Raw genomic sequence first — 72,089 nt, 5'->3', positions numbered from 1 at the left:
CTGTTATTCCTCACGACAGTAGCTCCAACACAGAGGTGAGGAAACTGAGGAGCCTGTGTGGTGGGACTCCCCAGGAGGTGAACTGTGAGAGGAGGAGGTTCTGTCTGATGGATCTGCTGCTGGGGGGGGGGGGGACTGGATGAGTATAATTCACATTCTCAGAGGGGCCATTTCCTCCTCTTTGATCAGATTTCCTGGTTTGATCCAGTTCAAAGGGGTTTCAGTGCCGTGTGGCGCCTGGTCAGGTGGAGTCAGCTCTTCTTCTTCTACTGTTTCCTGCTGCGCACTTTGTCTGCCCTCCTCCTCCTCCTCCTCTCTGTCACATCTCCTCTCCTCAGAGCTAACTCCCTCAAAGTCTCACTTCCATTTTCTCATTTTCCTTTGAGCAGCTGATGGAGCCGACAGTGTGGCCTCCTCCTCCTCCTCCTCCTCCTCCTCCTCCTCCTCTCTCCTGCACTTCACCTCCTCGTCTCGCTCCATCAGTCATTCTCTTCCTCCTCTCTCGTGTGATAGCGATGACCTTCTAACAGTGACTCATCTCCACTCTGACACCTCCTCCGTGTTTCTGCTGCTCCTCTGTTGCCCCCCCCCCCCCCCCACCCATGTCACTGTCACTCCTCATCCGGCCTCTGAGGGCTAACCTGACACTGTGACCTCCTCGTCCCGCTCCATTTCATTTCATTCTGATTGTTTCACTTATTCCCTCCTCCTCCTCCTCCTCCTCCTCCTCCTCCTCCTCGGTGATGATTTGTTTAACCCCCGAGAGACACGCGAGGACATCAAATCACTTTTCATTTGCTTTCTTCTCAATGAATGAGAACCCCGATCAGGTCCAACCAGGGCCTTGAGTGTGTGAATGACAAACTGTAAAAGTGCGATATGGAACGCAGCCCATTCACCAACATGTTGGACATCAGTTTAAATGTCCTGTTTGTGTCTTTCATTGAAGTCTTTCTCCTTATATGTCACGAGAACAACACACAGCAGAAAACAACACAACATCTGACACTTCATCAAAACCTGATTATTTCGGATCCACTAATCAATGAATCGACTGTTTCAGCTCTATTTGTGTTCTCTGTTTGTTTTTAAGCTACTGAAAAATCTAAAAGAACGACTCTGAAACATGAGGGAGAGTTTGAGTCGAACGTCTCACCTGACAGCATCCACACCCGCCGACCCTTTCATGAGCTTTCTGGCTCCTTTAATACAGTGCAGGGTCTCTGAGCTTCGGCCGACCTGATTGGCTGTCCGCTCGCGTGACACCACCTTCTTTCACCTCTTAGCTGCAGGCTAACAGGACAGCCTCCCCTCCTCACCTGTCCTCACCCTGTCTCCTGACCTCCCTGCAGCAGGCTAATTAGAGGTCACCCTGTTCCTCTTCCATCGCTCCACTTCATCTCTGCTCCTGCACCCCCCCCCCCCCCCCCCCCCCCCCCCCCCCGCAGGATGGCCTGACGTGAACTCCTCGCTGCAGGCTAAAGTGGATGCCGTCACCCCGTGTCCTCTTGCTTTGTCACAGACTGAGGAGTCACAGGGGTGTGATGCCTTTAAGGACAAACACTATAAAGCTTTTACGGCACAATGCAGGACTTTTATTTTCTGTCCGAACCTGGAAAAGATTTGTAGGAGCCAAAGGTAGGGCTGCAACTAAAGACTATTTTCATCATCAATTATTCTTTATTTGTTCAATTAATCACTTAGTAAAAAATGTAATACAATGACAGAAGTCATCTCAATTATTCAGAGTACAAGCTGACGTCTTTAAATGTCTCAACCCATGATGCCAGTTTTTTTCTCCATTCATTATTTGGTCCAAAAAATGGCACAAACCACCCGTCGGACCCCCCACCGCTCCGAGGCGACGTCGTGAGGCGATTGTGCAGAACACAAAGATCTTCAATGTCCTCGGCTGTAATTCAAGTTACAGTGAAAGACAAGAGAGAAAAGCATCAAGCCGTCACATCTGAGGAGCTGGAACCAGGAAGTGTTTGACATGTTTCCCTGATAAATGAGCCGATGCACTTCACTTTGGACAGCATGTAACCAGACATCAAACTGGAGATTCTTATTGAATGACGTGGAAGAAGAGACTAAAGCCCTCAGAGAGTCAGAGCACCAAAACCACATCCCTCCACTGGGGATTCTATCAGTCCAGCAGGAAATGATGGGACGATAACTGTCTAATATTGATACCCTGTCCTTTAGTCCTATAACATGCTACTGAATACGTGTGTGTGAGTAACATTCAGTGATCGGAGAGGAAGGATTGAACATAATGGTTGTATTTGGAGTGAAAGACGGAGCTCTGAGAAGTTAAACCACAGCTGCAGGAGCTGACGTTTGGACAACACGAGTCAGAGGTCGAAGGCGCCAAGAAGAAACTCCCGGTGGACGTCGTGCCCTCCTGCGTGTCCACTCTTCATCACCTCTCCTGACAGCGACCTGCTGTGACCTCTCACAGCCTCTTCCTCACCCCTCGTCTCTCTCGACTCCTGAATCGACCGCTGAGGTGAAAATAAACCTCCGGGACCATCGGGACCAAGTGAGGCCGCTTCGTACCTTCACCTCATGATGAACATCTTTCTTTCTCCCTGTTGTCTGTCATCATCATCATCCCATGTCTTCCTCTCCCACCTTCCTTCTCCAGCTCTTCAGTATATTCCCTCATGTAGGGCTGCAGCTCACGATTACCTTCATTCACCTCATGATTATTTTCTTAGTTACGATCAACAGTTTGATATTGTTTTCTGTGTCTCTGGAGGCGCCTTGTCCCTCTCATGGTGGTAAAGGACACATGATGGAACTTGAGTTCATAGTTTCTGCTGCAGCTAAAGGCTTTTTGCTTTCAGGGTTGTAACTAATGATTATTTTCAGTCTTTCCAGAAGCCAACATGATGGTTTTTATCGACCAACAGTACAAAGACTCTCAGTTTGACTCTTAGTTTGAATAGAAATGGTTTCTAAAAGAGCTGAAGCAGAATGTTCGTCAGGTCTGAACGTTTACAGAAAATATAACTAGTGTAAAATCAAAGAATATTTCACAGAGTTTGGTTGGTGGCTGGTCCGGGAGACTTTGACTTTTTAAAATCATTGCTTTTCCTTCATCTCCTCCTCTGCCCCCCCCCCAACCTTCCTTGACCTCTTCGGCAGCGAGCTGACTGGATTGGAGCCTCGCACGGTGCTAACCAGATAAATGCCGATGTCAGCAGTGATGGATGGGGAGCCTCGCCGACTACCCAGCATGCAACGGTCCAGCGCTGGAACGCAGCTCCATTAATTATCATTCACAGTGGAGGCCTAAAGGGGAGAGATCCGTCTCTGTCTTTGGGGGGAGATCTCTGTTTCACAGAGACACTGCAGCCTCTCACCACTAATCTAACTGTGGAATTTCAGAAAGGGACATTTAGTGTTTCTAAAAACGTCTTTCAGGTGGAGACGCTCCATCAGACGGATGAAGGGATGTTTTCAACGTTGCATTTTAGGAGGATTTATTGCACAACTGCTGTATTAGACTGCGTTAGTGTTAGCTGATAAACTTACACAGGAGGAGTGTTGCTGCCTTTAACTTGTGTTACAGGATGATGTCTGGTGTTTCGTATGGATGCGATGGGCCAAATGTTTGGCATGACACACATGACACAACTTTTTGCTCCTCGTCACGTCTCTCGTGCTTTTTTTTCTTTCATTGTCTCACCAATGATGTGGAGATCATAAACGTCACACCAGCAGTGAAAACGCTGTCTAATCTCCACCAGAACAGCTTCACGAACACATCCATCACAGCAAACTCTGAACAAGCTCCGAGGAACAGATGTTGTTTGGTCGACTTTGATACAAACGGCAATAAATGATCATTAGGCCGTTCGTCACGCCGTGTTTCCAAAGACGCTGAATCCCAGCAGGGGAACCCTCTCAACGCCAAACGCCCAGGAGGGGAATCTCCCACCACATTTACGCAGACGATTACCCACACAATCACCTCCAAATCAAACATAACACAGGCGGCGCTCGCCCTCTCCCCTTCCTGAGAGCGAAGCTCCTCGTGACCCCCCACCGCTCCGACGCTGATTAAACTCCCATTCAGTCCTGTTAATTAGTTCACGCCCCCTTTGAATCCAAACTCTGAAGTGCTGTGATTCATCACGGGGTTCTTCTAAGATCCATGGAAGCCAATCAGCACGGCGGGACCCGGTGCTCGAGAGGAAGAAACATCCTGGAGGAGGCGACGTAAATCAGAGCTATAGTCTCTGGCAATGAGCTTTTCATTCCAGACAAACACAACACCAGCTGCTTCACACAAATCAGCAAACAAATCAATGAAATCAGCTGCTGAAGTAAAAAGACGGAACTCTATTTTTACTTTTATGAGAATAGACGCACCGCAGCACTGAGGAGACGTCGATGTGTTTGTTTCCAAACTTCATCTGTCAGAATCAGCAGGCCGACAGGCAGCTGCAATCAATCAGTTCTTCATCTGAAAGTCTTCATCAGGGTCCAGAGTGCTGTCTGCAGAGTGTTATTCAGTTAATGACATAATACAGAAGGGGCATCATCGGAGAAGCTGGAACCGGAAAATATGTGGAACTTCATAAATGACTGAAACGATTCATCGATTCTCAAAATTGTTGTATTTTCCTTTTTTGACGTTTGACTATTCAATACATTCTGAGCCTCATCACTCATTTTGTTTTTCTTATTTCCATTTGTGAGATGTTTTGTTTCGGCACTGCGGCTCCCATCATGCTCTGGGTGATGCAAACAATAAGTGTAATGTTGCCATGCAATTGGTGTGAGCTACCATGACAACGAAGGTCCTAACCTTAAACCTTCATTTTTTACCCAAACCCACCATGTTTCACTGACCTTCCTGTGCCGACAGCTAACCAAACCTTAAGGTAACGGTATATTTCATCGTGCAGTAGTTGTTTCAAGTGGTTTCAATAACCATTCCAAGCTTCATGCTCTGTATTTAGAGACCGGTGGACACATTTCTAACGCAGCACAGTATGTGTCGCCCGTCGTCACATCGCCCGACTCAGACGTTTTGGAAGGCACAAACTGCTGATCTGTATTTTTTATATTTAGTATTTTTTAATTTGGAGGACTTTTTCTATTCTTTTCATTGATAGCGCCCCCTTGAGTCGAATCAGTGCAGCTTTAAAAGGATATGCCCAAAGACCAGAGTCTTTGTTCCTCCAGGTTTCACCAGAATGAGACAGCGTTTCACACCTGAGATCTCTCTCAGGTGGACCTGGACATAAAGGGGGGACCCCGCAGGCCTCGGTTTCTTCTGATCTCCAGATTAGGATGCAGGACGTCGGCCCGTCTGAACTCGTGGTGATAAAAGGTCTTGTTCCAACACTTTGGCTGTCACGGGAGAGCAGAGAAGGCGAGCCACAAACAAGGAAAAGAGTCATTGATCAATAATCTACAGGGAGGCGGGCCGACAACACGTTCAGACCAACACATTAAACTTTCATGTGAGTCTCGGAGGGGAAACATCAGCACCTGCACGGACGTCTGTGTGTCTGAAACTCCCTGAATGTCTTCACTTCTGGCTCTCTGGCAAACACACACACACACACACACACACACACACACACACACACTGCTTTCTACTTCTATTCTTGTGAGGACGAGCGCTGCTTCGCTGACCTGGACGAGCTGATCGATAGAAAATTAAAACCACGTTGGAAGATGTCAGCTTGGGAAACTGTGACGGGCAACTTTCACTATCAATTTGACATTTTATATGCCACATAATTAATCAAACGAATGGAGGATCAATGAGGAAATGAACTCCTAGTTGTGGCTCTAGTTATTAGCAGCATGCTGGACTTAATATACAACGAACCTCAGTAGTCTTTGGACGAGCCAGGAACAGATAAATATGAACTCTGCAGCGGATAAAGAAACTAATGTACACTTCTTATAACATAAACCTCAGATGGACTCAGATACATTGAATTATTCCCTCCGATAGGTGTGACGGCCTTCAGAGAAACTGAACTGATCCTGGAGTCCGCAGTGTTCAGGCCTGTTCTTCTTTCTGACAGTTTGTACTTCCACGACGTATCCCGTCTATTTTGACTTTTCTGTTTGCTTGAAAACTAGTTTACATTCACTCTTAAAGTCAGAGTGAAGCAGAAGTCAGAGCACGGTCACCTCCACCTCCTTCGCCCACACTGTTAGACCAGGAGGAGGTTTCAATTCATAAATTACAACCCCACTAAAGTGTTTTTCAGCTGTAATCCAAACACACACACCTTCTACTGTGATACTGCTCTGCTAGCTACCCACGAGCTAACAGTCAGCTGCAGTTTGATGTGATAAAATGATGTATAATAATCATCCTGGCTGTAATAAACACAAAGCCTCGTCCTACAACCTTAACACTAAAATCTACTCACACTTTTAGTCATCGTGATGGTAACAACAAGGTTAAAAACCTTCACTTTGGTGGCGTTTCCCTCCGTTTGGAAGTGCAGATTCAAACTGATTCTTTACTTTTCTGTCGTCTTTTTGCCGTTCTGCTGGAAACAAGAGCATCGCTTGCTGTTTGTCTCCACCCGACAAAAAGCACCTTTGTCTTATTTTTCTGACAGCGCTGTCCGGAGTGAGAAGTCTTCACGCCCTCTCCGGCTCTCAGAGACTTCAGGACAAATACCGTCAGGTCCTTCTGCCGACGGGCTGCTGCTCCGATAAACGTCCCGTACGACTGAAACGTTTTGACGGCTTCAAACAAAACAAAAAAACCTGTGACACGAAAACAGCTGCTGTCCTGAAGAGAGACAGTCGGTGAGGAGACACCAGGGTCAGAGAGCAGCCTCAGATAAAGCTGACAAACACTTCCACACATGTCTGAGCCAACCAGAGAAGGAGTCTGAACTTCAGCCGGCGAGTTGGACACGTTGAGGAGGAGCGTATTTATTCATGATAACATCCTCCAGGTTAAGAGCCTCATTCTATTACTGTCACTGTTTTATTTCAGCGTAAACTGAATTTATTATAAACTGGTTTTGGACTGTTGGTCGAAGCTATCTGATGACATCACTTTGGGTTTCTGGGAACTCTTATAGACTCATTTATTAATCATTGAGGTCTGATTAACAGATAATGAAAATAACTGTGAGTTGCAGCGTTGTCTGGAAGGTTCTGTTCTGACAGGAGAAGGTTGACGATCCACATTAAAACACTGTGACCCACATTTTACATATCTAATAAGACATGATGATGAACTCCCATGTGGAGGAGGTCAAACAGGTCGAGCTGATTAGTTCTGATTATCTGGTTCTTCAATCACTTTCAGGTCCATTTATTGATCACTTCTACCTGCAGTTCACTCATGTCAGGCGGCTGTCAACAGTTATTATGCCGCAGTCAGTGGAAAGCAAAACAATGGTACAAAGTACTTAGGAGGAGGTTTGAGGTACTTGTACTTTAATTGAGTAGTTCCATTTTCTGCCCCACTATATTTAAGAGGCAGATATTGTTCTTTTTCACAGCTAAAGTTCCTCTGCAGATTCTGTTTTAGGCTACAAACATCAGTTTATGTAACACGACACATTGTTAAAACTACCCAACAATATGCAGATGTTTAAAGAAATAATAACTAGCAATAATAATATAAAATATCGTACACTGACAGGGGCCACTCAGGTGCATATGAGTAAATGTACTTTTGATTAGTTGGTAATACTTTTGTACTTTTACTGAGTTTAAACATGCAGGACTTATAATAGAGTATCTATACACGGATCACCTCCAGAGTCCTTCAGGAATCTCTCACAGTTAACCTGCAACAAAGATGTGTTTTGGCTCGACAGAGACAGGAAGAGCGAGGGGGGGTTGCAGGCGGGGAACATGTGCACTATGTAAAAACTTCCCCACAAACTAAAAAATATCGATCTGTATTCCAATTGAATCAACAGGCTGGAGGGGACAGATGTCAATCACCTCACCTCCTGCGACATCACATCTTCATCCCCGTCACTTCGCTGACTTTGTACTCAAAGACTCGCTGACGAGACGCGGCTGAACCTGCGGCCTCCTGCAGCCTCCTGCAGCCTCCTGCCCCTCCTGCAGCCTCCTGCAGCCTCCTGCCCCTCCTGCAGCCTCCTGCAGCCTCCAGCCTCCTGCAGCCTCCAGCCTCCTGCAGCCTCCTGCCCCTCCTGCAGCCTCCTGCCCCTCCTGCAGCCTCCTGCCCCTCCTGCCCCTCCTGCAGCCTCCTGCAGCCTCCTGCCCCTCCTGCGGCCTCCTGCAGCCTCCTGCAGCCTCCTGCCCCTCCTGCGGCCTCCTGCAGCCTCCTGCAGCCTCCTGCATTTATAATAATAACACAAATCTAAAACATACATGTTTGTATTCTGGCCTCAGGAACGTTCAGCAGCTCAGGTAGCCACATGTGAAATAACTTCTCCACCTTTTCTGCCAGTTGCTAGAAGACACAGAGCTAAAGGAAGTCCCAGCAAAATGATTTCCAAATTAAGAGCCTGAGGAGATAAAAATAATAACTGCAACCAACCAAAACAACACTAAAAAGAGCAGGTAGTGTAGTGGCTGTTTCACCTTTTCTGCCAATTACCAGTTGCAGAAAAGCTCCTGGGACGAGCTGCACTGCTGTTTAAATTCATATTAGCCACATTAGCTAATGTGCATTCATTTTTCATGGAGTGAACCTCAGGGCTGTTTTCAGCTCCCCCAGTCTTCAGCTCCTGAAATGAGACACAATTCCTTAAGTGCAAAATAATGTTCTCTGTGTCTGTGCCGTTAATATTTATAGTTTGGAGGGAGGCGCTCGCCAACACGTGCGCGTCATGTCGGTGACAGATTCATCAGCTGAGTCCTCAAACAGAAACGACAAAAGAGGTCATTTGTCAGATCCGTCCGCTGTTCTAAAAGTGGCTCATGTGACCTCTGTGGTGAAGTTCAGGTAACTTAAACTAAAGACCTTATGAGAGAATGTATATGAGTCATGTGACTCAAAGTGAAGAGCTGGAAACATCAGATCTGTGGAGCGAAGAGGAGGCTGTGACCTTCATCACAACCAAGTGTCATATTTCCATCATGTTCTCCACCCTTTGAGCTTTGACTGGAGCTCTTTTAATGACGTCATCGCGTCGTGTCCTCCTCTTCTTCTGGTGGTTTGACGGCAGCGACTGGAGAATCAGCTCCACCAGCTGTTATAACAGCAGTGGAAGAAACAAGCAGCCATTCGTATTTTCTTTTGCAGATTTTCTGAAAATTAGTATGAAATTTCTGCAAAACTTGGATGGAAACACGGCTACTGAAAAGCAGCAGATTACTCTCAACAATCTCTACTCACGTAGGAGAAAACACAAACAGCCAAAACCCCATGTGGTGTCTCTGCAGGGGCACGGCATCTTAGCTGCGATGCCACTTGCTGGTGTTTCCAGGGCTTAAAGAGTAACTCACACTAAGTAGATCTTAGGAGGACAGGGAACACTCTGTTGTACTTGTGACCACACCCAGCTGTGATGTAGCATGGTGCTGCAGTGCCATGCTACATCACTGCAGCACAGCAGCATTATCAGACTGGGTGAAGTTACTCACCCTGTTCCTGTGACGGAGGCGCAGAGCGTGGAGCCTGCACAAAGAGCCCTGAAGGCTAAAATAAGAACAAGAACACATTATGCCACTGGAGCAGTTTGCAGTTTGTGTTCAGACTTTCTCTCCTTTCCTTCTCGTCTCTCTGTGTTTATACAGTCGACTCATTCAGCCTCTGGATTAGAGCTTTAAAAGTAAAAAGATCTTGTGAGACTACGCACACAAGTTTAAGATCAATTGCTGGATGAATTTATTTTAATGGTATATATAACTGTCGACAGAGAGAATCCATATTTGCTGCCCTCCTCCTGGGGGAGGCGCCGACTTTGCCAGAGGTTACTAACCTTGGCAGTAAAATAAAAAGATGCTCCCTGCGTGCTTTATGAGAGTGCAGATGAAACCTCCCACCTGATGACAGATGCTGTGTTGTCTCAGAGGCAGCAGCTCGCCTCCCGGTCCTCTGATCGTCAGTCACTGCTGCTCTGCTCTCTCTGTCTGACTCCAGTGGAAACAAAGAGACGTGACGTGTGAACTAATCATGACACAAACGCTGGATGTGTAAAAATCCTCAACAGTTTATTTACAGTAGTTTCAAACGGAGCGAGCACAGATCTGGATCATCAGCTGTTTGGTGTTTTAAGTTCTATCTTTTACTTTTTATTTTCCCTTCAGGGAAAGAAATAAAGTTGCTTTTTCATTCAAGGTTTCTTCGAGCTCATGTATCGACATTCAGCATCATAAAGTTTCAAATAGAGTTGCTAAGCTTCAACTACTCAGTCTGATAGTCGGACTGAACTTCATTACATGAGTCAGCGTGACGCTGTGTTCATGTTGGTCAGATCGTCGTCAGCGTCTGAAAGACACTTTTTCTGATGGTGTCACCGGTGGAAAGATGGTGATTGGATGACATGTTGTGCACACTGAGGCCTTTATTATGACCTTTATTGTACCTTAACGTTTGTCACATCGATCACAGAAACATGTTGTTATTGTTCCCATAAATCTGTATCGCTGCGTTATTCTCATCCACCCAACATGTTGTGTTTGGACTGGACTCCCGCCTAACAAGCTGTGATTGGTCCATTGTTTCTCCAACCAGGTAACCGGTCCTGTAAATAGTAGACCTGCACAAGCAGCAACGACCAAACTGATTTGAGGTCAGCTGAGAGCCTCACAGTATTATGTGTGGAGTGTTTCCCCGACTCTGATAAGTTAGCAGAGTTTTGTTTGATTTGGGACCACACGTGGGTCCTCCCTTACTTGTATATGCGCATCATTATTTGACTATTGTAAATGTTGTAAACACATGCAGCAAGAACAAAAGAAAGCCTCAGACATCCACTCGCACCCATCCCTTTACCAAATGTTGTGTTTTTTTGTAACTAGATAAAGTTGTCAGGTGGCCGTGTGTCCCTTCCTGCTTCCCCTACACAGTAACAGAGTACCAGGTCCAGAGTCATGGTGCTGTCATCATGTCCCGTTTGCTGTTACATAAAATGAAAGCAGAGGTTACCAACCTGGTGGTTCACCAGTTCGTTACTGGAGGAGGTTCTGTTGGTTTAAACATGCTGGGAGTCGACGTGTGATGTGTAACGCTGCTTCTCTTCTCTGTCATGAAAGTTTAATGTTCCATCAGCCTTTAACAGATTCATCATATTAAAATGACCCACTGAACTCAAACTACATCCGAACCTCAAACTGACTGGTTTCCTCTTTTCTGAACAAATTAAAGAGCCGACTCCTTCGTCAAACTTCACGCTAACATCCCTTTCATCCCTGCCTCCGCAAATTGATTGGTTCCTCCAGATCCGTGTGTGTGTGTGTGTGTCGTTGGATTCGAGCTCTCTATACAGGAAGTGGAATTCATCATGGTGAGGAGTGCTGACTGGGCATTCGGGCAGGCTGCGGGGGGTGTCCCCTCCTGCACGGGTGGAGCTGATGGAGCCCATTTGTCATGCAAGGAGAGATGCTCGCTGCACCAACACACTCCCTGAGTGTCACACTGAGGGAAGCCGGCGTGCACGCAGCATCACAGCCAGAGGAAACTGCAGCGCCACCGCGGGAAATATAATGCAGGATCAGGCCTTCACCCGCCCCGGAGCCCCCGCACAACATCCTCTAATGATCCGTTTATTATCAGCGTTTCAAGTCACAAGACAAACAGCAGCTCTGAACTCACCGCCATGGAGAGCAGGGTTAACATCAGCGGCCTTGAGTTGAGATGTTGCCAACAGAAGATGTTCTTTTATATTTGTACTGTTTCATATTGCAGATGTGCCCACAGGAACATTAGAGTATGAATATTATTCCTGAAAGGTGTGAAAGAATTCAAATCTGCTGCATGTAATTATTATTACTATTGATAAGAGGGTGTGAGGGTCATTAGTCAACACACCGGCTGCCTCTGAAGTGTCGACACCTTTAAAACTAATTGCAGGTAGTGAAACATTGATCATCCTTTTCTCAACACTGCCTGAGGCGTTACCACAACACACACACACACACACACACACAGGAAAACACACACAAACCAGCACACATGCTCACACAAGACCGGGGGGGACGAATAAAATAGTTAAAGAATGCTTTCACAAAGAGATGTGAAAAAAATATGTACAGGTTTTCTGAGGCTTTTCACTAAATATTTCAACAGCTGCTACGTGAAAAACAGAAAGCAATGAATTAGAAATTAGAGAGCAACACATACTTTTCATAGCAGCTTCCATTTGTGCAGAAAGTAGTTTCAATTAAACTCTCTAAAGAGGTCTGTGGATCATCCAGACTCACTGAGACACTGTCTCTGGAAAAACACCTCGCTGATGAATTATTAAAGCTTCATTTTTTGATGCTTCGAGCAACATAAATCAAATTCCATTCACCTCCAACTCCACTGAACTCAGGTGGAGACAAACAGATGTCTCAAACCTTGGACAAATAAAAGCCAAACGAACTGGGATAAATACCACACGAGTTTTATCGAAACGTCCCTGAACAAACCCTTTAACATGGAAATCCTGTTGACAAGTGACTGATGTTCATCTGGAAAGAGAAAGACAGTGAGCTCTGTTGGCTGCTGTCAAACACTGATGTGGTTGTTTCCTGCGTTGGCCTCTGCTGAGCCGTACGTGTTGTCGAGGTCTTTGTAGTTTGAGGTCTGGCAGATGTTAAACCTGCTTCTCTGTTTCATTCGGCTGCCGCCTCAGGTATTAATCAGCCTCTGATTAGACAGCTGGATCGAAGACCAGGAGGTCTCGGGGGGTCACGAGGTCCGGGGACGGGAAACACTATCTTAGATAATATTTAATCACCGCTCGCTCTCACTGTCACCGCTGTGTTTGTGTCCTTACTGTCGTGGGAAATTACAGGATTGAAATTCAGCCGGGCGGCTTGAATCTCGCACTTCATTTGCTTCAGACCTGGATGGCTGCGCTGCCTCATGTCCTGGGATGTGAAGTAATTATTACAAGGCCAGTCTGGTTTATTCTGTATAATTGCTTCCCAGTGTTTTCCTCCCATAAAGTGGCTGGTTAAACACAGCAGCACTAATGCAGGGCGCTCATTTTCCTCTATGGAGGCAAATGGAAACATAGAAGACTCAGACCAGCAGCACGAAGAAGAGGAGGCTGCTCTTCATGCCAGTAATGTCTAAACAACCACTTACTGTTCTTTAGGAATAGACAACATCAGCGTTACCGGACAAGCTCCAGATTCTGGGAAATTTGTCTGATCCATTTAGTCTGAACATGTTTCAGGTAATTTCAGCCTGAATCTCACGTCAGAAATAAAAGCCTGAGAGGCTGACTGAGGCTCTTTGAATGAGAAGTTGCACTCTGTCTTTACAGAATCAATGGCCGTGAGATGTTGTGAAAAGGGTCGGAAACAAAGAGTGAGCTGGACCTCGTGTTGAGAAAAGGGTTGTTGATTCATTTGAGCCAATATTTTATTTTCAGAATGCCGTTGTGGTCGTGCAGCACCACCTTCTTCTCCACATGTGCGCGCATGCTCATAATCAATAAATGAAGATTACATGAAAAACGATCACATAGGCAGAAAAAAGGTAGATTAGGCTAATCCATCGCTCTTATCCATCCCTAGCTGACAACATTTCTTTTTGTCAAATTGCTGTTTTCAAGGCCAAGAATGAACCTTCGAGCTCCATAAATGTGATTAGAAACCAGGTCAAACAATCCAAACCACATCAGACTGTGTGAAACGCCATCGATGTCATCCCTGCTAAGACATGTGGTGACTCTGCAATGAGGTTGTGAATAAAAGGAGCAGGAAACAAGTAAAAACAGCAGAAGGTTCAAAGGGTTAATCCTGCTGAGATCACAAATCTGGTACTTTACACAATTACTGAGCAGCGGACGAGCGTGCCGATCACCAGCAGCGTCGCTCTGTAGAGGAGAGGAGCTGGAACCTGAGCGATCCCCGTCGGGAGATTAGGCCCCTGCAGTAGCGAAGGTAATGGGATTCATCAGGGCACGACGACAAATAGAATACCGGCTCACAAATAGAGTATTAAAAAAGCAATAAAAGGAAGAGACAGTGCATTTAAAAACAATTTGGCGCCTGGAAAAACAGAGAAAATGCTGAGGGGAAAAAAAAGCTGCTGCAAATGACTTCACAGAGATGTGGAGCAACTTTAAAAAGGAAGGTTTTACTGCAATGTGCTGCGTGGCAGGTTGCAGGGTTACCACGGCAACCAAGTCAATTATTTTAGCGCCCAGAAGACGGAAGAAGCAAAATCTAATTCCAGAGTTTAACTGGTGCTTAAAGAGCGTTTTAGCCTTGTAACATTTACTTTACATATAAACGTGTGACATATTGAATGTGCTGCTGTTCTGTTCCGGTTCAGTTTGAAGTGACTTCATTCAGATTCACACAGTTTAAAAACGTTCCCGCTCTCTCGGCCTGTGAGTGTAAATACTGGACTAAGATCACTGAGCAGCTTCTGGAGTACGTGTTGTTCTAATCTCAGTGGAAGAAGATAACGTAAGCTGCAGTCAGAAGTCCTGAACTTATAAAGTGCGAAGTCTCAGTTTAGTTAATGGAACGCCGGCAGGTTCAGGCAAAGAGACACGACAAGAGATCAGTCTGCAAATTAAAGTCTTCAAATGTCCGACCAACTTTCACTAGACTATCAGTATCTGCACACAACAACTACAGCACACTGAGTGTTGGGGACCCAGCCATCCCACTGCAATGAATAGATGTGGTTATAAATGCAGGTGTGACGGCTGTGATCAACTGAAATATCCGTCACCTCCTGATCATAACCTTTAGATTTAATAAGATGCACCATGAGTAAATGCACAAACTCCCTCAGGCCTCAGTCTTCATGCTGAAGCACATGAACAGACACACAGACACAGAAATACTCACGGATGAAAACTGTAGTGAAACAATAATTTCACCTCTGACTCGAGCACCTCTCTGTCTGCGAACAACGTCCTGAACTCATTATTGGACTTAAACGAAACGCCTCAAATCTTCCACTGTCTAATATTTGCGTTAATCGTCAGCCGCTCTGTTTGACGGAGTCGAGTAATGAGATATCGATACAAACACAGGCATTACTCTCCCATTAATAAACATTATTTCCTTGAAGAGGATAAACAATGGATTAGCTTTGTTTGCTCTGCAGAAGCGTTGATTATCCCGCTGTTGATTAAAGTGAGCGCCCCCTGAAACACTGGGAGAGTGGGGGCAGTCAGAGAGGTATGTGTGGAGGTGAGAGGGTGAAACAAAGCTACATGATGAAGAACCTCCTTCCTTCTGTTTCGGTTTGTCTCGTATTGACAGTTATCTCAGACCAGACCACCTTAAATGTAGTAATGGGCTTTCACTTGATTTGATTTCCCTGAGATGACTCTTAGATGACTTCCATTTGACTGCTTTCTTAATAATATGAATAAGCATCTGGGAGGACAAGAAACTGCCAAACCAGTTGTTTGATATTTCAGTAAATCATATTTGATATTAGCAGGAGTATGTGACGTGGTGCTATGCTAGACTCATATTATATTTCATAATAATATCAAATATTCTGAGGGGAGATTAACGTCTGTTTCACTGGAAACCACATATATAAAGTCAGAGATCATTATTAAGCTCCGTCCTCTGGAGACAAAGACTGTGTGCTCAAACTTTCCTGGCAATCCTGAGATATTTCAGTCGACAGAGAGGAGACACTGCCATCCACAGAGACGCAGCCCCGGCTTTAACCAATCAATACAAAATATATGGTTACGATGTTCACTGCCAATTATTTGGATCTTGAACGGATGGCTAGTCCAAACCAGGAGCCAGACCACACCCAGGTTTTGGGGCAGAGGACCACACTTTGACAGTATAATAATACTTTTTCTGTCTTAGGAACTTTTGATATCAGTTCCCACCAGTTGGGCAGCTCCCTAATCAGGCAGGAGAGCCACAAAGTGATCAGATCCATACAGATGGAGGTCTCAGATCTGCAGCAGGGGGGTTGTCAGGGGGTCAGAGGGCAATGACTGCCTTTGAATATTAAAGATCCTCTTTCATACATATGTGTCAAGTGTTTAATTCATTTTTTTGGTAATGAACAGCGTGTTACTGTAGATCTGTGTGAACTGAAGGTTTGAGAGGGAGGTGGTCGTATCTCACTGCCTACACCAGAACACAGGTGAGCAGCAGGCGGTGACCAGACCTCTGAGGATCAGACCTGCCAAATGCTTCATCACTCCGTTTCCTAACGGACCAACAACGTTTCTGGATTTGTTTTTCTAGTGATTTCTGAGAGGTAAAGTGGCCTGGCAGGGTCTGAATCTGGTGACTTCCCTCCCTCCTCTTCCTCCTCCTCCTCCTCCATCTTTCATCTGAGCCCCAGCAGAACGACGGATCGTGTCATGCCAGTGTCTCATCATTAACTTCCACCAACACTGTGAGAGCAGAATGGATAGTCTCGCTCCCCGTCGTCACACCGGGAATGAGCTTTAATGGACCGTCAAAGGAGGAGACGGGGGTGTGTGTGTGTGTGTGTGAGAGTGTGAGAGTGTGTGTGTGTGTGTGTGTGAGTGTGAGAGTGTGTGTGTGTGTGGTGCTCACCTGTAGAGAGACGGTTAGACACCTGGTTAACGTACACAGGAGTTCAGGTGTAGGCTAGCTGTGGTAATCCGGTTTCTCTAAGACTGGGACAAAGTGGACTCAACTACGCCTCTCGTGAACCTTTCACTTCCTGCCCCCCTCATCACCACACCTAACTTTGGGCTGTTATCTTCAGTTTCTTATGCCAGTAGTTTGTTTCTAGTTTTCTTGTTTCCGAGCAGCACCTGTAGAGAAATGTCCTCCTATGGGACCTTCAGCAAGTCCACCTCCTACTTCACCATAGACCCTCTAGCTTACAAAGACCCTATCCCTATCACAGAACCAGGTTTCTTAAATACATGACATTTGACAAGTCTGATTAAGTGCAGTGAAGGAGGCAGCTGTGTTCACACTGAAGACAATGGAGGCGGTGGCCTAAACTGCTGCGGTCTATTGTTTCTATAGTCTATAGTTATTGATCTTCTGACGAAGACTAAAAGTTTAAATAAGATTAGTAAGAGTCGGACATTTCCCAAATGTTACATCCCTCCTATAAGAGTTGTGTTTGGTCCTCACAAACACGGTAATACTAACATTTGTGTGTGTGAATGTGAGTTCACAGTCACCCATCTTTATTTGAGGGTGTATCCTTCATTATTCTGTCTCATCAGGCAGGTAAGGAGGCACAGCGAGAGAGTGTGTGTGTGTGTGTGTGTGTGTGTGTGTGTGTGTGTGTGTGTGTGTGTGTGTGTGTGCTGATAAGATTGATGAGAGCTCATCAGGGCCTGGCAATCACTAAACTTTCTTTTCATTTCTGGCCCTCCATCTATCATCCTGCCGTTCTCTCTTTGCGTCTCTGTTCTATTTTTAAACATGCAGATCAGGTGAGACGTTCCCGCCTCCACACTGGGAACGTTTCAGGAACTCTGGGAAACTGTCGTCTTAACTAAGAAAGCAAACGTTCAGACTCCTGCTGACAACACTTATAAGCAATCAATCATTTCCAACGCGACACTGGTCTGTATCTACTAACAGGTGTCTGTGTGTCTCACAGCCTGATGGATCTGCTTCCACTATTACAAACATCACTGACTGGCTGACAGTACACCATGTACTGTTACACTGGCTGACAGTACACCATGTACTGTTACACTGGCTGACGTGTACACCATGTACTATTACACTGGCTGACAGTACACCATGTACTATTACACTGGCTGACAGTACACCATGTACTGTTACACTGGCTGACGTGTACACCATGTACTGTTACACTGGCTGACAGTACACCATGTACTGTTACACTGGCTGACGTGTACACCATATACTGTTACACTAGCTGACGTGTACACCATGTACTGTTACACTAGCTGACAGTACACCATGTACTGTTACACTAGCTGACAGTACACCATGTACTGTTACACTGGCTGACGTGTACACCATGTACTGTTACACTAGCTGACAGTACACCATGTACTGTTACACTAGCTGACAGTACACCATGTACTGTTACACTGGCTGACGTGTACACCATGTACTGTTACACTAGCTGACAGTACACCATGTACTGTTACACTAGCTGACAGTACACCATGTACTGTTACACTGGCTGACGTGTACACCATGTACTGTTACACTAGCTGACGTGTACACCATGTACTGTAACACTGGCTGACGTGTACACCATGTACTGTTACACTGGCTGACGTGTACACCATGTACTGTTACACTAGCTTACGTGTACACCATGTACTATTACACTAGCTTACGTGTAAACCACGTACTGTTACACTGGCTGACGTGTACACCACGTACTATTACACTAGCTGACGTGTACACCATGTACTGTAACACTAGCTGACGTGTACACCATGTACTGTAACACTGGCTGACGTGTACACCATGTACTGTTAAACTGGCTGACAGTACACCATGTACTGTTACACTGGCTGACGTGTACACCATGTACTGTAACACTGGCTGACGTGTACACCATGTACTGTAACACTGGCTGACAGTACACCATGTACTGTTACACTAGCTGACGTGTACACCATGTACTGTAACACTGGCTGACAGTACACCATGTACTGTTACACTAGCTGACAGTACACCATGTACTGTTACACTAGCTGACAGTACACCATGTACTGTTACACTACAGTACACCATGTACTGTTACACTGGCTGACAGTACACCATGTACTGTTACACTAGCTGACAGTACACCATGTACTGTTACACTACAGTACACCATGTACTGTTACACTGGCTGACGTGTTACCGTGGCTGACGTGTACACCATGTACTGTTACACTACAGTACACCATGTACTGTTACACTAGCTGACAGTACACCATGTACTGTTACACTACAGTACACCATGTACTGTTACACTGGCTGACGTGTTACACTGGCTGACGTGTTACCGTGGCTGACGTGTACACCATGTACTGTTACACTACAGTACACCATGTACTGTATTTCTTTCTGTCATTGATCGGTCTGAAAAGTTGAAGCATGGTTAGAAACATGTTGTTGGAACATGCTGCTGTTGAGTCTTCCTGAAGTGTGAAATAACAAAAAACAACATCATAAAATGATAATATGTCTTGTCATTCTAACAAATACAGAACTGCTGGTATTTTCTCGACATATTGATCAGAGACTTCTGTCAGAGCCTCGTGGGAGCTGCAGAAGCGGATTTCAGCACCATAGCGGCTCTTCTTTTATTTTCCAAATCAGTCTGGGTTCAGCAGCTGGCAGAGGGAGAGGTGACAAGTGAAAATGTCAGCGTGGGTTGAGATGACGTCCCAAACCAAACCACAGCAAAGCGACAAATAAAACCAGATGCTTGAAATAAAAACATCCCTGAACACAACCTGAGATGGAACAAAGATTATTTTAAATAATATTTTGTGTGAAAATGTGATTACAGAATCATGCGAAGTGTCAAAGATAAAAAAGAAAGGCCTTGTGATTGAGAGAAAAGTGTAAAAAGGAAACAAACTAAAAACAGTCAGATTTACACGCGACTCTCTAACAGGATGAATGGGGATCAAATCTGTGACACGGCAGACACCACAAGCCCACCTGGGTCTTTGTACACGTCCTCTGTATATGCAGTAGGCCTCCACACAGCAGCACAGGACGCTGCTGTTAGTCAAAGCCAGGGGGATTTAAGGTGATCGAACAGGCGTTATCGAACCCGCGACCTTAAAGCCACGGGTTAGCGCCCCCGCTAACGTCAGCTAACATTAAGCGCGGCTCTCGGGGGGCGAGAGCGCTTTGTTAGTTTTCATCCGTGGATAGGATGATGAACTGGCGACGGTTCGAGGGATTGAGAGCGAAGTGGGAAGTGAAGCAGAGGGCGGCGGCGGAGTCAATTTATTTCACCTGGAACATGCAGAAAAGCCAGAGGCCATGTTTTATCAGAGAGAGGAGAGAACGCTTAGGGAGCGGACAGGAAGAGAGGCTCGAGTCTGTGTTCATAAATTAGAAGCTGGAGGAGACAGAGGCGGTGGAAGAGATAGAGTAAGGAAGACTAGGCAGGTAATGAAGTGAGGACTTGGATGGGAGGCGGACGGAGGAGGGAGGAGGGGATGTTTGCTCCGTTGTTTCTCGTTAACCTCCAACAGCCCATAATTCAGGCCTCAGGGGGGAACTCGTATCGACAGGGACAACACTGTTTTACATTAGCTGGCTGGCTGGCGGGCGGGCTGGCTGGCTAGCTCGTCGCCTGCGAGCCGCCTGGAGGACGGGCTGTTGAGCCGGCTGGCCGGGTTGTTGCTATACTTGCTAATTAGCTGGCTTGTTTGCTGGCTCAGTGAGCAGAGAGGGGCCTGATGGAGCTGGCAGCTGGAGGGCCTGAGTGATTAGACCGCTTGCTCTGTGGGCTGAAGGGCCTGGAGTTGATACGCTGAATGACTCGCTGGCTGTCGGCTGGATGGATGCTGACTTACTGACTGTTTGGCTGATGAGCTGGCTAACCGACTACGTCCATAACCACTGGACTTGATAGTAAACCATGATGGTGTCATGTTATCGTAGTCTGCACTGTAGTTTTCACGTGTTTCAGGTGACTTCAGGTTTGTTGCCATGGTTTGCCAGCTTTGATCAACGAAGCTCTCTCTCTCGAGCTCGACAGCTGTGAGGAACAAGACAGATGTGGAGCAGTTCACCAGGATTTCAGGACACGTCCACACGTCTGCACACTGTGGTGAAACAGGTTTGAGAGAAGAATTAGCTCATTGCACGCAGCCAGATGTTGGGCATGCTGGTTAATTGGTTGGTTGATTAATTGAGTGGCCGTGAAAGCCTCTGTTGACCTGTTGGAGTGTGAGGCAGACGAGCTGAGCACACCGGAAACTTCTACATCATCTGTTGGCGCCAAGTGGGCACAGCTGATCCAGAGCTTCCTGCGCCTGTTCAGTGATCCGGACCCGTCTAATCAATAAGATATCTATGCGAGTATGAAGCAGAGGCTGGATCTGCCTGCTGGTTGTCTCCTCTGCTCGAAGCTGTCCACGCTGAGAGCTCATTCGTCCTCACTATTTGTTTTTTTGGACACTTTCAGGTAATAAATGCTTTGAGCCGTTTGTTGGTTCGTGGTCAGTAGTTTTGTTTACGGTTCTTCTGGCTCTGTTGAAGTATTTGTACCTCAGACAGTCAGTTATTTGTGGAACGGCGTCAGTTTAGAAAATCCTTCATTTTATACAGTATTGCAGTTTATTTTGATGTAATTTCTATGTGGCTTCCAGCATAATGTATTATCTATTTATCATAACTTCCAACTTCATTTCACACACTTTCAATTTAATTCATCAGGCGTTTGTGTATTTTTTGCCCAAAAACGATGAATTAAAGTCTTAAATTCAGTGTTAAAATCAAAGCTACTCTTGACAGATTTCAACTCCACTGTATCCAGAAGTTGTTTGAAATCAAACATTAGTGTCATCCGCAAATAAAACATGCTGTAGGGTTTTAAATCTAACCTGCTTTCAAAGATCTAAACCAACTTTTGACCCCGAGAGTTGTTTCTGGAGTGCTGCCCCCCCCCGAGAGGCTGCTGAGCGGGCTGTCTCCGGGCAATGCTTTCGTCCCCGAGTCCTCCGAGACTCCCTCAGGACTCGGAGCAGCGAACAGACTCTGAACAGTGTGAACGTCTGCCAGCCACTGAAATGGAAAACACAGGGGAGCAGTGCTTTAACAGCCTCCACTGACATGATGTCACCTCCTCTCAGCTTGGATTATGGTACTTTCACAGACACCCTCTCAGAGTTACAGTAGTGATGCAGAATAACTGTCATCGGCTTGATGTCCCATCAAAGTGTTAGAAGCTAGTTCCGGTTTCTCTGACCGCTGCAGGGCTTCTACTAGAGTTTACTGTCAGCGTGCAGGTGAGGACAGAGAGAAACTGTAGCTCTGCAAAGAAAAGATGCAAAGGAAGAAAAGGGAAAGAAAAAGGCAGAAAGATGTCAACAGAAACGTTTAGATGTTCAGAGCAGCGTGATCTCAGACAGCACAGAGTGTGAGTCCCCCGACGAGAGCGCAGCAGTGCACTTTGTTGGGTGAGAGAACATAATGACCTGCAAACACAAGGGATTGTGGGTAGAGAGACGTCTCACAGCCAGCAGCAGTTTCTCACACCTGAAAAGCTGAGCTGAACAAAATATAGTCCAGGAAGATGCTTCTGTTCAGACATGAGACCAATAAACAAGCTGCTGCTGAGTCACGTGACCTTTGTTGCTTTATAATTCAGCAGTTTAACAGAAGGACAATAATGCTCATAATGTCTTTCCACTCTGTTTCAGGTGTGATCACACTCTGTCTCACCTTCTTCCTCCTGACTGTGATGCATGTGATGAGCTCCTCTTCCTCCTCTCAGCTGATTTTCAGGAGGAAGACTTTAGTGTTTAAACTCTCTCTTAGTTTCCCTCGGCGATGCACAAAAAACATTTTTACTCCGACAGAGCAGAGCAGTCAGAGTCTCTGGGCATCTGTCAGTGCTGCACGCTCCCTGAGTACTGTACACAGACACACCTCATACTGTTACTGCTGCGTACAAATACTGCTGTTGCTTATCTAACAGCAGGACGACCAGTTTGAGTAATACAGCCGTGAGTCTGGAGGCGTATCAGATGCTGGGACATTACAAATGAATCTTGTACGTATTTGTTTGGCCAACGCATCATATTTTGTTGCAGCGAACATCGAGAAACACACTGAGTCACGTTGCTGCAAACAAAGTCGAGCATGTACTTGTTTAAAATAATCCCCTAAAACTTTCCTTTTGCTTTTTCTGCCCTTTAACAAGTCACAGTGACTCAATCAGAAACGGCCAACCCTCGTCCTGTTTAGACTGGACGAACGTCTGGTACCCATTAAAAAATGACCAACAGGCCTACAACAAACAACAACAGAGCAAGAGGATTCACACATCGACACACACTGAATCCTCCAGCGCTGAGGAGGAGTCTGGATCTCCCATGTAGAGAACATTTTATGATTTTTAAATAATATTAATAAATAATATAATAAATAAATAGCCTAGCAAACAGTAGCCAGACTTTTGTAATGGACTAATGGATTATCAAAAGCAGCCAACAGGTTCACAAAACTATTTATTAATCGTTCAAAATTCTTTTTGTCGGTTAAATATTAACATCCCTAGACAGATATTTATTATATATATTTGTCTTCCATAAACCTGCCGATACTCCTGATGTGAAGTGCATGAACACACGCACATCTGACAGCTCATTGGCTGTGCTGGAGGCGCGTCACTTGTCTTTCAGTGTGTTGAATGTGGAGCAGCAGTGTTGTATTTATGTTTACATACATGTCACGGCTCATTGCTGCTCGTCCACACGGTCACACTGACGCATTCATGATGACATATCTCCTCTCAAGCCAGGTGATGCTGCAGAGGAAACACGGCTCCATAATAATTCCATAAAACACTGGATTAAATGATTTGATAAATGAACACTCTGCATTGACAGACTCCACTTGTTCATATCTCATGTAACATCCATCCTGCCTCTGTCAGGGGTCTCTCCGAGCTCGCAGTCTATTCGACCTCGGACCTTAAAGTCGCACTCGTCTTCCTCCCGAGTGCACATTAGCTCAGCTCTCATCTTGGGGGTCGATTTCAGCAGGTTAACCGTCAGAGCTGCAGGACGACGACGCCTCGGCTCTCGAGTGGCTGCAAACTCCAGAGAGGAGGCGTGAAGCTGAAATGAGGCCGATTTGTAAAGTATTGAATACAGTAAAACCCAAAACCTGTAGTATTTTGTCTTGAGGGCGATCAGCGAAGAATTATGTGTTTCTTTCTCCTCTTCCTCCACACGCACACGCACACACACACACACAGTTCACTCAGCCGACGGCGAGTGTGAATGGGTTTTTTCAAATGGCTTTTATCTCCCAAACGAGCCGAGCGGCAGCTCCGTGTGGCGTTCAGGAGCATTAGAGAAGAGATGCAAAGAGCTGAAATCACAGCGCTATTGACGGCGAAAAGCTGCTCGCCGCTTTGTCGCATTGTTCTCCACTGAATCAATCTCAGCACTATTGATGGGAAGTTTGTATGGAAGGAGGCGAAACTGAGAACACCGGATGAACAAGGAGAAACAAAAAGGACAGAGAGAATCGGTTAGATGACGAGTGGTGTTCTGCTTCAGGGGAGAAAACACACAGCTCTGTTCTTCTGCAGCTGTTTGCTGAAAGTTCAGCCATAAAAACAGCTTGTTGTTGGTGTCGAACAGCCAAGAAGCTTTGTTTTGCTGCTGTTGACAGATATTTGGAGCTTTTGTTCTTCAAGTCCCATATTAATAAAACATTTACAATGTGTGACTGCGGTTACATCTTTCCTGAACAGCAACAAACTCCAGAAAGCATCCGCTCTGATTCCTCCAGCCTGTTAATTATCATTCTACAGTCACAGGAGCTTTTCTGGCCTTTTAGCCTTTTAGCCACGCTAACACTGGAGCTCTGAGGACAGTCAGTCAGCCAGTCAGTCCTCCACTCTGGTCCAGACTGAAACACCTCAACAGCTGCTGGATGGACTGTGATGAGATGTGGTTCAGACCTTCATGGTCCCCTCAGGATGAACTGTAATAACTCTGGTGATCCTCTGACTCTTCATCAGCGCCATCATCAGGTCAACATGTTCATGTGTCCAACACTTTGGTTTATGACCAAATACCTGCAGAACTGATGACGTTCATCAGCCTCAGCTGGACTCTGTGTTTACTGCTAGTTAGCTCCTGTTAGCATGCTAAACTAAGATGGTATATATGGTAAACATTAAACTGCGAAATATCAGCGTGTTAGCATTTCCATTGTGAGAATCAGCTGATGTTAGCTTACAGCCTCACAGAGCCGCTAGCATAGCTGTAGACACTTTTTGAAATCCTCACACTCAGGCTACCTGCTCCCCCTGCTTTCAGTCTTTATGCTAAGCTAAGCTAATCAGCTCCTGATTTCAGCTCTATATTCAGAATGTGGACATGAGAGTGGCATCAATCATCTCATCAAATTCTCGGCAAGAAAGTGAGTGAGTGTTTTTCCCAACATGTCAAAGTAACCCTTTGGAGGACTATTGAGACTGTTCTGTTTTATATATGTATAAACCGAATATAGTTTTGGACAGTCAGATGAAACAAGGTATGTGAAGACGCTGCCAAGGACACTGAAAAGTTAAAAGTCAAAAGTCAATAATGACATCATTTGTTGCAGATGGATATTCCTTTCAGTAAAAGATCTGAATCTCTCTTCCACCACTGGCTTTCAGTCTGTAACAGAACTGGAAACAACTGGAAACCAGAAATCTCCAATGATCTTTAACGCTTTATCCTTTTCTCTGAAATTCAGACTCTTTGGAAACTTTAAGAACAGAAGAAGAGGGCAGCGTCGCTCGCGTTGCAGCTCGGTTCTGGGGTTCCTCGGGGGTCGAGGCGCCTCCACAACAACATCAGGACTGCGGCTAAACCTGTTTTATTCCACACAGACCTCCGTCTCTCACCTTCATCAATTCATGTTCAAATCACGGCAGGGAGAAGAAAAACACAGCTGCTCTCGCCCACCGTCTCTGGACGCCTTCGTACTCCTCCTCCTCCTCCTCCGCAGTTTCTCACTTCTGTCGGGCTTTAATGACATGGAATAACATGAGCTCTCCTCCTCCTCCTCCTCCTCCTCCTCCTCCTCCTCCCTGATCGGCTGTGTTCTGAATTTAGATGGGTTTCCATCTCTGCTGCTTCTTCAGTTCAAGAAGGCTTTCGTTCCTTACTTGCTGTAACTGTCGAGGACTTCCTCTTTGTCTCATCGCCTCGTCAATGTCTCCGTCCTTTGTGACACGAGCAGGTCTTCTGCGTTAAGAGACCCTCATTATTGTCAGGGTTGCTGATCTGCAGAGTGTCAGAATCACTTCATCTGTCCAGACGGACGCTGGAGAGCTTACAGGTGGATTAAGATTTCTACCTGTCTGAAGCACCGAACAGCTCTGTGACCAGCAGTAAGAGTGACATCTGGACGCCACAGCTGGATTAAAGAAAAATGCTGGTTTATTACAACTTGGTCTTATTTTCATAGTTGTGGCCATCATTCTTATCACCTATATCTGTTATTAAAGTCAGTGCTGTTTTCTTTATTTGGATGAAAAACTAAAAGTGAGCTCAGCTAATATGTCAGCAATAATCTGTAATCAAAGTGGGAGCAGGAAGTTGGTCTTTAAACTGTGATGATGTTTAAAGCGGACAGTTTGTTTAACGGGATCATCTGACCGCTCGCGTTCCTTCAGCCTTCTAAATCCCTGAAAGACTTCAGAGGTCAGTGACTTAGATGTTAATTATTGCTGAGAGAAATGATTAATAACCACATTAATAAACTATCTCTGATGATTATGAGTTGATAGCTAAACTGAGCATTTTATTAAACGTAATTCGACCCCTACTGTGTACAAACATGTGTCTAAAGCACTGACTGTCTTCCTGCAGCGCAGAATAAAACGGACACACTTCAGCACCGATGCTGGAAAACACTGCCCGCCTCCCTCCGAGTGTAGAATCAGCCAGGTGGGGCTAAAGCTGGTATTCCACTCCTGCAAAACTCTAAACTTAATGCGTCTCTGTTGGATCTCTGCTGCAGGAGTCGGACTGGTGCAGTCTGTTGTGACACTTCAAATCCAATTTAAACTTCCATCCAGGCATGTTTCTGATGTTTGGTGCCTTCAGGGACATCCATTCAGTTTCAAACTGGTCCTTGATTTGTTATTCCTCAAATCCTCAAGGACTTTCAAGACCTGCATAAACACTACAGTAATGACTGAAGTCCTTCGGTACACACACTCACACAGGTGACACACACAACGCTAAACATCCACGTCAACACTCGGCCTCTGCGTTTGATAGGTTGAGAGGACGCCGTGTGACATCCTGTAACTGCTGAACCAAACAGAACAGAAGAAGAAGAAAGACATCAAACTTTCTCTCTCTCTCCTGGTCAGTGATGGAGTTTGGATTCTGAAGGTTTAAAGACGACATCTTTCTGTTTAATGTCGTGCGCGTCAAGTGAGATGCGACTCAGATGGCCTTTTAATGGTCTGCTGTCAATTAGAGGGAGCAGGAGAGGAACTATTGGCCCCCTGGGGAAGAAGGAGCAGGGAGGGACGGAGAGGGGAGGGGAGGGGAGGTGGACAGAGTAGGGATGGAGAGATGAGGGGAGGACAAGTTGAGGTAAGAAAAGGATGAATGTAGAAATGAGACATAAATAGTGAGTAAGGAACAATTCAGTCACAGCAGACCTGAAACAGATTCATTTTCTACATGTTGGAGCACGTCCTTCTTCCTGCAGCACCATCTTAACCAGAGCAGCACAGCCAAACTACTACACATGATGTCCTAAACAGGCCTTATATACGCTATATATATATTCAACCTCCTTCCACTCTGTCCTCTTAGATGCACTAAAGTTTCAGACGCAGAGCAGAGAAGACCAGGTCACAAAGGTTGCAGACCGTATTAAGTGAACCTCCAGGAAGCCCCCCATTTTAAACTCTAACAGCCATTTAGACAGAAGGAAATCCAGCTATAATGAGGCAGGCTGTTGTTTTCTGTGGATGTCAACAGTCCATCATTTCTGAGGCCGATCCTCCGAAACAACGGAGCTCACAGTAATTACAGACCCGGCCTATAACAACAGGCGGTGTTATTGTGCCAATTATGATCAGGTTCATTAGCATGCGGTCAGTTTCCACATGAGGAGCTGCCTCCTGCCTCGCAGGCTGATTCAGAAGTCTGCAGTTCCATCAGCCGTTACAGAGACGGAGACAAACACAGAAGTCAGGCACAAGGAAAATAATAACATGTTTATTTTCCTTGCACTTCTCCCTCCACGTCATTATTCAAATGTTTTCCAGAGATTCTTTCTACACAAGCAAACCCACTGAGGTGATAAAGGAGGAGACGGATGTTTCCAAGTCAAGACACGAACGTTTGACATGCTGATATCATCGAGAGTGTGACGCTGACTTGGCTGATTTCCATTCATCAAACAATCTACCGTCATGGTCGAAGTGATGACAAAAACAAGATGGCAGACGTGACCTGCAGGTGACCTGAACATATGCAGCATATGCTGTTTTTTAAAAGGTCTATTATTTCCTATTAAATGGAGAGAAAGTTCTGAATTTGTTTTCTTTTAGTTGGTTAAATCAGTTGTGTTGAGTTTATAAGCAGTTGTTGTGATACATCTCATTTTAGCTCAAGGCTCATTTATTTGTCTCCTCAGTGATGACCACAAATAAGAACATATCCTTGATAACAAGTAGTTCAAGGATTATCCAGTTCTCCAGACCTCCAGAGAGAAGAAGGCTGAAACACTTGCGTTTATATTAAGTTCAGCAGATATTAATGACAGGACAGCTCCCTGCTGCTGATTGAGTTGATCCTTATAGAAGTTGTAACAAGCCTGGACAAGACGACTCAGGGAAACATCAGCTTAAAATAAGGACTTGGTTAATGTTAGTGGACCTTCGTTAACCACGTGGTTATGGTTAGGAAACGTTCACGGTCACGGTTAGAAGACAAAACCATCTTTGACTGAAATCTGCAGAGAGTGAGCATGTTAACCCCGTAACAGCCGGGACTTTGGTTGTTTTCTTTATTTTACTGGACGGTGAGATGACAGACAGGACACGAGGGGACAGAAAGAGTTGTTAGTTGTGATCACAGCCAGCAGCTAAAGTAGCATGTTAGCAGAGCAGCAGCGTCAGTCCTCCGGCTGCGTTCAGGTACACTACTGTGTGTAGGTCGCCCACGCTCTGAGCCCAACATACACTCATATAGACCGGAAGTGGTGTGAATCATTATATAATCAAAATCAACCCCCCCGTCGCAGCAGTGAGAGTCAGAGCCGACACATTATCCTCTCTTAGTCTCACAGAACTTCTCACTGTGATAGATTAACTCTCCAGACTGAGGCTGAGAATCAAGAGCCGGCCAGGAAACCCAATTATCCTTACTGTGTGTCCGTGTGTGTGTGTGTAGTATGTGTGACTGTAGTTGTGTGTGTGTGTGTGTGTGTGTGTGTGTGTGTGTGTGTGTAGTATGTGTGACTGTAGTGGTGTGTGTGTGTGTGTGTAGTATGTGTGACTGTAGTGGTGTGTGTGTGTGTGTGTGTGTGTGTGTGTGTGTGTCTGTGTGTGTGTGTGTGTGTGTGTGTGTGTGTGTGTGTGTGTGTGTGTGTGTGTGTCCGTGTGTGTGTGCTTGTCGGATATAATTACCCATGCCGAGGACCGTTGGCTGGATCACTCAGAGCAAAGTTACATGATTATAAATTACACTAGTAATTTCCGTCTATTTTAATAAGTGCTCTTTGTGACAGGCCTATTACGCTCTGCAGCGCCTCACACAATACACAGGTAGAGCTGAGATGTCAGAAATGAAGCCAAACAGACTCAAGTTTCAGTTCAGGTGAACAGGTGAAGGCCGTCCTTCACTGTGGATGAGACGCTCTCTTCATCACAGGCAGCTATTTAAACCACACAATCACCAGCGTTGATACTGGTGGTCTCCACGCTTCATGGTTCTCTTCCGCCGCTTGGTTTGTGCTAGGTTAGCAAGCAGGTAAAGTTCACGCTGTAGCAGCCGTGCAACACAAGCAGGTGATCTGCTTAGCTTAGCATAAAGACTGGAAGCAGGTGGAAACAGCTAGCCTAGCGCTCAGTTCAAACATAGGCCTGCACCGAGCAACACCTCTAAAGCACGCTCCGTTTACACTGGCAGAAATGTAAAGTCAACTGTACACAGGTATGATGGCGGCAGCGGTACCCTCAAGATGCTGATGATCTGAAACGATCAGGACTGAAAGTAGAACTGGTTCGTCTCTGCGTCCTCCTACAGGACAAACACTGAACTGCCCTTCACTGACACAGACAAGCAGACACACTTCATGCAGGCAAGTCACAAAACCAATGATGTACTCTGTGCTTGTTTCCCCTTCTATGCATGCACATGAGCTTGTCTGTAAGAAGCCTGAGGAGCTTGTTTGTGCTGATTTTTGTTGCTCCTTGTTTTGTTGTTTGTGGCTGTGGAAAGATTGAAAACCTTAACATATATTTAATTTAAAAAAGGAAAGGAATATAAACGGGAAGAGATGACACTGAAATGGAGAGAAGGAGATAAGCACAAGAGGTGAGATACGTAGAGAAGAGGCATTGGAGAAAGGCTCGGAGGAACAGGGAAAATACAAACAATAAAAACAGAGAAAGACAGAAGGACGGAGGTGAAGAGACAATGGATGGAGACAGACAGTGACGGGAAAATGAAAACAGCAATAGAGAGAGATGAAAAGAGAAGGTAGAAAAGAGCCAGAGAGGATTTCCATTTACTTCGACAGGGATGCGATTAAGGAGGCTGTGGCGAGGCTTGCTGTAACCATGGCAACAGAGACTGTAGCCGCTGTGCTGCAGTCCATACTAAGAACCAACAATGTGCTTTTCATTAGAGGCTGTGGAGCACAGACCAAACCTAAGGAGCAGCTTCTCATTGGTCGACTCAGGGAGCAGCGCTAGGCGGCTACATGCTAACACTTTTATGCACACTGTGCTGGGTGAGAGCACTTTGTTAGTACTGTGGTTTAGTTCCTGTTTGTACTTTCATCAGAGAGAGACACCAACAGCTACTACGAGTAGTCGGCAACAGGGACCAGGTCCTCCAAATCTACCTCGGATCAGGATGCTAGCAGCAGCACAGGTGTTGCCAAGCTACTAATATGGCCACTGAGTGACGAGTCTGATGATTTCTGGACAGGACTGTGCAGAGTACCCTGAACTGGCCAATCACGCTGCCAACACTGTGATGCTCTTTGCCACCGTGTACTCATGTGAGAGTGGCTTCTCTCTGACAAGCATGAAAACAAGCCACAAAAGACAGACGTAGAGTTCAGAGAGAGTAGAAGAGACACAGCCTCCATGTTCAGACGGATATGAACCCTGCTGCGTTTTATTTAATAACAAGTTCATTTATGTTGCACCTTTCAAGAGCTGACGTCACAAAGTGCTACACAAAAAAAAGCAAATCAGAGACGGAGCAACAGACATTAAACGTCCAACTAGAAACAGAACAGCAGCAGAAACGTCTCAGCGGCTGCAGGTAAGAGGCCGCCCGACAAGGGAACTGTTCCTCAAGCAGTGACACCTGCAAACACCTCAAAACCACAAGGGATTATGGGTAGAAAGAGATGGACACAGTAACTCGTGCTTGAGAGAGGTGAAGCAGAACTAAATGAACTCTGGACCCACTTTCCTGACAGGTATGAACACCACAGAAGAAGAGAAAGACAGCCTGGCATCACGCTGAGCTATAACAGGAAGTGGAATCCAATGTTTTTAACACAGCAGGAGAGCAGCCAGCTTAAAAGGAGTGGAGGTGGATTCACACGCTGTCTCCAGGTCACATCCACTTCATCTGTCTCCAGATATTCTGCAGTAGCACCACAAAGATCAACATGAAGAAAACATCAGAGCAAACTATCTGTCACCTTCATTTATAGATTTCAAGTTAGATTATAATGGTGTGTTAATGCTGCTGTAAGAAGAGACCGTTTGTTCTGACAATACAGAAAAACATTAAAAGCCAGTAAAGACTTACTTCTCGGTTGTCATTTAGCTTGGAAACAGAGCTCATGGATACGATGCTAATGTAGCCGACTCTCAATCTTCTTAATATCTCTCTTCTCTTCCTCTATTTGTTTTATTTCAATGTACTATAAATTGTATTCTCGATCATTTGCTTTTATGTAAAGCGTTATTATTATAATAAGAGAGAGAGTGTTGTTTCATGCATGTGTCTAATTACTGTTGTTGAACTCAAAGGCAAGTTAAACTTTGTTTAAAATGCACTCTGACTTCTGTCATCGTAACAAATTAATCTTCTCAAAGCATTCTGAGGAAAAGCAGAGATCAAATTAAAGCTCTACTGATTCACAAATGCCAACAATCTGTTTCTGTACGTGTAAGATTTCCACCCAGTTAGTAATTAATAATGTTGTTGGTTCCACTTGTGTTAAACACGATAATAAAGGAACTGAACCTTCCTGAAATCTAGCTGCTCTCGTCGAGTTCAGGCGGATGGTACATTTTAGAAATATCAAAATAAAAGTAGTTAAATACTTTCTTTGAAATCAACTACATGAATTGGATTACAACATCAAAGTTCAGGTCGATTATCAAACATCGTGCTGAACTTCTGTTGCTGACTCATATGCCACATATACAGGTAGGACGGTGGAGTCAGATATAGGCATCTGTGTAGGTAATCATATCAGATAATTGAATCATTTGATTCATGTCATAGAGTCTGTAAACCCCTGCAGCCTCGCCCACCCCCCTCCCCAGCTGCAGCATCACTGCGCGTTTCCATTTCCAACCTCAACATCGTGGCCCGATGCTATCAGACAGGGAGACGGACGGTGAGATATCACAAGACTTTTTAATGTCTTTCAAAGAGATAGAACGAGGAGGAGAAAGACAGAAAGACGGGGAGGCTGGCAGAGAAACGCCAGTATGAAACATCGGTTGGTAGGAAATGACCAAGTTTTAATTAGACCCGTCTGACGGAGGGAAATGTTTCCAAAGAATGATCAACAACATTAATCCATCAGTACAGTTACCAGGGAGAAATCTCTCACACACGTACAGCTTCTCCAACTCAGAAAACAACCCTTGAAGTGCTCTTGTGGAGGCCGGCGTGCAGGCGAGGAGGCACAGTGAGAGTGGAAATAGGAGGCAGTTAAACAAAAATTACAGCACAGAGTGTTCTATCGATCCAGACAGTAGCAGCCTGACAGAGCAGGAGAGAGCCGGCGGAAATACCGTCGATTTCTTGGTCCGGTAACTATCACTCCCACGAGGATGCTAGCCCTGTAATAATCACAAATAACATTGTTTGCAAGGGACTCAATTCAATGAAGTGCAGCAGAGAAAGTGACATTACCTGACCTCCCACAGTAAAAACCATACTGTACAGACAGAGAGCAGGGAGCCACGGTGGAAACGATGCTGGGTGGAAAGGTCTGGTGCTTTTCTGACTTTTGATCCGGTGATGGCAGCTTATTCTGTTATACTGCTGCACCCACTGAGAGTCTGGATGGGAAGTGTGTTAACAAATGAGACACTTTTGCTGCAGTTAGAAAGTGGTCTATAAAAATGGTGGAAAACACGGACAAGTTACAAAAACAAGCAGATATAAAATGGTGTGGAGAGTCACTCCGCCTGCTCTCTGATGGCTGGCTGGGTGTCACATGTTCAGGTAATCGGACCTGATTCAGTGCTCCTTTAACTCTAAATAAACAGACATGCTTCACATCATTTTGTCCTCCCAAAGTGGTACTTCCTGTCTGTAGTCCTGAGAGATACTTTTATAAAAAAATAAAAAAATAAAACAGTGATGGAAAAACAATCCACAAAAACAGAAATTATTTCCGTTGTTTTCTTCTGTGGCGTGAAATCGAGGTGGAAGACATTGAGACTCTGTTAACGGGAACAAAAACTAATTTCGGTTCAGTTTCAGAGAACAGCAGAGAAGAACATATATACTCTATATTAGACGGGGGTGAAAAAGTTTTATTGAAAGGGAAGTAGAAGTCCTGCACTTCAATAGAGGGTACAAAATTCATCCTTGGCTTTCTGCTCTGAATTCTTTTCAGCACTTTTCAAAAGGTTACAGGCACATTGTTATGCACTATTCATGCTGGAACGGACTATTGTGTGCCGGGTGGTGTCGGAGAAAAGGTTGGAATAAGTATAAAATGTATGTTTTTGTGGCTGTGACTAAGTGTGTGGTCACTGAAATACGCTTTTGGCAGCGGCTGTTTGATGTTACAGCCTGATGTTCACACCTCAGCCAACAACCTTTAATATTTCAGAAGGAGTTATGACTCGTTCACATGGACAATCCTTCCCGTCTCTGCTTACATTACGCTCAGGTTCAAATGTTCTCTTCCTCTCTGCTCATCTCCTCTCTTTATTCACTCAGTGGCTGCCTTTTGTCAGTTTTTCTTCTCCTTTTCTCTCCTCACGTCCTCTGAACCTCTATGTCCTCTCCCATCACCCCCCCTGCTCCTCCCTCTGGTCCCCAGTAACCAGTAACAGCACTGTGGATGAAACATGCGAGGGTCTGGGTGGGTGTAGGTGTGTGGCTTCAGACGCATAGATGTATTCATACTTACAGCAGCCTCACTGAAACGAATGCGGGGGGTGCATTTGTGATAGAGTGCTAATGTTGGCTTAAAGCTCATTATCACTTAAGTACGTCCATCTATCAGCTACTGAGCATCTTGGCTAAAGGCTGTTCATAGTCTGACTTAAATCATTCATAAATATAAATCAGCAAAAATCATACGTTAACATGTGTCACATGTATCATGTTACCAAGTAAACACGCTAATGTCGGCTGGCGCAAAGTGAACGTATTACCTTTGGACAGAGCCAGGCTAGCTGTGTTCTCCAGTCGTTATGCTAAGCTAAGCGTACCGTCTCCTGGCGGTGGCTTCATATTTATTCATTAGATTGGTACAGTATCAATCTTCTCTTCTCACTCTCAGCATGAAAGCAAATAAACTAAACTTCCCAAACTGTCAAACTGTTGTTTTCAGCTTCCACGTGTCTGCAGGGGCAAATAATCCAACTAAAAATATATTTTTAAAAGGATTTAAGGGCAACATGCAGAGGCGTCACATGAAGCGCATCAAAACATCCGTGCCTACACATCAGGATTCACTATTGTCCTACTTCCAAGCACAAACACACACAAAGCCCCAGAGAAGCAGAAATGTTTTCACATTCCCTCCCCAGAGTGGAACAGCTGGGCTCCATACTGTCTGCTGGTGTGTGCTGCAGAGGTCAAGGGATGTGACGCTGGGGTGTGCTGCACTTTAGGCTGTTAACTGTGTTTCACTTCAATTTAAAAGTGTTGTCCAGTGAAGCCAACATTCGTGTGATAAAAGAGTAAGATATCATTCATCTGCAGTCATCATCATTTCATCAATCGCATCAGCTGTGTCGGGCAGGTGCAGATGTAGACATCATCACTGCATCAATACAACATGTACATGTAGACACAACATGAACATCGTACAGACTTAAAGGAGTCCAGAAGAAACTTCTGTGTGCTCATATTTGGCAAATAAAGACGCAGCATGGGGCGTGATCAGGAGAGGAAAGTTAACCAATAAAATCAAGAGCCACTACGAGTTACGTAGTCGTAAACCAGAAACCGTTAACGGCTAGATTCACGCAACAACCAGTTAAAGAGTTACTCCTGCACAGCTGAACTCCATGGTAACCGCCTGGTGGAGTCCAACGAGGAAACGTTGTGTTGAGATAATAAAAGCCAGTCAGCAGTTAATGTAACTGTGAAAAGATAGGTTTAAATAACTGAGCTCTGCAGCAGAGGGCTTCTTGTGCCGCTGCCATCTGATAACCAGTTATAGAGATGTTAGGGAAAGCACTCCTCTTCCTCCTCTTCTTCTCCCTGTATTCTCTCCATCAACACAGAGAGAAATGGGTCCGTTCCAGAGGGATGAAAACCCCGGAGGAGGAAAACTCATTTCTTTTTTCCTTTGTTACCTCCTTTTTTATTCATCTTTCACTATCATTCACTATCAACTTCATTTTGTTCTTCCTCCTCTTTCCCTCTCTAATCTTCTTCCTCGTCTTTCCTTCCTTCAGTTATTGCATCTTTTCTTTTTCCCCTCACTCCCTCCTACCATATCTTTTCTTTATGGTCTCTCTTTGCTTCTCTTCTTACTTTGTTCATTTCTCTCCTCCCTCCTCCTCCTATCCTCTCTCTATACCCCTCCCTATCCTACCCTTCCTTCTCGCCTCTCTCTCCACCCATCTTTCCTTCAGGGAGAGAGGGAGGAACCTCTGCCTCCTCCTCTCTCCCTCTCCTGGTGAATGCAGATGGCGGCTGTGGCGTCCCAGGAGGCCTCTGTGGTTCCTTCTCTGCAGGAGTAACGGAGCAGGAGGTATGGAGCCGCTGTTTTAATGATTCAAGCGGTCCATATGGTGTCCACCGGCTAACGGCCACCGGTGGAGCTGTACGTTGACAACAACAGACAGACAGAACCCTGAGCCCCGCCCCCCAGGTGTCAGAATGGCCTCTGATTGGATGGAGGCTCTTCAAGTGGTGTGGGGGGGGGGACACTTGTTTACATCAGCAGCAGCCAACTATGCAAAGAATCACATAACAAACGTACAGTGAGGCTGATGAAGCTGTGGTTTCCATAGTTACCACAGGCCGCCTTCAAATGGCACTTGTGAGGTCAGATTTTCACCCTGAGAAGTCTGCTCGAGATTATGTTTGGCATTTAAGAAACGTGGACCATGTGTCCTTCTTCCACTTACATTCTTTCAATTCATCATCCTGTTTACGACTGGAAAAGAAGAAAAGTATGTATATAACACCTAAAGTATGCAAGTAGTGTGCACAGAGTTTAGGCCTGCAGCCAACAAGTATTTTCATTATCAATTAATCAATTAATTGTTTTGTCTCAAAAATATTAGAACACAGTGGAATATTCCCGTTATGATTTGCTACAGTCGAACACGATTTATTCAGTTTCGAATCGTCCGACAGCTCAGGTGTCTCTACCTGTTATATAAGCTGAGATCCAAATAAAACATCGCTCCTCTTTCTCGTCTCCGTGTTCACACCTGAAGGTCGTCCTGTGCTCCTATTGGTCAACGTCACTGAACAGGAATCAAATAAGTATAATAAGTAGTGAGAAGACAGAAATCCTTTTTGTCTGTGTGTCATTATTGTGCCGACATGCTGCGGTTTAAATTCAGCACAGTGTGAACATATAAATCACACATAATAATATGACGTGCAGCTTGTCAGGCTGAGAAGAGTTGAAATGCTCCTTTAAACCGACTGCTGACCTGCCCTCCATCTCAAACCCGCCTCAGACTCTGACAAACAAGCTTCGAACACGTTGGATTTTGTGAACACACCATATGCTGCTTTACAAGCGGCGGCACACACATCAACACCGGGGGCAGCGACGTGGGAGGTTTACATTTGGCAGCTGGCTGCGATGATGAAGAAAGAGCGTAAACGTTTCAATTAGCACTTTCTGAGAGGTGACGACAGGAAACATTCATTTTTCAGCTTTCTGTTGTGTCGAAGTTTAACTCTCGTGTTAAACGTTGGGTTTAGTTTGGGCTCAGCAGGCAGCTGTCAGAGAGGGTTCCACATTATATGTAAAATAATATTTAAGTGACTCAGAGCGGTTGTGACAAGCGCACATGATGCTTTATTTCCTCTTACAGTCTTACAAACTATCATTTGCAGTGTTTCTAAATTGTAGGGCACATTTACCTTCTGCTAAGAGTTTCATCATTCTGAAACAGATTTTTTTATGGCTCCCATCTGCAAAGTGAGACTCATCCATCAGTTTAAGGATGCGCTTTCTAAAATGAGATAGTTAGACAGTTTCAGTTTGTAACTCGTGGTGTCTTAGAATGACAAACAATAAAGCCTCAGCCCTGCGGCTGCTTAAATTCACTGTGATGGATTAGCCTTCTCAAACTGGTTTCAAGTTCCTCCAAGCTGGTTTTCATAGAAATGAATTGAAACCAATGGCTGTCAGACCTGCAACAGGCAAACCACACAGTGCCTTGTGATGTCTGCTCCACCTGAGTGGGGGGCCAAATGTGTCTCCACCTCTTCAGTCTGCAAGGAACTCCTCCAGCTGTGTTGTACGCTGCTGTACTGGTTGGGTGGGTGTAATGACCATGTTTGTTTTTTTACATACGAGCTGAGACGGACTTCACACTCAGACATAGTGAAGTAGACCATAGTATTATTCAGTGTAACTGTACGTGACGGACGCAGTGACGGTGCAGTGAGGATCACAGCAGCAGTGGGCGATGATGAGGGAGGAGAAGGAAAAGGTCTCATTAACACCTCGTGACTCTCGTGTTTTAGTGAAGAGGCCAAACAGAGGCTCGTGGGCAGCGCTGCTCTTTGGTGTTTTAAATAACTGAAAGCCTATTTGAAGTAAAGTGCTCTTTAACTAAACATTTTGAACTTCTGTGAAAATATTAATATTCTTGGCTGTTAACGGTGATGAATCTGAAACACACCAGAGCTCCACTACAAACGGAGGAGAGAACAGAAGAAGACATGCAGCCTCTAAATACACCCGTCGCGCTAAATTCATCAGAATGTGAGCCGCGGGAATAAAAGCTGTACACCACACACTGCTACGTCAGGGTCAACTCCATCAAGCTTCCAGGAACTGTTGACTCCAGGTGTGTGAGGCGCAGCCAGGTGGGCTGCTGAGTGAGTGTGAGTGGCAGACACATAAATGATTGTTGCAGCTCGTAGCACTCAGACAGTTCTACATTTCAAGTGAAATGATTATAATCATAATCCGTCAAGGGGCACAGGTGAAGCTGCAGGTATACGCCCACAAAGAGCCAAAGAGGAAGAAAATGGAGGTCCTCCTGCAGCAGTTACAGGGACTGCATAAGCATGTTTGTGCATTATTATGAGGACATAACATTAAAACAGATGCACTGCTCGCCGTGCTCCATGTTGTTTTTTTATTCTTTTCACAGGAACACAACACAAGCTGCACTATTTTCATATCACACGTTTATCACACTGCACTGTTATTTTTGTTTGAACTTTGAACCACATGTGGTTTCCAGGGATGTCCCAATCAAGATCCCGCTCTGAGTCAGAGTTCAGATGAAATATGTATCTGACACTAAACTACACTGAAATAACACCTTTTTTGTTGCCACAATAATCCAAAACTGACTCAGAATGTAGAAGTAAATTCCTTTAAGCTTCAGACTGTATTGTCAGATTTATCAACGCCGTAACCTTTAGCTTCCAAACATCCTCACATCAACGTAAGTGAACTTGTGATTAAATGTTTCCTGTTGAAATGCACCTTGGGAGTCGTAGTCAACTTTCTATCAAAGAATCAGATATTTTCTAACACAGTTGTTGATCTTCTGTACGAATGATTCAGCCAGGAGAGTTGTAGAAGTGCTCCAGCTGTGAGTCAGCTCACATTGTCTGTGGGGAAAATTAATCTGACCTTTACTTAAAAAAACAGGGGTGCCTGACATAGCCCCCCCCCCCCACACACACTTTGCAACTCTATAAATCCAAAATATTTTGTTTACGACGGGCCTCCTGTCGTCCACTTTCTACTTCCTGTTGTACTGGCAGTCCGGTTTCAATGCACAGTCTGGAAAAATCCAACATGGCCACAAGGGGGCACTAGTCTGTAACTGTCCGTCATTCAGTCTCCATTAGAAGGAATGACTTCCAGTCTCCATTAATCCAAACACTTCTGTCACTGATACCATTAGTTCATCCAGCAGTGTAACTGTGCCTGTGACCCTCCACCCATGAATACAATAACCGGAGCCATAAGACCTGGATCTCTTCAAGATCACCATCACTGTTATGATGCTACTGATTAGAGAACAGTTAAGACAGCCGAGAGTCTACACGACCTCCCACGACCCTGCAGTCGCTTATTTGATTAGTAAATGTAACCTGCTGTTATAAGCGCTAACCAGTTCATCCCCTCGCAGTGTTTACGTCATTTGTTCTTTATGCTGAAAGTACTTAATGAAAGCCATTCAGCCTGACATGTCGGGTCAGACTGAGATCTCAGCGTTAAGAGAGTAATAAAGACGGAGACAGATGACAGAGAGCGCTGACTGATGGAGCCACAGAAAGTGAAGGAAATGTGATAAAATGTCTGGAGGCCGTTAGGAGCTCCCAGGCCTTTATCCCCTGCAGAGAACGGGGCAATTTCACAGGAAATGGAAGAGGTGGGAAGCAGGTGAGGAGAGGGAGTGGAGCAGACACTTAAAATGGAATAAATGACTCTATCCTCAGGGCCAGAAATGAGCAGAATTGATACCTCTGAATCCATTTCACACAGAGAGCAGACTAACGGAGAACGTGGTGATTAGCATCAAAGTCCGGGATCAGAGAAAAAGATGATAATTTGGTGCTAGAGTCAAGAGATAATGTGGTCAGAGTGCTGGCTGTTTCCATGGCTGGGATGGCTGCTGCTGAATAACATGCTGCCTCCACGCATTTAAAAGCAAACCTGCTGTGACCCAATGAGACCCCCCTTCGCCTACTTCAAAACATAAGCATGGCTAATGATATAATATTGACAGAAAATGGCAAATGATGGCTAATAGAAAAATAAATAGAGCTACTCTGCTTCTGCCACTGTTCTTTGGCTCCATCCATCAATTAAAACGTAGACCTAAAACCTGTTGAGTCCATGAAGTAGTCTGGGAAACAGACAACAATGAGTCGGCAGCTCCAGTCTGCACAGTAAGTTTGAGTGATTTTACACTACACTGTGACACACTGCTGGGCGTGGTCACAGATGTCAGTGAAGCTACATGCGACTTCTTTGTTCACATTGTACAGTTTGATTGAGCCATCACAGCACAGTCTCGGTCCAGACGACAGCTTCAGCCACAACATAAAGTCAAATAAAACAGCTGACAGCCGCCATGTGAGGAAATCAGATCCCAGAACAGCTCAAACAGCAGACAGCCAACACTTCTGACCTGCTGGAAATCCATCAGATCGTCAAACAGTCAGCTTGATGATCATTCACACAATCAATTCTCATTCAATTAATTGTCAACCGGCAGCTGGTCTGGAGGAAATTCAGGAGGCCCGATTCTAAAGTTAATGGGGGGGGGGGGGGTTAGGGTTAAAACCTGACTTCATCTGTACAGCGTCCGCCCAGCAAAACAGAGCTTTTTATTCACCTACATTCTTCCATAATTATTTGTAGGCTGATAACATTTTAGTCTCCGACAGTCAGGAAGGAGCATTAACCTGACGACTAAGCAAATCCACTAGACGACACACTGAACCGCTGCTTAGTAAGACTGGAGCTCTGCAGGTAGACGACCCAACAAATCCCCGTTCTTGTACCGAAACAAACATGGACGCCAACCAGCAGCTTGTTCATATGCAGCGACGTTGGATGGAGGCCTGCAGGACTGTAGCCTGCAGAGGGAACTGGAGCTGAGTGAACGTCAGGTGAAGCTGTTTATTTACAGGTACGTCTCCCTCTGATGACACACAAGTGATGTCATCATCGGTCGCCAATGTCAGCTGCAATTTTAAAAAGTCTATCTGAGAGCGACTGGATCTGAAGAGTCTTTACACATCACACGCTGATTTTATCTGCCAACATCGACTGACCCAAACTAGAACAGACCAGGTCCATCTGACCCAGACTGGGACAGACCCGGTCCATCTGACCCAGACTGGAACAGACCAGGTCCAGCTTGATCCCCTCGGTCGTCACGCACAAATCCTATTCATCAACAGTAGTAATGTGCGTTGCCGCCTTTAGCTGAACAATCGGGACAGTTGGAGTCTTGACTTTACTCCTCACCTTCATCAGTTCTTCCAGATCAGTGGTTTGGATAAAATGTATGTTACTGACCTGCTGAACTGAGAACTAGTGATGCAAAATGTTCTCATATCTGAAATCCTGAAGAGGGTTCATGTGCTTGATTAACTGCCTGTATAAAGTCACTAAATTTACAACAAACTTTGTTTCTCGTCATTCTTGTATTTTCCTTTCAGGCAGTTTGATATGTTAAAATAGCACAGAGAGTTGATATTTACTGCCTGGTCTGTATTCCATGCATTTTTAATGCCACGCTCATTTAAATTCAACTCTCCCTCTGGTTTTAAGATGGCATTATGCTAATGTCGTATTGTTTGTCTGAAAACAGATACGTGCTGCAGAGTTTCTGGTCAGAGCTCGCCTCACCATAGTGAGAGTTTACATCTCAAAGGGGTTGACTGGTATATGAGTGAGAAAACACATCACAGTCTGCGTTGTGAATCTTCAAAGAGTCACAGCGTGGACGCAGGGCTGCTCTTCCATCTACTGTATCCACACATCAGTTCTGCTAATTATCCCGTTAATTAGCCCAGCGAAAGACAGATGAGCGGAAACCATTCATCAGAAGGGCGAAGACTCTGAGGACAGGAGCTCTACCTTCCTCCCCGGAGGGACTGGAAACACACTCGTTAAGGCCGACATGTGAAGGTGTGAGTTCATCTCAACACAGACCTCCAGAGACAGAGAAACCTCATCGCTGTCTCTGCAGAAGACAGAAACTGTAAAGGTGTTAACACTGCGACGAGAAAAACGCCTTTAGAACGGTGGATTTCTGTTATTCACTGAAGTAGGTTTAAGATCGGAACCCTTCTCTTTTATTTTCTGTACAACATGTATTAAACCTTCATTGTGAACAAGAGAAGAACAAGGCTCAGCCTACAATAAGTGTTAATCATTACCAGTAGAGGAGCGCTAATGCCCAGAATCAAAACTGTCCTTCCTCTGGGGAGCATGAATGTTCTCAGGGGGACACCGGAGTCATTAGGAGTTCTCTTCTGCAAACTAGTCAAGATACAAAAGCAGATGACAGACAGATGGAGCAGGCAACATCGCCATCCTTAAGGATCCGACACCCCAGCATCTAGGACAGATTCATTTCAATGACTGTGTTTAAGATGTGAATTTGCAACGACGGTGCTGACAATCGTGAGCACGGAGAGCCAGAGAGTTCAAAACGGAGGAAACCATCATATCAGCTGTGTGGAGAGCGTCCCAAAGGTTTGCCTGCAGTTTGAGCTTGACCTGGGACCTGTGCTGCATGTTGTTTCCTGTAAACTCTCTACTGTCGTCTCACTAAAAAAGGCACTAAACTGAACTGTGTCAACTTATTGCTCAGTAAGGACCCACTACCACATCAAGCTCTGCTTCGTCGGACCAAACAGGAAATGGGAAGACAGCAGCACGGGCTGTTTCCGGCATTTTAAAAGAGTGATACTGAAGAGTACTCAATCAAAACACTAATTGACAGATAATTAAACGGACCTGTAGAACTACCAACACGATGTCGTACAGCTTGAATCGAAGCACGTCCTTGTACTTCCTGTATTTCCTGCAGCATCACATATTCTCTTTACTCAGATACTCTGATATTTTCATAAAGCTGTCAGTTTGTTTGTACTCCACTCTTCTCTGTTTTCACTCACAGTTTCTCTCAGATACCAACAAAGTCTTGTTTCTGGCTTCTTACTGCCAAACCAGAGCAAACACACGCTGCCCCTTTCTCTCAAAAACATGCCGATTCGTATCAAGTCAACTGAATCTTCTTTTGTTTTTCTCCTTTCATACCAGCACAGACATCGATCTCACCTGATCTAACCCCGAGCTGGAAGGCCGTAACACAAGTGGAGAAACCTGTAAATACTCAACTTTTTCAATTTCAAAAATGTACCTTTACATTTTTACATGTTTGTTGTCTGTCAGATTACATGTTAAAGCACCATCAGACCACAGCACATTCCTTGTAATGTATGTTACTTGGCAACAAACAGTTTCTGATTCTGAAACAAAGGACGAAGAAGAGATGAGAGAGATGGACGTACAGAGAAAGAGTGAGGAAGAGGGAGAGAAAGAGAAGATTTCCCGTCATTGATCTCACGTTTGTATTCAACACAACACAAACATTAGCAGCCTGCTTCTTTGAAACATGGGATGGAGGTCTGGAGGGTACAGATGAGGATGAGGAGGAGGAAGATGAGCAGACGTTAATCCAACCAGACAATTTTTTTGTGCTAAAAAGTTGCTTTTCTTTGTGGTGAAAGAAGCTCTTTTAATTATTCAAAGTACGTATAGTGCAACACAGTAACAGTATATATATAGATATATATTGATATATATATATATCTATATATATATACACACACCTGTACAGGGAATGGACACAATAACAGGAACACTTGTACAATATGATGCAATCTAATATAACATCTGCAAGAAATGATGCTGGTGGTGAGTTTGGAGGTGGTAGCTTGTGGTGGTTTTGGACTGCATCATATCGGAGGACCGATGGCCACCTCAGAATGAACTGGATCATTTTCAGAGTCTCTCTAAACTGTCCAAAGACAAACGTACAGATTCCCACATGCATGTGAGAGTGCGTACTGTTAGGAAGCATTTCGTTTACATGCTCGTGAAAATGATTGTGTGAATGTGAGTATTTGGGCGATTGACTTCTAAACACGCTCGATGCTAATTATCATTAGCAGACAGCAGCGTACAAAACATTCAGCTAGCAGCTTCTCACCTTTAGCCAGCGCCGCCTGTCGCTTCCACCAGTTAAAGTGACAAACATCATGGAGGGCAGAGCTGATCTTTATAGATACTGTGCATGAAAAGATGGTAATCAATATTTGTTTTTCTACACCTCCTATCATAAACTCACCCGAGGTTACAGAAAAATCAATGACACTTGATTTGAAAGTCAAAGCTGGATTTCACTACTACAGCAGCTGCAGTCTGTTTACAGTGGATCTGTCTCACACTGACTCACTGAGATCACTGGGTTCAGTCTGTATCAGCAGACATGCAGTCACCTGTCTGTCTGTTGACCTGTCAGATAGTGAGATTCATGTCTCACTGAGGTGGATTATATTCTTTTGATCGACGTGGTTTCAGCAGAACTTCAGACGTGTTTGATCTGTGTAGCGAGCTATACGTTGACTCTGACGTTCCCTTGAATCTAACCTCCCTGCAGCTGTGAATAACTGGAGCTGAACAGCTGAGGTGGAGCTGCAGCAGTTATACGAGCCCACCCTCCAGGTTACGCCCACATCTATTCTTCTGCTCTGCTGCTGTTTACCGCCTGGCCACCGGACTCTCATTGTTCTTCTACATCACGGATTCATTCGTGGGAAAAATACAACTAAACACAGATTGACCTGTTCAACCCCGTCAGGACCTCCAGCACCTCCATCTTTACTCACATGGATCAAACCCACAACACTTTATTGTAGTGGACAAGCAAGAAAATACTAAAAAATAAAAATCATAAAGCTTCACCCAACTGTTGGAACAAGCTGGTGTTCTCAGCCTTCTGTCTCTCCGTGGATTACACTCATATTATGCAATAATGGGACATTACATGCAGCATCACGGACAAAGCCACTTACCGGTCCCTCAGATTTGATACTGTATATGCAGCGCTCTCATACATACCTGTGGTCCCTACTGATAATCTTCATTGAATACATTTTGTTTTCATTTGCACTCTATATATTCAGGATAAATACAGTTCTATTTTTAAATATCTTTACGTCTGAAAACAGTCTTCACCCCGACATGTAGAGTGTTGTAAAGTCATGGAGTTTATCTGAATACATATTTTGACCCTTTTGAAAGCACTGGGTGGCTCCAGCTGGTTTCTTTTTTCTTTTCCATTAAATTGTGTATTAAAGCAAAATGTTTTACTGGTTTCTACTGGTGGTTAGCAGTACAGTCACAACAAGAACAACAAGAAGTCACGTTTCTGTTTAGGAACTTGGATTTATGTTGAAATCTCTTTGATTGCGTCACCGTGAGCCTCTCCAGCATCAGCAGTGTTTCTACTGCAAGATCAGAAATCTAACTGCAGTTTTATCACTTTACTTGAATCCAAAGTTTTTCCCGCCTTCTATGAGAGAGATTCTCTCTCTATGAACCCTTTAAGACTTGCCGAGGAGCTCAAAAGTCTAATTGTACCGACGCAGAGAGCCCATAATCACAAATAAACCTTCCTCATTGCTGCAGAACAGGAATGCGTTCAGGGTTTTTGCTGGAAGACAACCAAAGCTTTATGGTCATTCGGGGGCCGGCTCTGTCCCGCTGGGTCTCGTCTGAACGGCGTTGGCAGTAAAAAACCTCTGGGCTCGCGCACAGATAATGCTGAATATTTGACGTTTTATGTTGCTGCCTGGTTTTTTCCAAGTCTCTTCACCACTTGTGCTTCCTGGCAGTGGACGATGCAGATTATGTCTTTGATGACCATGATTGGGTTTAAAAGGCACCAATGATTCCAGCGGGGCCCCGGTGGAGGACCAGGGCCGACACAATGCTTTTATGTTCCCTGTTGGAGGAGGAGGAGGAGGGAGAAAAAACAAAGCTGAGTGTGTTCATGTTCAAAGAGAAGGTGTTCATCAGTGGATACTAATGACTTGACTCTGGCAGAGGATCTCTGCTGAACATATGAAAGCTTCATGAGTTGTGTAGGTGTTCTGGCTTCATGACCTTGAAGTCCTCTGCAACATAGCACCTCCTACTCCCCACACACACCACAACGACACACCCTACACACTAACCAAACCTAATTAAACTAATGTTCATAGTTTGTTGTAGGTCTCTGTAGTAAAGTTCTGTGGTACTTTGTGGTACAAAATACCACTGCTTGCTGTAGTACTTAATACCAACGGTAGTACCAAGTCTGACTCTTTGTGGCACTATGCGGCTGTGAAGCAGAACCATGTAGTGGAGCTGCTGTTTGTTTGTCAGGTCCAGCTCTCTTGCTGCACTGCTAGCTGTGTCAGCTGCTGCATCAGAGGTGTTTGCGTCCAGCCTTCACATCCGAGCGGCGGGCAGCAGTCGACAAGCGCCTGTCCAAGCAGCTGCCGTGATGCCCCGCCATCCATCACCAGCACGCTGGACGTGGCCATGTTTGCTCCGTAAACCTGCTCTGTGTCTGTGTTTGAGTCGCCATGAGCACCAGGAAGCTGCTTCATGCTGCATGTATTTCATCAGGTTACGGTGTCTGACCCTCTCTAAGCACTGCTGAAATCAAGTTTGTTCAATCGAGTTTAAGTTTGCAAACCGCTGCAAAAAGTCTCAATATTAGTCAACATCCCAAAGTTTCCAAAGATACAAACTATTTCAGACTGAAGTTGAATGTGTGTAAAATAACGCACAAGAGAGATCCACTTTTTCTCCATTTAATGGTGACGGCATAAAGAAAGCAGCCTCTTGGGTTTGAATATTTCACTTCGCTTTAAGTGGGATAAACTTCAATGAACTCTTTTAAGAATGAGGTACAGAATATATATATATATATATATATATATATATATATATATATATATATATATATATACACACACAATATCATCATCATCAGTATCAGGAGGAAAAACAGCGTTCAAAGAGTTTAAGTACCGAACATGCAGAGATCAGAATGCACTCAGAAGTATGATGAAGTAAACATTTTGGATGTCAGGATTAAACTGTGTGAAAGATACGTATTCATACTCATTTTGCATAATACTGCAGTGTTTGTATGAACATTGACCGCACACACAGATGACTGCACTCATGTTGGAGTAATTAAGGAGCAGAAATAAATGAAATACAGGAAACACACACGTGACATTTAAAGGATCTGGGATACTGAAACAATTAAGAAACAATAAAAAATGAAATAAGATAAAGCAGAAATCAGATGAGTCATTTCCACAGCGACACTTTAAGGATTCGATGGTATTAAAAAACCCAGTTATGATCCAAAGCCTTTTAACTGGTTTCAGCTCATTACAGAGGTGCTGCTCCCACACAGCGATGAAGATACCTGAGAGTTAAGAGTCTCATTCCTGAGTGGGCCACCAGAGAGCTGTTCACATCTGCCTTTTTACAATGCCACCAATGGGAGGAATATCAAAGAGGGCTGATATGAAGATACCTCTGGCAGGAAATGTTAGACAAAGTCACCGTTCTTCAAATGCTGACTGGCTGAGGCAGATACTCTCTAATGAAGCTCTTCTGTCAGCTCTCATCTCCTAATGTAAGACAGCAGCCCGGCCTGCAAACTACACTTTAATTCTCCAGGCGTCACTGGTGGAAATCATTTCTCATTTTGGAGCACGGCTCTTCAAGCTGTTCAGCAGTATTTTTGGCCGCTCCAGGGACCCATAGTCATCGTTCCACGAGTCTGAATACCTTGTTTATTTGTGTAGTTCAGGGTCAAACTTTTGATGAAGTAAATCTGTGTTTTTTTGCAGCCAGGACAAAAACATTTTTGTCTACCACAGGAGATGATAATTCCCAAAATCCCAGGACCCCTTTCTCTGTCTTACCAGACAATTTAGAGAAATTTGACTTCCACAGTGAGACTGGCTGCCTGCCACCACAGCAGAGCACACTGTGTGGGCCAGAAAGCCTGTTCAGACATTATGTGATAATTGGTTACTCTAATTTTCCATCACTTTGACTGTTTTACCAGTTAATTGGTCTATTTACAACCGTTTTATTGGTCTTATCATCCCTATCATTTAAAAAAGAGGGATCAAGGGGTGAAGGACTATTTTGATCATCATTACTGATCACAGTTTTACATCTAGAATAGTTTGAGTCAGTCCGCTGTGAGGAACAAAGGTCAACAAATACAGTACACGACCGAGGCATCGTCTGGGTCTGTTCTTCCTACAACACATAAGGACTTTCATGTTCTTCAGACTTGGTGTCAACAGTTTGTGTTTAGTCCTCCACAGTTTCAAGGACTGAACAAAGCCAGCTCCAATGTCTTTTCAAGACGTCAGATCTCGGAGCAGATCTGAGGCCTGTTTATCTCTGGTTACCCCTCGGGTAAATACTGAACTCAGGAGCCTTCCAATCTTAAACGTTTAACTTCCGCTCTGTTTGTGTCTCTGGTGCGGTTTGTCTCTGTGTTTCTCTGCTGGACTCAGGTCTCGCTCTAAAAAGAGTTCTGGATCTCAGCGAGATCACCTGATTAAATAAAGGTTATATAAAGAGAGTGGAAGAACCTGACTGACCTCAACCCCATCCAACACCTTTGAGATGAGCTGGAACGCCGACTGCGATCCAGACACTCACCCGTCAACGGCTGTGAGCCGCCATGCAAGACTGCATCTCAGAGGGAGATATTCTACTCTTTACCCCCCTACTTTAATCTGACAGCTGGAGTTACTAGTGAGTCCCTGCAGCCAGGAGACAGGAGTTGAAAGCCTGAGACCAGAAGAGTGGAGGCCGCTATAGCAACAGATAAATGATGATAAAACTATATACGGCTGAATAATCAGGTGTCCACATACTTTTGGTCATTTAGGGTAGAACAGCATGAAGGTTAGAAATCCTTTCAGTCAAAGAAAACCACCTCTCAGAACACGATTTGTGCAGCGTTCATCACCTGTGAAGCCCATCGATGACGCTGACCTCTCACTCCGACACAAAACCGGAACATCAATCGCTTTCTAACAAAAACCTATTAAACACACAGCCCGGCCCGACTGCTGCCTGTGCGTCAATCGTCGACCCTTTGTCTTTATTGGAATACGCCAACTCATTCTACCTGTTGATGGCGGCGGCATCGACTGCAGCTGAAGCTCGGTCGATTCAAAGCTGCAGCTTGCACACAAAGAGTTAACGGGGTTTGTGTCTCCTGCTTGGGAATAAATTGAACTCCTTATATACAGTTAGATTATCAATAGATTTAACAGTAACAATCCTCTTGTTCCACGCTGATCTAAAATTCATTCTACTGTCTTGCATTTTAACATCTATATCCATGCTTTGGGCACGTGTGTATGTTTGAGTTGTATTCTTTATTTTCTCTTTCTTTCTTTAATTTCTCTTTCACCAAAAGTTGAAAATGTAACGCAACATAAATCAATTATGTCGTTTGAGAAGAAACAAAAGAAAAAAGTATGATGAATAGAAATAAATTAGGAACAAGAATCACAAAAATAAAATCCACTATGCATTGGAATTTTAATATTAAATCTTTTAATATTAAATCTGAATCAATAACACAAAAACCCTTTTGATAACTGTTTGACTTCCTGCTCCCCCTGTGAGACCGTCATTACAGCTGCATTAATAATCAAGTCATCACATTAATCCTCCTTTTTTAAACATCATTGTAAGTTGAGTATGTTTGGATTTTACAGTGTTAGTCACCTTTGGCCGACACTTTAAAGACTAAATGATTAGTCAAAGAAATAATTGGTAATGTAAATAATCGTTGGTAGCAGCCCTACCCATAATCCTTTGTGTTGTTTGAGAAGCTTTAAGTTTAGCACAGGGACATTACACAAGAGCCACAGGTCTTTTATTGGAATTCTGGGTATTTCAGCGTTGCAGTTAGCGCTCCTTCACCATCATATCCTTCATCACCACAGTTTGAAAAAGGTCTCCTGGGTCTCACGGCTCTGATATGAGAAATGAGAAACCCCACTGACGGAGTGTGAGAAGGACCTTTAGCACGACTAAATCTTTCTTTGGTTTGGATGAAGAGGACTCCAGCTCTCAGGGAGCTGCTGAGGTCATCTCTAAATAACACAAACCCTTCAGCGTGACTCGCCTCGCTTCTCCGCAATCAAGAAATCCTGCCGCCATGTGACGCTCTGCCGCACCGTCTCCATCTGTTAGTTTCTCACTAACCTCCACCTGCAGAGAATAAACCCTGCAGATATCTATACTCTCTATTTTCTACCTCTTTCCATGTCTGTCTGACGTCCTCTGTAACCTCTATCATCCATAAACACTGCAGACACAGTTTGTGTCGCTGTGTCTGTGTGAAAATATACTGAAAACACAAATAAACCAACATAAATACCAAATGTCTAATGTGTCTCGAGAGCAGAGAGAAAACCAAAGCCACCCTGTAATCTTCTCAGCCCTGCAGTCGCCTTCAGCTGTGAAAGATGTCGGACCACATCCTCCTGCATACTGTAGCCTATTTATTACATTTCATTACTAATGACTGTTAATAAATCATACCATCCGATTTTAGATTCATTCTCTCGCTTCCAGGCAGCCATTGGTTACAGTTCATATCTATGGAAATCCATCTGCCGAGGCGGGACTTTCTTTAGATAGTCATTAGTCCTCTTTCCCTGTTCACCAAAGCTGCATTATATCTTCACTGCTTCCTGAAAGCCTCCTCTGAGGTGTATTCAAGGATGCGGCAGAACAACAGCATGTGTTGCTCGTTCAGGTACCTAAAATGAACCCAGATGACGCAGCGTTGCAGCGACAGTTGAGCCTTTATGTTGACCAGGGGTAACGTTACGCAGGGAAATAATGAAAGGGAGTCTAATCTCATGGTCTGTGTCGAACGTTAAGCAGGTTGTGCCTAACCCACAGAGGTGGCAGATCAGGACAAACACTAGCCCTCCTGCATACTGTATGTGTTATTTTGGAAACTAACAACCTATTTGATCATTTAGTTTGGAGGACATGTTGTCCAGAGCTCAGAGCTGAACAGTACTGACGAGCTTCGTTGCTGGAAAATGACTCAGAAGGCAAACAACAAGCAAACCGAGGTGCTGTGAGAAGGAAAAGGTTTTTGTTCAGCAACAAACTCTCAGGAAATAATGACAGTTTGACTAATTTAGAGCCTCACAGCTTCTGGCAGGATTCATGGAGGCCTGTAGTTGGAGAAAGAAACACTTCTTTCTCTAACACTGTTCATTACAATGGAAACCAGTTAGAACACTTCATTTCCAATTTCAACAAACAGCCTAAAACTATGTTGTTTCAGTGTTTGTAACCAAAACTTGTTTCCCTTTAAAAAGTCTTTCCACTGGTGAAGTTTAAAGCTCAGAAAACATCATTCTCACTGTTGTTTCTTACCAGTAAAACAGAGAGATTGATGTCTGCCAGTCACTCAAAGGCGAGATGATAAATACTGCACAATACAGAGGTGAGAGCACATCTGTCTCTTCACTGTAAACTTCACATAAACGAGCGAGCTACCGAGCAGAGAGGAAGAACACTTAAACATACAGACATTCATCACTGACTGCTACATGGACAAACAAGACGTCTGCCATAAATTCTGACAGGCAGAGCGGGACGCCTGACTGTGGAGACGGGAACAGAGAGGCCATTTCAGGACTCATAAAGCTGGAGGGGAGTCAGAAACACCATAAAGAGTCAACGCAGTCTCTGAGCCGTCCTCAGTCAGGACAGAGACCAACATGAAGCAGGTCTGCCTACAGTTTACACAAGGTGGGAGAGTTTACTTCATACAAGGGCACACTGGCTGGTTAGATCAGTGATAACACACAACAAGGAGTCCTGACAGACGAGTCCCAAGATCTCCACGAGTCCACAAAGACACAAACGGGAGGCTGTCTTTACTTAACTCAAGTTAGAATGCCTGGCTGATATTTACAAGCTACACAAACACTGAATAAAGGTTTAGAACATAATATAATGGAGCTGTAAACTATAACTCCTCCTGTGGGCAGCCATACGTGGAGGCTGCTGTATAAACAGTCAATCACAGCTGTAATAATATAAAATATAAAGTCTTCTTAGGAGGAGTTATGATTGTTGACAAATACTGTGCATTAATAAACACTTATATGTACACCTTATATCTACTTACAACTACGTTATAATGTGTAACAAACCATGAATTAAATGTTTATGTACAGATTATTAAGTTATCACCATGTTTTGGAGGAAACGCTTTCACCACAATATGACTAAACACACTGACTGTCGCCGTCTCCCCACTTTCAAACAAAGCAAGAAGCAAAAACACCCAAAAATATTGCAGTAAGTCTGAGTGTGTTGGCTTGAAATGGGAGCTGGAATCTCATCTCTGAGGAACTTTAATGACTTTGTCGAGCTCACACACTTGGCTAGTTAGCGATGAATCTCAAACAACACTCTCATTTGTTTTTGTTTGTTAGCTTTTACAAACTATGTTCCCATGCAGAAGATTTAATTTTACAGTTGGAGAGCTTCATTTCCACAGTCGAGGGGAAATATTTCCATCTCTCTCCTCGTCTCATTTTCCCTGAGAGCTGAGATACTGACCTGCACCAACACACACACACACACACACACACACACACACACACACTGTGTGTAATGAACTGCTTGGTTTAATTAACTGAGAGTTCAGACTTCATTGACGAGCGAGCGACTTTTCTTCCTACATTGGTTCTGCTGTATCTGTCACATCTGTAACTTAAGTAATGGAGGAAGAGAGAAGAGAGACAAATGTGCAATTTATTGCATGCTTTAGATTTTCAATTAGCACTTATGAAGTTTTGTAGATTTAGTTTCAAAATTCAGACTGAGCTGGAACAAAAAAACCCACTCAAATATATTGAGCCGTTGCATCTCATCAACACGTTGGGTATCTGAAATTCAGGTTTCAAATGTGATGAAGTTCAAAGTGCATACAATGATTTGAGAATATAATATTTCACAGCCTGCAGTCTCACCACTCTCTAAAGGATTTACCAAAAGCTGAACGCCAACGAGCCGGAGGCTGGGAAAGTTGAAAATCCAGTAAAAGAAAAGGATCCGACATGTAGGAAGCGCTCAGCATTCCAAGCAGCCCCCCATGTTCGGCACAAAGACCATTGTGGAAGACAAATTGGGGTTAAAGGCCGAACCTCACCGCGAGTCAGAGGCTTCTGGGGGTCACAGGTATATTTTCCTCTCCCTGAAAGACCAGCGTTGTTTCTTGGCCTCAGCTCCCAGCGTGGGCCCACTGAAAGGTAGATCAAGGTTCAGGCTAAGGAAGCTGCAGGAGGGCGAGGCAAGTTTTCTTATCTTGTTGGGGAAATGAAGTGTAGATAGAAAGGTCTACATTCAGAGTGAGCGCAGAGGTCAGTGCAGCAATTTAAATGACATTAATGATGCTGAACACTGGCTGCTGCGTGCTCTCAGGGGGTACTAAAATATAAGCCGAGACCCTGAAACTCACTGGAGGTATTCAAAATGTATAGTTTGATTTCTGTTTTACACCAAGTCAGATAAACTGACGGAGGCTTAGCATTCATTCTGAAGCTATGTTTAAACTGTGAGATTAGTTAAACTGATCTTTCATCTCAGTGATCTAAACACTGCAGTTCGTCTCAGTCCTTGATGCACAATTCTCACAAAACATGCAAGTTAACGCCTGTGACACCAGTTTATATAGACGTCCGACATGATGATGCAGTTCCATGAAAAACTCATAATATCATAACATTACTGTCACATCCTTCAGCTGTTGCAGTCATTGCGGTCAGCATCAAAACGGGGAAACTTTGCAGCAAAAGAAATTCATTCCAATGAAAATCAGTGGATTCACTCACAAGAAACGGAGAGCCGGACAGTCAAACATGGAGGAAGCTATCGTAGCTCATTAGCTCAGAGAGCCATTGTGAGACTGACTAGCGCGTTAGCATTTATCTCACCAGCTGCAGTAGTTCACTAACGAGCCCTGCGCGTGCTCACTGCGTCTGTAGAAGTCTGTAGAAGATAGATTTCTTGGAGAACCGCGCATTCATTTCGTTGTGCCACTTTGTGGTTTGCCCGGGTCTTTATTCAGACATGACTGGATCATTACAGACAGAGAGAGAGGTGCTTGGTATCATTAGGGTTATCACCAGGAAGAGACACAACAGAGTGTGGTGCATCAGGTGGCTGCTGATGCAACAACCAGCGACAGAGCAACTGTTGTTTTTATTACAGCTGCTCCAAGTTTTCGTGACTCTTGGCGTCCTTGACAGCTGCAGAAAAGCCCAGAAAGTGGAGAAAAACCTGAAATTCTTCACTTGTGAGAGAAGATGTAAGCTTTTGGTCGACTGCAGCTATAAAGCGAAGAGGTAATAGACGGTGTGCGTGGTATATGAGGTGAGAATATGAGTAGAAGCATAGCTGGAGACTACGGCGTGGCTGGCTTATTGAGCGGCGACACACAGACAGACAGAAGAGCTTTCTGCCGTCTGCTTTGTCTGCTGTGAATGTGAGAGGACGGCTGAAGCCAGCGGGGAGGAAATGAGCCTGCACTTTGGGTGAGCTCCAGATGAGTTAAAAATCACTGAACTTCTCAGGCAGACGAGAGCTGTCGAAGTTTGTCAAACATTTCCAAAGCCCGACACGCAGTCTATACAAGAGGAGCAGCAGGAGGCGGAGGAGGTCTGAACGAACAGAGCGAGGAGCACATGATTGGACAGAATACACGGCCGTACAGATTCATGAGGACGAGCTCCTCTCCAGCAAATCCAGCTGGAAGCTTTCATCCCTTTTGGATGTAAACCGAGGCAGGTTGAAGGATTTGTAAAGCCTCGAGCTGAGGGAGACATGAGGGACGAGTGGATGCAACTGCGTGATGTGTACATACTGTATGTACTGTGTACATACTGTATATACTGTGTACATACTGTATATACTGTGTACAGTCTGTGTGTGCAGTTTCACAACGTTTGAGGATCATTCTAAAACAACATGTTTCAAACCGGTTTAATTTGTGTTTTAACAAGAAAAAGCGAAGCACCTCAGTGGCGCGCCCTAGAGGCTGCAAAGCAGAGCTGCTACGTTTACTGGATTCATCGATGATTCGATCATTTCAGTCTTTAGGTTTTGGACTGTTGGTTACATCTGTCCAACACCTGTCTACAGAGTGGCGCTGCAGCTATCAGTAACTTATCATTATCATCATTAGTCGATTCATTATTTGTCAACAAAATGTCAAAAAATAGCAAGAAATTTATTTAATTTACAGTGACATGAGACAGAGCAGAACAGAAAATCCTCCTGTTGGAGGAACTGGGACCAGTGAATGTTTAAGATTTTTGTTTCATAAATGATCTTAAGTAAAAGTGATTATTGATCAGCATTGCTTAATATTCTATAACTTAAATGAATGAACTGGCGCATCCTGGGGGCCTAATGTTTAAAGACGCTGACCTGGACCTTTGGTGCATGTCTTCACTCCTCTCTATCAAAATAAAAGGCAAAAATACCACACCACAAAAACACAATGGACTCCGCAGCATTCAGGAAGGTTTCTACGTGGACACACAGTGTTTTTCATGAATTAAAAGGATTTACAGAACTTTAAAGTAAAAAGACATTAATATCTCATGCAGCTGCTGTCGTCTCTCCTCTAGGAGAGAATCACAATGTAACGTGACTTCACTCTCATACAATTCAAACAACTCTGACCCTCCCAGCATACATTCAATCCATTTATTGAGTGTGTCTCCAGTGAAGCCTTGCAGTCCAACATCTCAAGTGCTTGTTGTACAGTAACTAATGTCAGACCAGCCTGCATGGCGGAGTCTGCAGGGTTAATGTTTCCTGGGTCACACACTGAAACGCTTTCTTCAACCTTTAACAAACTGGAGGCAGACGTACGAAAGATTGAAGCCCTCCTCGGCCTGTTGTTTATGTATCATGCGGGAATGAAGATGCAGCGGAGGGTCAGCTGCGCCGCGAGCCGAGTCTCCTGATTTAACGTCGTCTGAACATTATTCATGAAGCCGAGCTGGAAGTGGCCTTGTTTCTCCCCAAGTGGTGCTGGGAGGAAAAGATCAATTCTTCCTCACATTTGGCTGCCAGTCTCATCCTTTATTCTTCTGGAGCTGCAGTAAACTATTCATACCTGCACACACACTGCTTACATTAACACACACACGTTTGTCATGAATGTAAAATATAGTGATGAAATACAGCAGCCGCAGCATCGGTGTGAAATATATATGTTTTTATTTTATATTCATCTGGTACTTTTTCATATACGGCTGTGTTAGTCTAAACAAGTTAACTCTCATTATTACTTCTAACCAGCTGCTTTCCAGTGTGTTGATTTCCAACCAGTTAGCTCCCAGTATGCTTACTTGCTTATTTATAACCAATACGCTCTGTGCATGTTTGTATATTGTAATCTAATGTAACACCGTTAAACATCATTCTGTGTGTGTGTGTGTGTGTGTGTGTGTGTGTGTGGTCCTGGATTACTGGTCAGATTCAGTGTTCATGGTAATCTGTCCACTCTCTGCACACTGAAGCCTAATCTGAGGCACTTCGTAGTTACAAGCTTTTCCCTCCAGTGACATAAAACAGCACATTAACTTGCAAACACAAACGCAGACACACAAACCTCTCTGCAGCCATAAGCATGCACACACACACACACACACACACAGATACACTCTTAGTTGATCCTCACCGCAGTATGGAAACACGAAGGCCTGCTTATGTATTCATTCTGCCGACAGCTTGTGCGTTTGACATTAGTATCATTACTCAGGGCGCTCAGCGGCTCCTCTCAGCTGTTCTGCAATGCTAAGCAGCCTCAGTCAGGTATCGCTGCAGCCAGGCGCAGCGAAGGTTGACTTCTAACACGCCATGTGAGTGTTGTTTTAAGAGCGGGAACATGTCTGCCCTGCAGAAACACGCCGCTCCCACCTGCGCTGAAAAATTCACACAGCATTATGGGAAACAGCCCAAAAGTTATTTCCTCTTTGTCCTGCTCTCCTCGGCCTCTCTTGTGTTTCTGTTGGCATGCAGATTATTCCCTCACCCCCTGCGCTTCGGATGAAGAGCATTACCTAACGAGCATCTCGTAATGCTGTGTTGTTTTGGACGCTTCAGGGAGGGAGGAAGTGAGCGTTCAGCATGTTGGAGAGAGTTAGGTAACTTCTGGAGACCCTGCCTAAACTCCATCACCTCAACTACACTGAAGTTTGAGCAACACAAGTCTAGATCCCCTAAACGCTGTCCATTACACCCCGCAACACACCAGCGATGGATGGAGAAAACAGCCGTAAGTCTGCCAAAGGAAGTCGACCAGCAGTGAAAAGATTAAATGATACACATCAGAAAACCAATACAGGAGTCAAAGATACAGCTACATCGACAAACATCCACAGACACAAATTCTGTGTGAAATTCATCAAATATAGAAACAGCTGTCAAAACACAAGCTTTGCAAGGAACACTGTGTGTGTGTGTGTGTGTGTGTGTGTGTGTGTGTGTGTGTGACCCTCTAGTTATTTACTGAGGAAATGTTCCATACTGTCCACCGCCACCTAAAATCTTTACATCACAATATTAACTAGTTCGTCTCCACCGCAGACTGTACATAAAGATGGCCGACACGTCTCCACCACTGACTGTATATAAAGATGGCCGACACGTCTCCACCACTGACTGTATATAAAGGTGGCCGACACGTCTCCACCGCAGACTGTACATAAAGATGGCCGACACGTCTCCACCACTGACTGTATATAAAGGTGGCCGACACGTCTCCACCGCAGACTGTATATAAAGATGGCCGACTGTATATAAAGATGGCCGACACGTCTCCACCGCAGACTGTATATAAAGATGGCCGACGCGTCTCACCTTCCTCCCACTGTAGAGAAATGAAAACCCACCTGACCCAATCGCGAGTCAATCTCAGCTGTCAATAATGACGTTTCACCCCTTTTTATAGCATCAGATAACTAATTAAAATCAAACTGGTCAGAAAAACGAACATCAGTTGATAAGAACTACCTGAAATGACAGAAACCATCTTTGGGAAAAATCTATTTGATGTGTAATTAGATTTTTTAGTTTGGCCCATGTCCCATACACAAATATGGAGGGGGCGGGGCTTATGACAGTCGATGGTTTGTCACTAGAAACAAACTCTGTAACAGCAGCCCTTCCCTCACTACCACCCTGAGGTGCCCTTGAGCAAGCAGTTACCGGCAAGTCAGACTGTGGTTGTAGTGCAGCTGTGAAGAGAGCATTACATTCAGGATTCCTCCCGTAATGAATTAAGATTTTCAGGGCCTGTTGAGTTGCTTCATAACACAGATGCCTGGTCCGGGTTGTGTTGTGATTCATGTAGGTCCAGTTTGAGTAATAGAGTCAAGATTATAATAACCTATGAGACAGGTTTTAAAGGTCCGAAACAATATCACAGCAACGTGAACCGTGCAGGTCACTAAGGTGACTTGGTGTGAACAGGAAGCGAACCAGGTCACCAAGTTTGTCTTTGAACTTTAAAAGGGTTTCAAACAGCTTCTGTTCATCTGCCTGCATCACTCAGAGGCTTTTAGGTGACTCATCCCAGCTAATAACTGATGCATACCCTGCACACACACTTCCAGGAAGGCTGCCTTTTCTGTGTTACTAAACACACCACTTCTGACGACACACTCTTGATACCTAGAAAATCTTTATTTAGTGCGCTACACTATAGATTGATGAGCATGTGTATTTTCCCAGAATTTAATCTTGATCCCAGTAAGCACAGCGGGTTTAAAACAGGCTTAACACTGGCCTCGAGTACATTTTCAAACAGCGAGGATCTGATGAAACCGCTGCTCATCGAGCCATAATCCAGGCCGATGAGCCAAACAAGACGGAGGCCTTGAAGATGGTTTTTCTTGCTTTATGAAGGGCTTCTCCTCTGGTGTTTTATTGGATAAGTATTTGCCGTGATTTGAGAGGGGACTGGTCGGAGGCGGAGACCCGGCTCTGTGGTTGGATGATCAAAAACGAAGCGGATTAAAGCGGGATGAAGGTGATCAAAGGTGATTTCTGCAGCGCTCTGCGGCTGAGACCTCGAAAGGTCAGGGAACGAGACAGAAATAATTCACAACTAGAAAGCAGTGTTGAGCAATCAGACAGACAGCGAGGCGAGCGAGATCAGTTTTAGGTCTGGTTCAATCAATAAAGCCAGAAAAAGTTTGGACATCATTGAATATCTTAAAGTTCCTTCCTGACTTCTCGCTGTAACTAACTTACATGATAAAGCCTGTCAGTTAAAGCGTAACTCTCACATTACGTGTAAAGTTACTTTATGTTTAGAGGACAACATAAAGTATTATACTTCCATAGTTGGGATGTCCCCATCTGTCCCAGGAGTCCAATCTGATGCTTATATTTACCTGAAGACTGATTGGATACACTAACAGCTGCAGTCCACTGACGGCTGTACAGGTGTTACAGAGTGGAGCTTCTTCCCTCATAAAGGATCTTTGTATTGTTAACTTCTCAGAGTGAATAACTTCCACTGTAACTACAGTCAAAACACAGAATCTATACACAAAGAACTCCTGAAAACCTTCTAGCATCAAAAAGGTAATTAGTTCAAAACATATTTCAAATCATATGAATCCAAATAAGAAAACCTGAAGATGAACTCAGTAAATGATCACTTTCCCTTATTGATTTGTTAACTGTTTATCTGTTTTAACTACTTCTTCAGGTTCATAGTTCTGTTGTGTTCGTTTACTTATGATTCATGTTTTTTGCAAATCCGAACCAGAACCGAGCTGGACCGTGGACAATGTGGACCTGAGATCTGGTCTGGGAGCAGGTTTTTGGGGACCTCTAATGTATAGAGCACACACACACAGATTGTTGTGATTTTTCTGATGCAGGATTAACACAGAAAGCTTTGCCTCAGGACAGTGTGTGTGTGTGTGTGTGTGTGTGTGTGTGTGTGTGTGTGTGTGTGTGTGTGTGTGTGTGTGTGTGTGTGTGTGTGTGTGCACTCTGTCAGTGGATTGACCTTCTAAATCTCATTATTTGCAGCGCCTGATAAAGAACAGCAGATTATCCCTTTAGTGTAACAACACAAAGCAGCCAGTGATTAGCTCAGCGATAGCTTGTCCAGTTAAACACTGAGTCGCAGCGTGTGTGTGTGTGTGTGTGTGTGTGTGTGTGTGTGTGTGTGTGTGTTAACTCAGAACTCGTAGATGCTAGTGCTTGTGACAGTAATGTTGTGTTTGCATTTGTTTCCATGTTTAATGTTGGTATTCTGACCTCTGGGACTGAGGGAGCGTGTATGAAAATAAAAATAAAAACAACATCAAGTTACAGCCGACAGTCAGCAGTTTAACTTCACTGTTTCCTTTCAGTCCCAACGTACAGCACATCCAGAAAACACTAAATACAACACAAATATTGAAACAAAGAAGAAGAAATGGATTCAAATGAAAGTTCTGAATGTTGTTGCAGCAGTGGAACCAGACAGCATGACATTTAAAGAACAACTAAATCCTCTTTTTGAGTCAGCGCATGTTGTTTGAGATGATGCTTTGTTAATGGTTAATGACTCCTGGACCACATGTTTAATCAGTGTTTTATCCTTTATTAGTCATTTATTAGAGGCATTGGCAGAGTTTCATTTCACAGCTTTCATCCTCTTATTTTGAAAGATAAACTCTGATTACATTTCCTCTTAACTCGACTATGAACATGATCTTAGATATCAAATAATACTATATAACCAAGATTTAATTTCTTTTACTATGAATGAAGGCATGATCAACGGCCAAACAAAGCTTCACAGACATATTTTATGGTCACAATCAGGTCCTGATGGACACAAATGTTGTTTTTTAAAATTCATTTAAAAGTGTATCATGATCTTTAAGTGTGTCCCTGAGATCTGCAGGTCTGCTGGAGACAGGAGTCACATGACCTTCCTGCTAAATATTATATTAAATATTATCACGAGGAGCTTTGTTACTGAGGATCATGGGAAATATTTTACTACCAGAGTCCCTCTGGAATATTAATCCTGTGGAAACTTAGTGGGGATGACACTGAGGAGGACAACACGAACATCGCTTGATAATGATGGTAATGTAAAAAAAAGGCTCTTAAATCCGTCACTCGTTTTACAGCAGCCCCGACTTTTATGGCCGTGCTGATGGAAAGACAGGCGACGAAGATTGCCTTCTTGATTGGCTGCAGCTACCACACACACACACACACACACACACACAGCCATCATCACGCCATCAGAGGTTGTTAAAGGAAAAATTCAAGCAAAAAAAATGATAAAATGGAGATTGCCAGACAGAAGGTTGAACATGAATAAGTCACGGAAAGTGCAGATTCATTACTGCACACACACACGCACACACACACACACACACACACACACAGAGGTAGGGCTTCAACCACATACAAACAGAACATAAGAGAAATGTGCTCACACTCAAGCAGCCACATACATAAAGATGTGATTACTTATGCAGGGACTCAGTCAACCTTGCCTGTGGCGGTGACCGACCACACACACACACACACACACACACACACACACACACACACACACACACACACACACACACACACACACACACACACACACACACACACACACACACACACACATTACAGTATGGTACAATCAAAGTGTAATCTAAACACGTCTCATCTGTGCTCTAACATCATCATGTCATCAGGAAGAAGAGACACTTCCTGCCTTTCAGCTCCTGGTTGTTCTCATATTTCAACATATAAATTGTTGCTCATACATCACAGATACAAGCAGACCAACGGTGTATGAAGTATTTGAATCTTTCCAACCACCTCTACGATGAAGTCTCCAGAAACTCTGGATTTCGGTGTGAAATCACAGCTGTTTTAAGTGTCCCGCTGTCACACTTCTACAGTTTTACTGCTGAAAGTGACTGAAACTTTATCTTTACCAAACGTGTGTCGAACAATAAGACGCAAAACTGTGTGCAAAAGAAAATAAGCCTGACTCACGTCGGAGTCTGTGCAGAAAAACATACAAAAGCTGACCCCAGACACAGTTTATCCTATAGTGATGAATCTTTTACTCGTGGATGGATTACACCAGGACCAGGACCAGGCCCAGGGGCCCAGGGGGTCATGAGGGCCCCAAAGCCAGAGTCTGTGTTTGAAGAGACGTATCAATCGCTCTCTTTGGAAAGAGAAAGAGCTCAGTTTAATTTCCTTTTCCTCAGCTGCAGTTAAACCTCAAATCAATCCAAATGTTTGTTTGCTTTAAGGACCGATAAACTCAAACAGAGGTGTCCTTTAGTGTTTCGTGTATTGTGTATAAAACCTGGACCTAAAGCTTTAAGAGGGGTTTAAACACCTGCTCTTCATCCCCAGCATATTACCAAAATACTCGACCGACAGCAGTACTGTGGAGTAATAATCTGTCCATAATCTGTCCATGCTTTTAATAACATGGCCCCGACTAACAAAGAAATTAGACACAAACACAGAATTAAGTTTCCTCAAAACCATGACGGACTGACAGTAAATGAATGTCTCCTTATTGTAAGCACCAGCTACAGTAACTCTAACTCTCTTTCTTCAGGTCGTCTCTCACTCACTCTTCTTCAATCTTCCTCCCTCTAGTGTTTAAAATGTGAAACTGCTACCCAAACAGTGCTGGAAACATCTGCAAAACATCTGTAAGCTGCAGCAGACAATCACATTAAGAAGACAACAACATGGTGTAAATACGGGGGCTTCTATCGAGGAGCCTGCGTTGACTCTGAGCAGCAAACAGTGAAGAAGAAGAAGAGAAGACGGGTTTAACTGGAAACTCAGACAAAGAAAATCAATTTCAGGCACACAGAGGAAAACATGCAGCGATGTGGTGAAGCTGTTCAGCATGTGTCTTCGTCATTACACACAGAGCAGCAACAACAGCCATCTAAATGGAAATCAAATGGAAATCACAAACAGTGTGTTCACATTAAACAGGACACATGTTGTCTCAGCGGTGCATCACACACACACACACACACACACACACACACACACACACACACACACACACACTTTCCTGTTTTTCACACCAGAGCAAGAAAATAAACTGTCAAATGTCAGAAGACGACAGTCAAACGACAGAAAACAAGAAGAACCTGAAGAGGCTTCAGTCCACATGGATCAATACACAGTTTAACACTTGAAACTTCACCTCTTCATCCTCACCTTCAAACTGAGGCCTTCATCGTTCAGTAAACAAAACATTTAAGCAAAAAGATGCAGAAAGCCGAGAATCTGAACCTAGTTTTTCAGAAGGTGATCTGTGAGAGTTGACAGCGCAGCACCAGAGTCTGTTCACAGTTCCTTTGATTTAGTGTCTGCCACAAGCAGGAAGCATTAACATCACTGGACTTCATGTTGCCTTTGGTGTTTGCCATCTTCACAGCAGGAGCAGTGAAAGTCAGGTGTCAGGAGGAATGATCATTTTTACTTTGAAGACGTTAACTGAAGGTAACGTCAGGTTGAAGTCAGTTTGAAGAGTTCAAACTATAGAAATGTGAGATAAAAATACACAAACAACACAAACAGAACCAGCCAGCAGCAACATGTGAATAACTCTGAAACTCATAATAATCATGCGTGAAGAATCACAACGAAACAGATCCACCGATTACACCTTCAACCACGTCACGTCAATGAGACTCTGTACAGGTGCCGTCTGACCCCGGAGCCCAGCATGGCTCGGGTCCAACACAGAAACCACATCTCACAGCAGACAGACACGAGAAACACTCACCTTTGGCAGCTTCTTCACGTCGGTCTGGGTCTCCGTCCAGCGCTGATGATCTCTCTGTCACAATAAAACATACTACGCATCACTATTCAAACACTTCAAACCCACATTAATGTCTTCACACTGCAGAAAAGAAGAAGAAGCTGCTGAGAAGCTGGAACCAGAGAAGTTGACTAATGGTCAACTAATCGATTAATGGTTTCATGTTTGAGCTCTGTAACACACAGGCGTATGTAGGATGGCGGATCTGATATGTCAGCACAGTGAAGCAGTAAACCCATCGTGCACACATCTGAAGAGGCTCTGGCTGACGGAGATGAATTTGCCCGCCGATGAAAAGAAACTCAAGTGTTGATATTTTTCACGTTTGCTAAGAGGATGATGGCAGGTTGTGTTTCGTTTCATTTCAACATTTTTCAGATCTCCAGATGTGTGATTGAGTTGCAGAATCAGCTCCACTAATTACCAATCAAAGCAGACTTAAAGACACTGGATGCTCCGTCTTAATTCTGTGTGTGGACTGATTAGAGAAAGAGAGATGAAGAAGAAGAGATTCATCACCTGGTGAAGGGTTTTAAAATACACTCATGCATCATGCCGTCGCTGTGGGGGCAAAGACTTCATAACTGCAGTTTGGGGGATTTACAGATCAGCTGAAGGATAAAATGCTAAATCTTATTCATTTTCAGTTTAACATCGTGTTGAAACAAGGCTGTTTTACAGAGCTGGCTGACATTTAGGAGATTTTATCTTCAACATAACTCCAGCTGTAAAACGTTTCTACTATCAAGAGCAGACATAACAAGCTTCAGCGTGTCAGAGATTATTATGCTTGACTTTGTTTTATTACTATTATTCAACCACTTTCAGAACTGTAAGGTCAATCTGTTGATGTTGGGTAAATTTACAAAGAAGACTTTCTACTTCTAAACTTTTAACATCTAGAGAAGGTTCAAACACGTCTTAATACTATGATACATACTACATCCTGTACCACGAAGACAGCCCTGTAGTATAACAACTACCTGAACACAAAACATGTGTGTTATGTGAGATATACACAACGATATTTCATTAAGACTGGAGGGTAACTTCACTACACAACGTGAAGTACACAGGTAACTTCACTACACAACGTGAAGTACACAGGTACACAGATAACTTCACTACACAACGTGAAGTACACAGGTACACAGGTAACTTCACTACACAACGTGAAGTACACAGGTAACTTCACTACACAACGTGAAGTACACAGGTAACTTCACTACACAACGTGAAGTACACAGGTACACAGGTACACAGGCAGCTTCAGGGATCAGGTGTGAAGCCGGTGACGTTGTGAGTTACCTGTCTGTGGAGCAGCCGTGATACCTCATCAGCTGTTAGCTCTTCACTGAGGAAGAGTCCGCTCAGTGATCTCCATCATGTCTCCAGTATCTTCATCATGTCTCCGGTCCCAGCATGTTCCTCCTCACTGAGCTTTTAAATCCATGAAAACAGACCGGAAGTACAGCAGACGGCGCGCTGACGTGCCGTTTCAGTTAGCTCGTTAGCTAGCTTTAGCGTTAGCCTCCGACGTGGAAACCTCCAGGTGAAACAACAGGTGAAACAACAGGTGTCTGGATGATTAATACAGTTTCCGGTAGTTTCCTCTCTGCGGGAGGTGTCCCCTTTCTCCGAGGAGACGAAATAGATCCAGACCTCAGACTTCGGGTTCAAAGCTCCCGCTCGAGCCGCTCGTCCGCCATGTTTGTTTTAAAGTGCGCGCCGCTCGGTGACCTCCGGTCAGGAAGACCCGACGGGACAAAGGTGTCCGACAGGTCCAACATGTCCCTGAATACATCAATCAATCAATCATATGGTTGAATCAATAATAAATAGTATCAAAACACATATGCTGTCTTTTATTAGTAATTCCCTATATTACCCACAGCTCCTCTCTTTACAAAAACACTAATATTTAATTCAGTTCCTAAATGTCAAAGTCTGACATGTAGATGACAGCGCTGTAGACTGACATGTAGACATGTAATGTCAGCTGAAGTATCACGAGTTGCCAGATCCCGGGATATCCCCCTTTTAAATGTATCTGTGTCTGCTGCTGTGTTTCTGGGTTTGTGCCGACCACAGCAGGTTTCAGACAGTGAGTCACACACTTCGCTCTAATGACGCTGCGTTACCTGCAGCCATGCAGCGGCAGGTTTGTCACCTCCTGCTAATTAACCAATGAGAGGTCGGTACACACCGAGCCCTCTCAGTTAGAGTCTGAAAGAGGCCAGACGCCCGCTCACACTGCAGATGTTCGGCCGGCCTGAGTGGGCAGATGGTCAACAGACAGACTGAGAGAGCCGGAGAGAGATCAGCATGTTGTTGTTGTTGTTGTTGTTGTTGTTTTCTATGGGGGGGTGTCAGGTGAAGGATGTGGCGGGGCTGTTTTGAACTAATGTCTTTATAGATTGGGTGCAACAAGCACATCTCTACATCATTTTGGGGTGACGGGAGTAAAAGAAAGAAATGAATCCCAGCACAGGCATCAAACTCACATTTCAACTGGAGACTCAGGCTGCAACAACACACAGAACAATAATGACAAATAATGCCGTTGTTTTCATTGTTTTTATTACAAAGATCTATTCCTCGTCCAACTCGAAGCGCTAAACATGAAAAACTCAAGTAATTGAAATGCAGCAAAGGTTCAGCCTCAAACCGGAGGACATCACAGTTCATGGTCAGCGCTGAAGTTATTCTCCTCGTCTGTGTCGAAGACAAACATTTCTCCAACGAGGATGATCTCGCTCACCTTCGTCAGCTTTACACGTTTTACATTGTGAGGGAAGTGATGTTGATTTCAATAGTCTGAGGTAAAAGTTATAAATAGAGTGTGTTATTATTAAGAAAAAGATGGACAAGAGGACATCAAACACCCGAGAGTTTGTGATAGGCTGCTGTATACACACACACACACACACACACACACACTCACACTCACACACACACACACACACTCACACACACACACACACACTCACACACACACACACACACACACACACACACTCACACACACACACACACACACACACACACACTCACACTCACACTCACACACACACTCACACACACACACACACACACACACACTCACACACACACACTCACACACACACACACACACACTTACACACACACACACACACACACACACACACACACACTCACACTCACACTCACACACACACTCACACACACACACACCTCAGTTGATCCCCACCAGATGGAGGCTGGAAATTAACCTGCTTTGCTGCCAAGGTGATATTTCAGCTGACAGGTAACAGTCGACTAGCGGGACTGCCACCGTGTGTGTGTGTGTGTGAGTGTGTGTGTGTGTGTGTGTGTGTGTGTGTGTGTGTGTGTGTGTGTGTGTTGTATTGTCAGGTGCAAAGAGAAGTAAAAGTAAGGTTTAAAAATGGAAGTAAAATGGAAGTGTCCTCCCTGTGGAGAGACGTGTCCAAGTCCTGACTGATTGATTGATTTAACTTCAGCTGGTGACGTTGTTCCAGCTGAAGACGGAGCTCCCAGTGTTCCCTGAAACATCTTCATGTGGTATCTTCTGTAACACCATGCTGATGCGAAGACACTTTGTTAAAAACACTTTTCTTCTTTAAGACTGAACTCAGATCTGTTTTGGCACACTTAGCGCTCACTGATGTGCGTGTTTAGACAGCAGCCCGCTCTCTTCTCTCCGAGCGGCTTTATTGAGTTCGGTCAGACAGAACTTTTAAAATAACGTCTTATTTATTTATTTAAGTTTAGATAAAAAGAAAAGAGTTTTACTTCCACTGAGACTCATTTTCAGGTTATTTTCAGAGCTCAGATGTACCAACATGTTTTCTCTCCTGTTGATTTTCTCATTCTTATCACTTCTTCTTCTTCTGTTGGTTGTTTATTTTCTACTTTCCAAGTTGCATCATCAGCTGCAGAGAGAGGTAAAAGTAAAGTTAAGAAACGGGAAAAGGAAAAATCCTCCCGTGTCCTTCACTGACTCACCTACACACACACACACACACACACACACAGCTCTGGTCCCATTACAGTAAGAGCACTGGTGCAGCCCTCATCCCAATTCCCAAATCAGTAACACACACACACACACACACACACATTTGGTCCCTCTTGTTGCAGTTACATCAGCTCAGTTAAACCCCATCACACACACTTACCACACTCCCTATGGAAAACACACACACACACACACACACACACACACACACACACACACCTCCCAGTGGAAACGCTGCAGCATCAAATCCATGTGAACATCTGGACTCATTAAAGGAAAATTCCACCTCATCTCTAAACCGTGTGTCATCAGTCTGTGATGCTCAGCAGCGTGTTACACTCGTGTTGTCATGTGACCTGTACACACACACACACACACACACACACACACACACACACTGCGTTTGTTCAGAGTCACGCTGACTTCCTGTCTTTCAGTTGGTTGTGTGTTCTGAGTCTTTTGGTGTGAGAAGAACTGTAGAGCCGCGTGTTGTTTGAGAGAAGTGCATGTCACCTGTCTGATTCCACGTTTTCTCTGAAACTGATTCCCAAAGTCGAGACGTGTCGGCCTCCAGACCCACAACATGCTGGAGGGGTTATATCTCCCATCTGGTCTGGAAACACCTCGGGATCCCCCAGGAGGAGCTGGAGGACGGGGCCGGGGAGAAGGACATCTGAGTTACTTGCAACTCTGCAACCCGGACCTGGATAACTTTAACCAAAACACTGTGTCCTACACTCAACGCCTAAATAATTCAGTTCAAGCCAAGTCAGAATCTTGACTGTGAACTTCTTTCTCTTCATTATTTGAGTCTGCGTGCTGCCGACGCACCGCAGCTGTTCACTGTCTGGACTTCTTGTGTCCTTGTCCTTGCTGCCGCCTCGTCCCTCAGACCAACATCCCTGCAGGAGCGTTTATCTTGTGTTATCTTGTTTTATCTGATCCGTCAGCCGACAGTTTCGCCCTCAGTGACTCACAATGAGCACGACTAGACAGTAAACTTCCAGATCACCGGCGTTACACGCTGCAGGCAGGAAGCAGGTCACAGCTCAGCGCCGCAGACTTCACAGAGCAAAGAGTAAAATGAAATCCTGCTGTTTCAGACGGGCCGCATGTAAACGTATTTTCTGTATTTCTGTAGTTCTTTTCTGTGCCGTTCACTAAGCCAGCATGCGTCCACTGACTGGCTGCACAATGAGATGACCTTGTAAGCTGCTGCGCTCCTCTTTAGCTGGAAAAACACCGAGAATGACGGACAGTTTGTACCTGAGAGGGGGAGTCTTAGTTTGGACAGTTCTTATTTTCAGCAGCATGGACACAAAGACAGACTCTGTTTGATTGAGCTCATCTTTAAACTCTGCTTCTTGTTTCCTGTTTTTTTAGAGCACCTTTTAATTCTCCGAGGCAGGATGAGAGACACTAAATGACCAGATATTTGACATATAAATCTTAATAATAATCATTAATCAATGCGCTGAAACGTCACTCCAGATGTGTTTACTTAAATCTACTGACTTGTTCTGGCCACTTGGGGGCAGCAGAAACAAGCTGTGAACACGACACTGACAACTGACACAATCCTCACCCTCCTTCAGCTTTCCAACGCGCTGAGACTGAACCAAGACAGTGAGCTAAAAGAGGCTAAAAAGCTTCTTAAAGCTGTTGAGTCTGGTGATGATCCTCCGTGCGTTCAGCAGCCCCTGTTCATGCCTCACATCGTCCTGTTTAATGGTGGCAAAGAAATGATATGAAACTCGAGTTTCTACTGAGCTGAAATGAAACCTGCTCCATTATGTTTGACTGGTGGAGGATAACAGCTGCTGGCAGAGTGTGAACGTGGTGAATGTGAGTGTTTTTGTCTTTAGTTCTGAAGACTTTTGTCACTCTGTTGCTCTCATCTTGATTTGCAGCTGTCGTCAACAAATCAAACCAAATCAGTGCTCCAAATACTCACTAGAGCACTAAACATGTATACTACTTCCTGCTGGTGGTTTGATAAAATGTACAGTGATCAGCTGTTTGAGGAGTGCTCACAACTTCTACACTAAAAGATTTAAGGAGGAATCAGTCCTAAAACATCATATTTAAGAAAGAGTTTTTGTATTTAAATGATGATGGTGATTAAAAGCACCTGCATGCTGATTGGATGGTCAGAAGATAAAAAGGAGGGAAACATGATGACAGGTGTATATTTGATTTGTTACCTCGACATATTTATTGAAATCAATTACGTGAAAAGGTCAAGTGTCCAGGACACAGTGGGTCTACATCAGAGCAGAACTCCAGACTTGAACACCTCCACGTGTCGCCCTGCAGGCCAGTTACAAACCCCCCCCCACAGTCCTGACCCTGGTCTCTGGCTCCACCTGTCCTTTCAGATCAGCAGTTAAACAGAGAATTCATCTTCATTTTTATTCCTTCAAAATAAATGATCATAAAAGTTACCTGCTGCAGGTTTAATAGCTTTTTCACTTCAGGGCTCGAAGCAATAAAAACCTTTTAGATTTAATAGAGATGACAATTAATTCACACACACACACACACACACACACACACACACACACACACACACACACACCAGCCTGTCGCTCAGTCAACTACAACTACCTCGTTGATGACACTGAAAAACCCCATCTGATTATGCTAATTGGGCTCTGCTTGGCCCCGCCTCCACGGATATACTGAAAGAGAAAATGAAGGAAGGAGGAGAGGAAGAGGGAGGAGGAGGAGAACAGAAGAGGAGGATGGAGGAAGAGGAGGACAATGGATGGAAAGGAACAGGATGGTGGAGAAAGAGGATGATATGAAAGATGATGATGATGAGAGGATGAAGCAGAAAGAGGAAGGTGGAGGAAGAATCGATGGATCAGATGTTATCATATGTTTTTATGTCAAATCTTAATCTGAAAAGAAACTAAAGTTGTCAGATAAATGTAGTGGAGTAAAAACCATAAAGTAGCAGAAAAGAGAAATACTCCAGTGCAGTACAAGTACTTTAACATTGTACTTAAATACTGCGTTTGGGTACTTTCCACCTCTGAGAGCAGCAGAGAGAAACTCTCCTGAACGAGACGTCGTAACTTCAACCGTTACTGGGAACATTTATTTAGACATGAACACACACACACACACACACACACACACACACACACACACACACACTGCTTGTTCAGAGGGTCTCATCTCAGTTTAATGGGACGTAATTATTTTCTACTGATTACACAACTGTTAACACTGATCTGATAAGTGTGTGTGTGTGTGTGTGTGTGTGTGTGTGTGTGTGTGTGTGTGTGTGTGTGTGTGTGTGAGGTTCGCTCATTAAAACAAAGATGGAAACAAAACAGACTCGAGGACAGTAGTAGTGATGTGTACTTTAGTGGCACTTTGAGGTTGTATTTGCAGTAAGAGAAGGTACTGCGTGTACATGTAGTACCAGCTGAGTATTTACTGTATTACAGTATCTAGTGACGCGACTCGAACACGTCGGGAGAGAGAGACTCGTTGTCTCTTCACAGACTTCAGCTCACCTGCTGTCATCTCACAGGTAGACACAGAGGAAATTATTAGCATTATTAGCATCAGATTAATAAAGCAGCGTTCAGCTAGCTAACATCAGAAACATGTACTGGTCAAACTCTGAAGCTGACGTTGATCTGATCTCCAACACCAGTAACGTCTGAAACCAGTTCAACCATCATCACTCAAACGCACAATAGAGCTGCGACAATTAATCCATTATTATTATTATTATTATTAATCGTCAACCATTTTGAGTCATTTATCCCAAAAATTCGTATTTGATGGTTCCAGGCTCTTAAATGTGAGAATCTGCTGCTTTTGTTGGTCTTAAATGACAATAAATGAAATGTTTTAAGATGCTGGATGAGGTCACCTTGTGATCAGCGTCTCTTA

This window comes from Enoplosus armatus, chromosome 20 (genome assembly GCF_043641665.1).
Source record: "Enoplosus armatus isolate fEnoArm2 chromosome 20, fEnoArm2.hap1, whole genome shotgun sequence".
In the NCBI taxonomy this organism is placed as follows: Eukaryota; Metazoa; Chordata; class Actinopteri; order Centrarchiformes; family Enoplosidae; genus Enoplosus; species Enoplosus armatus.
This window is presented reverse-complemented; position numbering follows the sequence as displayed.